The sequence below is a fragment of the Callithrix jacchus genome, chromosome 15 (genome assembly GCF_049354715.1).
Source record: "Callithrix jacchus isolate 240 chromosome 15, calJac240_pri, whole genome shotgun sequence".
NCBI classification, from domain to species: Eukaryota; Metazoa; Chordata; class Mammalia; order Primates; family Cebidae; genus Callithrix; species Callithrix jacchus.
In genome coordinates this window covers 23,678,305-23,750,393 of record NC_133516.1, presented here as the reverse complement: position 1 = coordinate 23,750,393, position 72,089 = coordinate 23,678,305, and the positions used below count along the sequence as shown (strand labels likewise).

The 72,089-nt window shown below is 45.4% G+C and overlaps 2 pseudogenes; one reads left to right on the top strand and one right to left on the bottom strand.

Annotated features, from left to right (window-relative positions):
- Positions 1–27,617: 27,617 nt before the first annotated feature.
- On the bottom strand, positions 27,618–31,037 carry LOC100388627 (protein FAM151A pseudogene; annotated as a pseudogene).
- An 18,116-nt stretch (positions 31,038–49,153) lies between these two features.
- LOC100399502 (homeobox protein OTX2 pseudogene) lies at positions 49,154–50,029 on the top strand (annotated as a pseudogene).
- Positions 50,030–72,089: the final 22,060 nt, after the last annotated feature.

Below are 72,089 nucleotides of genomic sequence, written 5' to 3'. Positions count from 1 at the left end.
ACTAGAGACTTCAATACTTAATTCTCGGTGTTAGATTATCTAGACAGAAAATTTTTTTAAACAAACATTGAATTTAAACTGTACTTGAAACCAAAGATAATTACAGAATATTTAATAAAGAAGCTACAGAATACACATTCTTCTCATCAGCTCATGGAACATTCTCCAAGATACACCATATGTTAAGCCATAAAACAAGTCTCAAAAAATTTTTAAAAATCAAAATCCTATCAACCATTTTCTCAGACCACAATGAAATAAAACTAGAAATCAATAGTGACAGGAACTTTAGAAACTATACAAACCCATGAATATTAAACAGCATACTCCTGAATGATCATTGGATCAAGGAGAAACTTAAGGAGGAAATTCAAACTTTATTAAAACAAATGGGTATTAAAATACAACCTATGGAAAATAGCAAAAGCAGTGTTAAGAGAGAAATTTGTAGCAAAAAACTCCTACATCAAAAAAGTAGAAAGATTTCAAATAAATAATCTAACAATGTACCTCAAAGAACTAGAAAAGCGAGAACCACCCAAACTCAAAATTAGCAGAAGAAAAAAATAAAGATCAGAGTAAAAACTAAATTAAATAGAGACTAATAAAATAATACACAGGATCAATGAAACAAAAAAATTGCTTTTTAAAAAAGATAAACAAAATTGATAAACTGCTAGCTATATTAACCAAGAAAAAAAGAAAGAAGGCCTAAATAAATAAAATTACAAATGTAAACAGAGCGGTTGCAGCAGACACCGTGAAAATACAAGAGCTCATCAGAAACTATCATGAACAACTATACACTGACAAACTAGAAAACCTAGGGGAAATTTACATCTGGACAATACAACCAAACAAGATTGAATCAGAAAGAAACAGAAAATCTGAACAGACCAATAACAAGGAATAATAGTGAATTAGTAATAAAAAAATGTCTCCAAAAAAAAAAATAGCCCATGACCAGATGGCTTTACTGATGAATTCTACCAAACTTACAAAGAAGAACTAATACCAATTTTTTTCAAATTATTTCCGAAAAAATTGAAGAGGAGAAGTTTCTCTTCAGCTCATTCTACAAGGCCAGCATTAGCCTGATACCAAAACCAGGAAAGGATGCAAGACAAAAAGAAAAGTACAAGCCAACATCCCTAATGAACATAATACAAAAATCCTCAGGAAAATATTAGCAAACAGAATCTAACAGCCCATCAAAAGATAATACACTATGGTCAAGTGGGATTTCTCTCAGGGATGGAAGTATAACTCAACATTTACAAATCAATAAATGTGATACATCATGTGAACAGAATGAGGAACAAAAACCATATGATCATCTCAATAGATGCAGAGAAAACATTTGATAAAATCCAACATCACTTCCTGAGAAAAACTCTTAACAAACTAGGAATAGAAGGAGCATACCTTAACATAGTAAAGGTCATATATGGCCGGGTGCGGTGGCTCAAGCCTGTAATCCCAGCACTTTGGGAGGCTGAGGTGGGTGGATCACGAGGTCAAGAGGTGGAGACCATCCTGGTCAACATGGTGAAACCATGTCTCTACTAAAAATACAAAAAAATTAGCTGGGCATGGTGGTGTGTGCCTGTAATCCCAGCTACTCAGGAGGCTGAGGCAGGAGAATTGCCTGAACCCAGGAGGCAGAGGTTGTGGTGAGCCAAGATCACACCATTGCACTCCAGCCTGGGTAACAAGAGCAAAACTCCGTCTCAAAATAAATGAATAAATAAAAATAAATAAAGGTCATATATGACAAACCCAGAGTCAACATCATGCTGAATGGGGAGAAGGTGAAAGCCTTTCCTCTAAGAACTGGGACAAGATAAGCACGCCCATTTTCATCATGCCTATTCAACATAGTACTGGAAGTCCTACCCGGAGCTAGAGAAATAAATAAAATGCATCTAAACTGAAAATGAGAAAGTCAAATTGTCCCTCTTTGCAGATGTCATTATCTTATATCTAGGAAAACCTAAAAACTCCACCAAAAAACTCTTAGATCTGATGAATAAATTCAGTAAAGTTGCAGGATACAAAATCAACACACAAAAAAATTCAGTAGCATTTCTATATACCAATAATAAACTGCTGACAATAAAATCAAAATGACAACCCCATTTACAATAGTTACCAAAAAAATAGCCACAAAAAAACAGCCCCACATGAGCAGGGCATGGTGGCTTATGCCTGTAATCCTGGCACTTTGGGAGGCAAGGCAGGTGGATCACTTGAGCCTAGGAGCTCAAGACCAGGCTGGGCAACATAACAAGACCCCACCTCTACAAAAATTTAAAATATTAGCTGGATGTGGTGGCAAGTACCTGTAGTCCCACCTACTTGGGAGGCTGAGGTGGGAAGATCCCTTGAGCCCAGGAGGCAGAGGTTGCAGTGAACTCTAGATGGTACTATCTGTGTTGTTCAGATGAGGAAATAAGGCGCAGAGACATCAAGTTGTCTCATAAGGTCACAGAGCTCCTGGTGGCAGAGTCAAAATTTAATTCCAGGTCCTTCTGACCACCTTCCAAGCTCTCTCTAGCCTGTTTGCTGTTTACCACCCATATCTGTTGCATAGGGAAGACAGTTGCTATGGGGATCTCAGCTATCCCTGCTACTTACAAGTCTACTGGCCCCTCGGGTGACATTTCATGAAAATTGTTGTCATTAATCACCATCATCTCAATGATAAGTATACCTGTGTGTGCAGGTTGCCAAGGACTGTCACCTAGTTGTCTCACTTAGTCCCCAAGTTGAGCCAGGGCAATTCATAATCTTCATTCCACAGGGGCTGATGGAAGCCAAGCATGAAGGATGGGCGCTAACATATACTGAGTTCATGCTGTACTTCAAGGGCTTGGGGTTATGATTTAATTCTCTCCACAGTCCTGTGAGATGACATTACTGCCTCCATTTTACAAGTGAGGAAATTCAGCACATAAGAATATCCAGTGCCAAGTGAGATCATAATAAAAATAGATCTTCCTAGAGGGTTGTTCAAATTCCTTGCACTGTCCCACTTCCTGTCACTCCTGGTATCTCCCATCCACTTCACCTTCCCTTCTTTTTAAGGAAGTACCCTGAAGTCTCCCCTTTCAAATTCCAATTTCTAGTTTTGGCTATCTCCATTCATTCTTGAGAAGAAAATGTTCCAAATGATTTAATCCTCAGGAAGAGCAGAGAGACTGCGAGCCCCTCCCTGTGGCTTTGCAGAGAGGAGGAGCTTTCAACCTGAAGAGCCTCCAATTTTGGAATCAGGGGTCATGGGACTGTGCAACCTGTGACTAGGGCAGGATCTCCATGCCACTGCTCCCCACTCTCACCCCGTCTCCACCTCCCATTTCAACATCCTTTGAGACCCCCCAAGCCATAACCCAGAGGTCAATCGTCACCCCTCCCTATCCATTCCCACAGGTCCAATCCAGGACCATTTCTGGCAAGATATACATGTCAGACTCTTCCAGAAGCTGCAGCTCTGCCCTAGATCCACCATCCCTCCCTAGGGTTACCCCACAACCTTCCCCAGACCACCCCACACTGTTCACACCCCACAAGCACCTACTCCCTCTGCCCGCTTGCTTGTAGTGCTGGTCACTCTCTGACCCTTCCCACGCCCCAAACCCCCACCCCCTCTACTGCTACCCCTCTGCCTGACCTTTCACCTTGGAATTAACTCAGCATTAGCTCCTCCATTAGACTGGAGCCTTTATAAGAGCAGGAGCCTCAACTGTTCTGTTTACCATTATATCCCCAGGACCTAGCACAGCGCCTGGCATATAGAAAGGGCTTAAAAAACATTTGTTGAGTAGATTAATGAATGACTGGGTAACTGAATGAGTGAGCTAGCGATATTACAGCACAGTATTTTAATACCTTGTGCTTTTTGCCCCCTGCTCCTTTAACCCCCAATGAGCTTCTCCAGGCCCTTCAAGGATCGAGGCAGGGGCTGGTTATGTGGCTTGGCCTGCTCTCCACCATGGGCCAACTGTCCCTCCACCAGTTTCCCTGTCTAACCCACAGAATGCCCTAGGGCCGGCCTTCTACTGTCTCTCTTCCCTTCTCTGTCTGGTGGGGAGAAACAGTCCAATACATCCCCCTTCCTTGAATATAGCTCTCCCAGCCCAAACCCTTCCTCTGCACTGAGCCTCACCTCACACCCACATCTGCATGGCCCTGCCCAAATTTCCTGGGGCCACAATGGATTCTTTGTTTGTTGTTGTTGGAGTCTTGCTCTGTTGCCAGGCTGTGGCATGATCTTGGCTCACTGCAACCTCCGCCTCCCTGGTTCAAGCAATTCTCCTGCCTCAGTCTCCCGAGCAGAGCTGGTACCAAAAGCATGCACCACCACACCCAGTCAATTGTTTTGTATTTTAGTAGAGAGGGTTTCACCATGTTGGCCAGGATGATCTCAATCTCCTGACCTCGTGATCCGCCTGCCTGGCCTCCCAAAGTGCTGGGATTACAGGTGTGAGCCACCATGCCCGGCCCACACTGGATTCTGTTGACTCCTCCTGCTTTGGGTCTGAGGCAGGTATGCGCTGTAATCTAAGGGATGAAGCATGTGGCTGAGAACTTCGGTGGTCAGTGCCCTTGATCAATGTCTCCCTAACGGGCTGCTTCCCCAGAATGGCAGGTAACAAAAGTGCTTTTCATTGTTGTTCTCCAACATTTTGTATTTTCTCAGTTCTCTGCTACAGAGTCCAACTGCAATTGATTAAAACATCAGACACACATAAGAAGGTAATGTTCATGTTTGTGGGAAGACTAAAGTGCTGAGATCGATATTGCTGTGCTAGGGCCTAATCTCTGGACCTGTATGTCCAGCCCTATGACTCTGTGGGACAGTCAGCACCTTGGTTACACACAGGCTTTCCTATAGATGTGCACCTTGCAAATCTGAGTCTTGGGGTAAGGCCAGGTGTATGTGTCCTATTTTCTGACAAAAACGTAGGGAGGTCACAGGCAGCAGGGCTCTGCAACTCTTAAACAACACAAAAACCTTCTGCAGTTTTCCTCCGGGGAAAGGGAAACCGTAAGAACACCAACAGTTACTTCTCAGAACAGTCCTTGGTTATGTCAGTAAATTGGAAGTCACTCATGTCAACATCATCAAAAATCATGCACTGAGTGCTCTTGGTAAATTCTGCCCCCAAAAGACTCTCTCTAGGGCAATTAATGGAGGAAGGAAGGAACACCAATGTTTTAGGCTTTGTATATGTTTGACTTGTTCTGAATTTTACAATAAGCGTATTTCAGTTGTATAATTAGAAAGAAAAACATTTTCCTCCAAATGCTTTCTCCTTGAGGCATGGAATCAATAAGCTGCTGGGAGATCATCTAGCCCAACTCTCTCCCTGACAGAGGAAGAACCTGGGCTCACCCAAAAAAAGGGACCCAAGATCACATATCTCAAGGTCACACACCAGACAGGGCTTTGGAATCCATTTTCAAGACATATTCATTTATGAAACTAATTGTTCCACAGCTAATCCAATTGGAGCATGAGCTGCTACAGAAAGTGTGGCCTAAAATTTCCCCAAGAAAAAAGGAAGAGGCAATTTGTGGTGTGCCAAAAAAAACTGAGTTTGACTATTCTGAGCATGGGCTTGTTAAAGCTCAAGAACTGAGTGGGAAAATGCTGAGACTCCTGGGTAGAAAAAGCAATGTCTGCCTATGTGTCTTCTGGTATTCCTATATTCTCTATCTGTGTGTTGGGAGACAGAAAGAAAGCATCTGAGTAAAAGTAGTATCACATGATAGCAGGCGGGGAAGTGTGGGAAGGGTGATGGGTGGGCAGGTTACACAATTCTGTGGTTTCTCCTTTCTTCAGCTCCAGGGAGAAAAGTTCAAGTTGCAAGAAGATAAGAGAGCATAATAGGAGATAGGACCCTGGAGGCCCCTTGGAAGCCATGCAAGGAAGATACACGGCAAGTCAAAGGGCTGGAGTGTGATCCCCTACAAGCTAGAGTAAATGAGGGAGTATTTCTTTTCCTATTGTTTGCTGGTGTCTAATGCTGGCTGCCCCAGAATCACCAAGGAAACCAGTTGATAAGAAACAACTGTATTCATTCTTACACCAGCGAGGGAGAGTGCTACTTCAAGTGAGTCTTAGGAGTGTCCAGGAAGGAGTCAGACAAAGCCAAGGTATGCATTTCATTGGGATTTTGCAGTCCGGTTTAAGAGGAGCCTTTACGTTGGGTGAGTTCTGGGTGAGCTTCTCAGGGATTTTCTTGGGTTCCCTTCATGGTCCAGGATGGCAGCCATAGCTGCAAGTAACACTTCCTCGTACAAACGCACTCAGCTGTAGGAAAAGCCAAGTATTTGGTATTATTTTATGAATGAAGAAAATATTCCCAGATGTCCTCTCAGGCTCCCCTTCCCACCTCATCGGCTCGGGTGAAGTCACATTCCCATGCCTCGGCCAATCACTCTGAAAACAAAGGAATTCGCATGATTGGCCTAAACTCCTGAGGTAGATTCCATCTCTGATTCCATTTCTAAATTTCTAAGGTTCTTTCCAGTTTGAGAATCCTAAGTTTTGTAAGCAGCCACTTCTTTTTAAAAAAACTGCTTTTCCAACTTCCTGAAAGCCCCATTTTCCGCTCCCACTCCCTGCCTTTGAGGCTGCAGGTGAACACTGTGAGCACAGTCCCGGTGAGCTGCGGGCAGGCCAGACAATGACAGGCAGCTAATTGCAGTGTTACCCTCTCCCTCAGCTTCTCTACAAAAAGGAAGTAAGAGAAGGCTGGGAGGCAAAGTCTGAGCTGAGGAAATGTTGGCTGCAGAGAGCAGACTTTTTTGGATCCTCTCTGGACCAGATCTTTTGTGGCTCCAAGATCAGCACACACTTGATAAGCTGATCTCTCCAATCTGACCAAGTCCTCTGCAATAACCTGAAATAACCAGAGTTATCCTAAACTAACCCATGCCAGCAGCCTAAAGCCAGAGCTGCCTTAGTGCCCAGGCCCCGGATGCCTGCACTTAGAGAAAGGGCAGGCTGGGCCTTTGGCTTTCACTGTGTAAGACAGAGCCCTGCCTCCCAGTAAGACCCACACAGTGAGGATTCTCATAGCATAGGAGAGCACAGGTCAGATTCTGGGCAAGCAAAGACTCGAAGGCAACTGTCCACCACGTGGTTTTGGAGGCTCTGGCTCTCCCTTCACAGCCACCACCCTTCACCCTCTGCCCATCCACTCCCAACACCACTTCCTGTGTTCTCAGATTGAGAAATGTATCCACTGACATACTAGCAAACCACTTTCATCAAGCAGCAGGCAGGTGGGGAGGAAGGCGGGACTTTTGGTTGGCCATAATTTCTCACCCACAGAATGAAAAGGAAGAATGGGGCATCTGAGCACAATCCATGACAAATGTGGAAGCTAGAAAACCAGCACAGCAAGCTACATGGAGGGGGTGTGAGGACTGGCATCAGGTAGAGTTGCCCCGTTGCCGATGGCATACTGCCAAGGGGTGTCGGGTTGGAGAGCATCCATCCTGCACCCAGTCACTGAAGCCCTGAGTGCTCTAGACCCAAGCTAGGCAGGGAAGGTGACAGAGAAGACAAACACTCGGATCTGCTCTCAGAGAAGTCACAGGAGCCCTGCTGGGGAGGTAAAGCACACATATAATCACTCATGAAAAAGGCTGCATGGGCTCCATGAATGCTGGACAACCTCCCACTGAATCATTCCTGGTTCTCCAGCCCCTAAAATAAAATTTAATCCTCCTCGATTTCTTAGTAGGAGCCAAGCTCCGTGCTGTTTTCTACATGTGTGATTTCATTTAACCTAACTGTATGAGTCCGGGTCTCCAGAAAAACAGAGCCAATAGGGGATATATATAAAGCGATTTATTATAAGGAATTGACTTACACAATTATGGAGACTGGCAAATCCGAAATCTGCAGAGCTGATGTTCTAGTTCAAGTCAGAAGGATGACAGCTGCCATAGAACCAGGAAGTGCCAATGTTTCACTTTGAAGGCCACCAAAGAGGAAGAATTCTCTTACTAGGGGGAGGGCTGGACGTTTGTTCCACACAGGCCTTCAACTTATTGGATGAAGCCTACGCACTTTCTTATTACTTTTGGATGAGATTAACATGAAATGTTACAGAAATACCCACAATAATTTATGACCCCATATGTAGACACCCCATAGCCCAGGAAAGTTCACACATAAAATTAACCTTCACACTTACAAGTCTCATAGTATTATTCAGAGGTTAATTAGTTGAGACCCAGCTTGAAGTGGAGACCCAGGATTTGGAACAAGAGACTCTGATTCCAGAACGTGAAGCCTTAACCGTTATACACACTACCTCTAGCTCCAGGCAGATGCTTAATACGTATTTGTTGAATAGATGAACGAAGTACTAAAGAACAACGTAAGCAAAGCCCTGTGACCGAGGTGACTAAGGGAAGTGCTCATGCATTTTATTTAGGTTGCTGTTTCTAAGTGGATAGGGAGGTTGGCAGGAGATGGGTGGAGACAGAGGCTAAAGTGGCCCTGTGATCCCCAACTCTTGGTGCCCATGCCCTTATGTAATCTCCACCCTTTTATTATCAGTAGGAATTGTGACTTGATGCTAAGCAGTAAAGTTTAACAAGTGACAGGTGTTGCTTCTGTGATGACATAATATAAGCTTGTAAAGTCCATCTTATTAGAAGAGCCTCTCTCTCACCGGCTTTGAAGAAGCAAGCACTCATGCTGAGGAGGCTGATGTGGCAAGGAATGCGGGGCAGCTCTGCTGACAACCAGCTAGGCACTTAGGGCAGCCTCCAGCCAACATTCAACAACAAACTGGGGGCCTCGGTCCGACCACTTGCAAGGGCCTGAATCCCACCAACAGAGGTGAAGCTGGGAAGCAGCTCTTTCCCTAACCGAAGCTTGGATTGAGACCACAGTCCTGCTGACATCTTGATTGCAGCCTTTCAGAGGACCCAGATAAGCCACACCTGAATTCTTGACCCACAGAAATTATGAGATAATAAATGTGTATTGTTTAAAGCTGCTAAGTGTGTGGTAATAGTGTTACTCAGTAATAGACATCATAGCCTCATTGGCAGAGAAAGCGGCAGAAACAAAGACCTGGAGTCAGACAGGTATAGAGAACATCAGTTCACACTTGCTCCATGTGACTGAAGTCACAGGAGGTGGAGGTTGGAAAAGTGGGTTGGTGCCAGACCATGGTGGCTTTCAAAGACTGAATGAGTTGTCTGGGCTCTGTCCTGTGGGAAAGGAGTTTCCAGTGATGGCTGATCCTGAGAGAGCTCCATGTGGGAAGTGAGTAGGTCCCTTTGAACAGCCCTCAAATCACGTGTTGGTGAATGTCTACCTGCAAGTCTGGTCCATGTCCCTGGGGCTTCCAGACGAAGCTCTGGCCAAGATCCTGGGATGGGAAACCCCAAGTCACACGCTGGGGGACTCCAGTCCGCTTGTGACTGAGTGGAGGTCAGAACTAGAGCTCCTGGAGAACAAGGACACCTCTGAGTTGTGTTGATTCCCTCAACCTCCCTCTCCTCTGTGCACTCAGCTTGGGACCGGACCCACAGTTAGTGCCCAAAAGGACTCCTGGCACCATAAGGGCAGCGGTCAAAGTGGCTCAGCCTCAAACTGCAGTAGCATCAGCTCACTCCACAGCCACTGGAGAAACTGCCATGCACTGTAAAAGTCACCGTAGGGGATACAAGTGTATGATAAGTAACTCATGGGGTTTAAAACTCAAGAGTTTGCACATGGATTAGAACAACAAAAAAATTGGTCTTATCAATTGAAAAGGATATTTAGTGAAGCCCTTTAGTGGGGTCTCTTTCCTTTTGTAATACATTAGTTGAATGATTCAAAATCCCTTACCTAGGTGAGGGCCCAGAGAGGCAGAAGGTCAAGTGCATCTGCCTGGCATTGAGACATCATGTGGGAGCTTCAGCTCCTGGGAGAAGGAAGCTGCTCAGAAGTAAAGTGGGGTTCAGAAAAGAAAGAGCTGCCAGGTACCTCATATTTGGCCAAATGACTATTTGGAGAGTGGTCAGGAGTGCGGTTCACTGGTGCCTGACGGTCCTAGTCCATGGATCTAGAGGAAAGTTCTGATGTGGAAGAGAGACCAGGCCAGGATGGAGAGAAAGGTTATGGGAGACAGCGCAGCAGCTCATGAACCACAACCTCAAGGGCATTAAAACAGGAAGTCCTCCGAGACCAGAAATCACCAGAGAGTCCCACCAATGCTCAGAGGAATAAAATGCCCAAAGGCAAACCAACACCACATTCCAACCATTCCAGTCACTGCCCCAGGTTCCAGAAAGAAAACAGCTTTAAAGGGCATTCCAGAGGGAAGAATTTCATTCAGCCTACTGATCCCTCCAGGCCACTTTGGCACCAGGCTTGGCATAGGCCATGTGGTGGGGTAAGATAAAGCTCCTGTCTTCGAGGAGCTCCAAGGCCAGTGGGCAGACAGCAGGAAGACAGTGGCAGCTCTAACAGAATCTGTCCAGTGTGCTCAGAGCATGGAGGAAGAAGGAGAGAAGCTGCCCAGCAGGAGCAATTAGAATAGGGCCAAGTAGCACCAAGCAGACCAGGGTGAGGAGGACAACCCAGACCAGGCAGCTGCATAAGCCAAGTGGACCAAGACAGAACGCCTCAGAAAGCACACAGTGGAGATGAGGCTGGAAGCATGGCTTGGGGCCAGACGGAATCCCAAATGTATTGCTGAACAAATCAACCAAGGACGAAGGCCATCTACTCTGAGAGAAGAGTTTGGAATAGAGACACAAATGTCCAAGAAATAGCTCCTGACTTCCCCAGGCAGGCGTTCCTCCTGGGCTCCCTCCATTAAGTTCTGGCAGCGCTCTTCTTCACTCGGTCTCACTTTGAATGCTGATTTCCTGCTGAAAGAGGAGTATTGTTGGCCTTTGGTGGGGAGTGGACCCTGTTGTCTTACCATTATCACTCAAGGACCTTCCACTTCCTAAAACAAAGTCAAAAACCCTCATTCTGGGGTTCCCTGCCCTCCACATGCTGACCCCAGCTTCCTGTCCAGGGTGGTCTCCGCTCCACCACTTCCCTCCCTACGGGGATCCTCTGCTCCAAAGCTTCCAATGGTCAGAGAGGCAGCTCTGACCATGCCTCTCCAGCCCCTGCTCACAGTTCCTTTCCCTGCCCCAATTCCACACACCTAAATACCTAAATGTCCATCTATGTTAGTCAGGGTTCTCCAGAGCAACAGCACCAGTAGGATGTGTGTATGCATATATATCTATACTCAGAGAGAGAGAGATTTACTTCGAAGAATTGGCTCATGTGATTGTGGGGACTGGCAAGTCCAAAACCTAGAGTTGATGCTGCAGTTTGAGCCCAAAGGCACTCTGAAGGCAAAATTCCTGCTTCATCAGAGAATATCAGACATTTCCCTTAAGGCCCTCAACTGATTGGATGAGGCTCATCCACATTACGGAGGATAATCTTTACTCGAAGTCTACTGATTTAAATATTCATTACATATAAAAATGACCTTCACAGCAAAATCTTCACTGATGTTTGAGCAAATAACTAGACGCCACAAGGTAGTCAAATGACACATAAAATTAGCCATCATACTATCCTTCAGGGCTCAGCCCAAATTTAACCTCCCCCTCTGATTCATTCCCACTTTCAACTGAAAATGCTTGTCCCCTCCTCAATTGCCACAGCCCTTCATCCAGCTCTTCTCTTAGGACATTGAGAATTTGCTTCCCAGTACAATGATTTATATCTTTGTATTCGTTTTCCAACAAGACTGTGGGCGCTTGAGTCAATCAAGTCCTGTCGCACCATATAATAAATAGCTATATGACCTCAGGGAGGTTACTTCTTCCCTACATTTATCTCTTTAGAAAAAAAATCAAGTCTCCGTCTCCTAAGTACCCACGGTGTGTCTTGTAAACTGGACAGCCTCAGATGTGCAACGTCAGTGCCCTTCATCTCAAGTGACTCTAACTGCTCCACCAAGAGAGGAAGAGCAATTGTGACTACCCGAGGCTCCCTCAAAGGGAGGGTTCTGCTCTGAGCCTGTGTCTGCGCCAATAGAGAAAAATGGTGGAAAGGGTTTCCAAGCAGGGCTGTGTGTGGTTGATTCTCCCCTGGAGTAGCTAAAATCAAACACTTCCCGCTGCTGAGGAGATACATGCCCTTCCAAGTGCCATTCTTCTAGATGAAAACATATATTCTCCCTACTAACCCTTCCTCATTCCAGCTCTGACTTCCATTACAAACTTCCCATATGAACTTGACAAAGAGGTCCAAATGTGACTCCATCAAAAGGTAATAGCCCTGGTGGTGGAAGAGGCAGATTCTCCGTTTGCCTTTATCATCATCATCACCACCACCACCACCACCATTAATTATTGTTATTAACCATATGAGGCCTTGCACAGAAGCAGACACTGGTGGGAGTTCTGTCACTGGAGGGTTCTAACTGCATGGGTGATTGTGTGGAAAAGATGGGTCAAGGCTGTGATCCTTTGAACAAATGTCCTGGGGCAAACTGACTTCCTGATTTGCTTAACGCTGCTGAATGCTTGGCTAAAAGTGCTCAAGAAAAATCCTCTCAAGGAGAGAAAGGATGCCAGGGGCACTGGAAGGGCTCATATTTTTATTCTTTAACTTAGGGGAACTGGCAGGAAAGGGGGTGATGACTACTCCCTGTAGAAAGCAAGATCCAGATGGCTCCTGAGAGCCAGCTGGGAAAAGTTGCTCCTTGGCAGCCTCATTCTCCAGAATGACTTTCCAATTGCCCAAGCCAGAGCAGCATTTGTGGGATGCCCAGAGCAGGATCCCTTAGAGCAGGAGTTCTGTTTCACTCTTCCTAAACAGGATGTTTCTATTTACTAAACAGTCTTCAGCTGCTCATTGTGCACAGAACAAAGCAGTCAGTGAGGGTCTTTTCAGGACACGGGTAGCCAAGCAAATGGCATAATGGAGCAGAGACAAAGGTGCAGGAGAGTTAGGAACGTTGAAGAACCCCAGAGCTGACAGCACCAGGGACCTGAATGGGCATGGAAAGGAGTAACTGCTAGCACCCTGAAAGTGAGCTGTGGACAGAGCCATTGACAGAGGCTGTGGCCAAACCATAGTTCAGCAGGATAAGAATCAGGGAAACAAATGCCTCGGTCTCAATGTCCTCTTGCTGGCCAAAGGCAAAGAGCATGGGAACTCACTGATACAGCCCTACAGGGCTGAGTGCCAGATGGGGAGCTTCAGTGCTTCTTCGCCCACATAGCCTCTTAGCCTTCAGCATGCTTATTCATGTGGCAGCCGGATTCCAGAAGCAGCAAGAGAGGACAAACCCCAGCGCGCAATCATTTTTCAGAGACTGTTGCTGACATCCCGTCGACCAAGCCAGTTACATGGCAGTGCTTGGAATCAGAGTGGGAGAGCAGTCAAAGTTATGGCACAGGGGGCATGGATCCAGGAGGGGAGTAATTAAGGACGGGTTTGTAATCGGTCTACCACCATGGAGGGGAGACCAGATCTAGTGAGACAAATGGAGAATAGGCATCTGGTAGATCTGAATTCCATAACATGACATTCAAGTCTGCTCATAACGGAAACCACTTGTCTCCCCAGTGTCAGCTCTCCCTAACCACAACCACACCCAGCGCACTGTGCATCTGCCAAAGTGACCTCTTCACAGTCTCATATATCTGCCCTGCCTTTTTCCTCTTCCTGCTCACTGTTCTCTAGATTATTCCACATCTTTGCCTGACCAAATCCTCTACATCCTACTTGATCCGATTCAAAGCCACCTTCTCCCAGATGCCTTTCCTAACGTCCCATTTCCAACCCCTTCCCTCTCTCCCAACACCACTGAACTGGACGAGACTCTGAATTCCCACCTACAATTTCTAGAGGACCCTCTGTGCCTCTTTTCAGCCACTTAGTGTTGTGCACTTATTTGCTGGTGGATGTTCTCGCATTTCTTGGACTGTGAGCCTTCAGAGGGCGGGGTCCTTGAGTGACTCATCCTTTATCCCCCCTCTGCCCTAGTGCCCAGCACACACTAAATGCCCTATTGACCTGAGGAGGTCAGCACCGGCAAGCCAAAGACTGCAGAGCAGACGATGCAACAGAGCCAAGGAACGCCCTTCAGAGACGACCCAGCCAGGAACTCCACGACTCCAAGAAGTGACTGACAGGAAGTGTCAGAGAAGAGCCCAGAAAAGCCAGAGTTGGGAGCCAAGAAGGTTCGTATTATCTTGTGGGCTTGCCACAAGATAACACGAACCCTGAAGTCAAAGTCACGGGACACGGACCTCCACTCCATCCAAGGAAGGACATCCTTGGAGAAAAGCCCGGGTTTAGAATAGGCTGGCAAGAAAAAGGGTGAGCCATCCTTTAACTGGCAGCGCAAAAGCGTTCCAGTTAACTTCTGAGAGTGTTTTTGTGGGGACCTTATTCCATTTGCATGTAAGGTGTGCACATTAATAATTCTTTCATTAGACTCATGTAGCACCTTGGCGTGCAGGAGTGTGCATTCATGGGCTCACGAATAAAGGGGTTTAATGAGCCGGCAGCTCTCCCCACAAGGCAAGCCTGCATGGAGCCTGGCAGCAGGCCCATTCCCTCAGAGTCAGCTGGGCACAGCACATCATGTACTGTGGGCAAACTGGCTTTGGTTTCATTGGGGGTGGTAGGTGTGGGAGGGGGAAGTAGATGTATGGGGTAAGTGTGGCTCTGACGGGATTCCAAAACATTAGAGAGTGGCATTCCAGTGAATTTCCTACCACACACACCTGAGCACCCTTGGCAGATGGGACATCCCTGCTCCTGGCAGAAACCAGGCTAAGCCCAGCAGTGCCTCTCATAGAGGGTAGGTGGATGATGTAACTGAGACAGCCCTTCCCTCACACAGATACTCTTTGACCAGCTCAAATCCCTTGTGTTCTAAGTGGTGGAACAGTGTCCCAGAGAGGGGATGTGGCCTCCCTAATGCTAGAATGGGCCAGGACTCCTGGTCCTGGACCCGAGTGCCAGGACTAAAAGAATAGAAGGGGAGCTCACAGGCAGAAGATGGCCTTAGGGCAGGCAGAGAGCCAAGGACCCCTCCCCAGGAGCTGGGCCTAGAGTGATCTTCAGTCCCTCCCAATAAAGTCCATGGGAATAAAACTCCCCAACTCCTGACACCCTTCTCAATATGTCCAAACCCTGCACATCCTACAAGGCTCATCTCAGATGCTGGCTCCTCCTTTCATCTTCCCGTCAAACACCCTGACAACTCTCTGGCCTCTTGGGGACTCTGCACCTCTTTGTGGCTCAGGTCAGACTGCATCTGGAATTACAGTTGGATGTGCATACACCTTCTTGATGACCCCTGACCATGAATTCCTTAGGCTCATCTTGCTCCTCCCATCCTCAGCACCCAGCCTAGGACCTGACTCAAATGCACTCAACAAACACAAGCTGGATTATTGACATCCCCCTGCTTTTTGCTCACCAGCATTACAAGACCATGTAGCTTATTGGTAGCCAGCACTAGGGCCTTCCCCACAAAGCAGACTTACCTCCCTGTCTCCTTTCCACTCCTTTTGAATGAACAAGAACAGCCTCTTGGGCCTCCTTATTGGAAACTTCCTGGACACCCACCACTGTCTCAGATAATCACCAGGGCTGAGAGGGATCCTCCAAAGCCCAGGAGGCCCTCAGCAGATAGGGTGGTGTTTGATGGGCAGCTTTGCCTCCTGTAAAGCCTTGGTGCACAACTCTGATGCCACCAGTGACTGCCATCGGACTCCCTAGCACTGGCTGGAAGTCTTTTCCTATTTGCCCCCAGGAATGCCAAACTCAGTGAGCTGGGCTCTTCTTAGAGCTGTCTGACTCCTTTGCATCAAACATTCCTCCTGAAATTATATGAACTAGAATCCTTCTAGTGGCTCCAGCCACTCACCTGCTTCTGCCTATGTCGAAGAATCCACTTAATGCTAAAATAGCCTATACTGTTGCAAAAGTCAGGCCCTTTCCCAAAACTCTCGCTCTTTCCACACAGAAGCTCCAGAAGAAAGTCAATGTTCTCCTCAAAAGCAGACACCAGCATGGTGGACTATCGGTGCATCCTGCAAAACGCTAGCAAGCAGGTGATTCAGAATGGAGGGGTTGAAAGAAAAGCACATAGCCCCAAGACCCTGAGCCAGAGAAGCAGACGCTTGCAGACAGGGGAAGAAAGTTTTCACACCCTCATCAGCCCCATGGTTTCCCATTGTCTACAAAGTTAGACTATTTTGTCCAGGATTCAGGTACTTCACATCATGACTCCTATCATTCTAGTCTCATCTCCTTCTAAACTTCCAAGCCACTATCCTCCTTGGAGCATTCATGCCTTTCAAATACACCCAACCCATCCCATTACATGTTTTGCTCCAGCTCCTGAATCATCGTTTATCTTAGGTTGGACTCTCAGACCCTTAGACAAGGATTCAAGTACAAGTATATTTGGGACAGTGGTGGGTAAGATAATCCAAGAAAAAAACCAGCAGGATGGTGGGGAACAAAAAGAAGTCAATGAGTGTACTTTTTTAGCAGGTTCCCATTGCAGCAACTATCAGCTGATCCTACCTAGGAGACAGTGGAGCACTCACTTCAGAATTGTCTCACCCAAGAGTAGAGAGAGGAAATTGGGGGTATTTGTCCACCAACTCCCATCAGTCACAGGTAGGGGTTTCTGCTGGGGTGGGAGGGACATGGACTCTTCGGTGTGCAAGTTCAGCTTGCACTAGTGAAAAGCGAAGGGGACATGGGCAGTGCACCAAGAGGGTTGCTGCTTCCCCTTTACGTCCCTCCTCCTTTCCCCATCCCCACTTTTTAGTTTACCCAAATGACCCACTCATCAAGGTTCAATGCCATCTCCTCCCAAAAGGTTTTCTAACCTTTCATCAGAACGAGTGACTCTTTCCTTTGGTTTCCACAGATACTCAGAGTATAACCGTGAGAACAATCCTTTAGGTGCTGCCCTTCACTCTGCTTACGAGTGAAAGTCTTAACTGACAACTGAGCAGAATGGTGTTGGCTCTCATTCTCATTTCTCGATTTCTCTCCTTCCTGCTTTACATGAGGTGGCTTCTGTGACCTGTGTACTCATAGCAGGTCTTTGACCCCATCAGCATTAGAAATTAGAAAATACCTCTTAAGGCTGAGCACAGTGGCTCATGCCTGTAATCTCAGCACTTTGGGAGGACAAGGTGGGCAAATCACCTGAGGTCGGGAGTTCGGGACCAGCCTGACCAACATGGAGAAACCCTGTCTCTACTAAAAATTCAAAGTTAGCCAAGCGTAGTGGTGCATGCCTGCAATCTTAGCTACTCAGGAGGCTGAGGCAAGATAGTCACTTGAACTCGGAAGGCGGAGGTTGTGGTGAGCCGAGATTGTGCCATTGCACTTCAGCCTGGGCAACTAGAACAAAACTCCGTCTCAAAAAAAAAAAACAGGAAAAAGAAAAGACAAAACCTCTCAAAAAGTAGCATTGAGCTGTTGCCTAAATATGTTCTTATTGCCAAAATAAAAATGTAAATGATGTTATTTGAAGCAGAGCATGGTTATTGCTCTTATAATACAATAGTAAGTCTTATTTGCATTAAGATTACCTACCTATGGTCATGTAAAAGCAAGAATGAATACCTAAATCCAAATTGCTCTCTTCAAGTTACCTGAAACTGTGATATTTGCATACACTGCACCATCTGTTCTTGTTCTGAAGAGGAGAGAATGAAAATTAAAGAAAGCAAAGAACAAAAGAAACACGGAACCCACCGTGAGTGGAAGATGGCTGCGTGTGAGTAGTGACGCCGTTTCTATGAACCCTGAAGTGACCCAAGGACAGACTGCCACGGGGCAATCTTATTCTGTTCCTTCAAAGCAACTACTGAGTGTTGCAGTGAATCCAGGGAAAGGACTATCCTGCCTGCAGTCCTATGGAGGGAAGAGCTGCGGTTAGTAAGTTAAAAAGCTGGGGCTTCCACCAAACCAGAAACCAGAGACAGTGTGTGCAAATCTGTGAGCAAATAGAGGGGTGTCTAACCCTGGGGCTGCGACGCTTCCCCTGCTTAGAAACCAATGGTCCACAGCGGGTGGGGCCTGAAGAGTGTGGCTCTCGCTTGCTACTGGCTTTTTACCCAGCCGGTGGGAAATCCAGAAGGCTGACTCGGTCTCTAAAATGAAGCAGAACCTGGGACCACCACGACCACCTGACAGCAAGAGGCAGCAGAGGCTGGGTGAGTACAAGACTGAGAATTCATGGAGAAAGTTCTTGAATTTAAGAGAGAGGTTAGATCCTTTAATCAGCCAGAAAGGCCCAACTCTAAGAGCCTACCTGCAAGAAGCCAGCTCGGCAGCTTCTCGCATCGCCACTCCCAGCTGCAGGTGGCTGCCTGCTGTCCTTATCTTCCAGACAAGGCGGGTAATGTCCTCCTTGGGGTCACCGCGGACCAGTGCACACTCCTGTGGCCCGTTTTGCTTGCTGCACTTATCTACTGTGACACCACTATTGCTGACACAGCCACCACGGTGCGGGGGGTCCCTGGGCCAGACACCCTGCTGTCTTCATCTCAGAATATCCAGTTCCCAGCACAGTGCCTGTTGCAAAGCATCAGTAATAGCAATAAGTATTTGTCACGTGATGAGTTATCCTTAAGACTCTCTGCAGTCTCTTTCCTCCCAATGTGCCTTGGCTGCTCCCACCGCCCTGACCCCTGACCTCCCTCCCCTTCTGTCTTCAGGACCATTAGCTCCTTGCTGGTCCCTATCCATGGAGCCCATTGACAGTTGAGTTTTGTTCTGGACCTAAGGAGAACAGTTACAGACACAGATACCTTTTAAGGTGAGGAGTGGGTATTGGACACCTGAAAGAGACAAAGCCTACCAAAACCAACCTTGTCTTCCTACCAATCTACCCACTAGTGGAGAGAAACTAGAATATGTTTGCCTGAGAATTATAATAGAGACTCACATCTGCCCTCCTTCCTTCACTCAAAAGAAGCCCTGCCCATCCCTCAGCACATGTCTCAAAGAGGAACTACCCCGTGAAGCATTCCTGATCCCCATCCAGGTGTGATGCTCTGTCCTGCAAGCCCCCACAAGGTGCCTTTTCTATGGCACTCACAATTTACTGCCTTCTACTGGATTATCAATGACCAGACTACAGGTCTTGGTGGGCAGGGTCTGGGTCTAATTCAATGTGGTTCCACCTCACCCCAGCTCTACTCCCACCAGGGCCCTGACCAAGATGCGAGGTAAGCTGAGTAAAGCGGGTTGCATAGGCTAAAAGGAAGGATAACCAAGAGCATAATATGGCTCAGATGAATTTCAGTTTAACTGTCCCAGAAGTTAAACTTCCCCCTCATCAAGGTTCAATGCCATCTCCTCCCAGAAGCTTTTCTAACCTTTCATCAGTGACTCTTTCCTTTGGTTTCCGCAATCAGAGTACATGCAACTGTTAGAAAAATCCTTTAGGTTTTGCCCTTCACTCTGCTTAAGAGTGGAAGTCTTCATGGACGACTGGACAGAATGGTGTCGGCTCTGAGCCAGCCTCTGAGTTCTGAGGCCCGGGACCTCCCCTTCTGCGCTCCTAGCAAGACCCCAGCTGACTCTCCCTGTCCTCTCCGAGCTCTGCCGTAAAACTCCTGGGCTCATCACCCCACTTGCAAGGAGGATTCTTCTAGTGTGTATGAAGGCAGGGCTGGCAAGACCCGAGAAGGGTGGAGCTACCACATGGCTCTCCCTCGAGCTGCTATCCCCTCTTGCAGCGTGGCTGCCAACTAGCCTTCCAGCCTCTGCTGCAACAACCCCACTAGATGGGAAGCTAACGCCGCTACTCTTAGACAGCCGTGTCTGTGGGACGCTTTCCTTAGGCCTGCATCCTCCCTCCCAGCCCGGCTCCACCGATTTGGGCTGCACAGAACAAATCTGTTTCCTTCCGCAGGCAGCCCCTTCAGCTATCTGTGGACAGCTCTCTTGCCCCGTTGAGTCTTTCTCCAGTGTACACATTCTCGGCTCTTATGCTCGTTTTTCACTGTGTCCCAACAAGGCTATTGTTTTTAAGTGCTCTTGAAAGAACCTTCTCCGCAAGGTGAAATAGAAATGAGCGGTCATGTTGGTACTGACCCGACCCCCTGTTGCATCTCAGCAAGAACAAATACTTTCACGTCTCTCCAGTGGTGCAGAAATAATGGGCAAAGTCGCATTCACATACACACTGGCTCGAATGATGCCAGTCAAAAGAAGCTGTGAGAGTTTGAGGACTGTGTGAGGTTTCTGGCTTCGTAGAAAAGCAGAGGGTTAGCCACCAATTCAAATTTTTTTTTCTTTGAACTATGTTTAAAGAAAGCTCTGAGAGAATGAAGAGTAGTTGATGAATCGGTTCAAATATACAATTAGATCAAAGAAATAAGACCTAGAGTTGGAGAGATTAGCAGGATGGCTATGGTTTACAATAATCCATTCTACATTTCAAAACAGTTAGGCGGGAATCATTTGAGTCATTATAGTACAGAGAAGAGGCACATATTTAAGAAGGTGAGTATCTCAATCAACCTGATTTGATCTTTATACACTCTGTCAATATACTAAATTATCTTTCCCATGTACTCCCAAAATTTGTATACCTATTGTGCATCAGTTTTATTTTATTTTATTATTTTTATTTGTTTTTACTTTTATTTATTTATTTATTTTCGAAGTGAAGTTTTGCTCTTGTTGCCCAGGATGGAGTACAATGGCATGATCTCGGCTCACCACCACCTCTGCCTCCCGATTTTGAGCAATTCTCCTGCCTCAGCCTCCCAAGTAGCTGGGATTATAGGCATGCGCCACCACACCCAGCTAATTTTGTATTTTTAGTAGAGATTGGGTTTCTCCATATTAGTCAGGCTGGTCTCAAACTCCCGACTGCTGGTGGTCCACCTGCCTCGGCCTCCCAAAGTCCTGGGATTACAGGTGTGAGGCACTGCGCCCGGCCTGTTTTTTTATTTTATTTTAATAGCTTTAGGGGTACAAGTGTGTTTTTGGTCACACACGGATGAATTCTATAACGGTGAAGGCTGAGGTTTTGGTGCACCCATCACCTGAGTAGTATACACTGCACCCAGTGTGTAGCTTTTGTATCCCTCACCTCCCTCCCTCCCCACATCTGAATCTCCAAAATCGATTATATCACTCTGTGTGTCTTTGTGTACCCATAGCTTAGCTTAGCTCTCACTTATAAGTGAGAACACATGGTATGTGGTTTTCCGTTCCTGAGTTACTTTATTTAGAATAGTGGCCTCCAGCTCCATCCCGGTCACCGCAAAAGGCATTATTTCATTCTTTTCATGGCTGAGTTGTATTCCATGATGTATATGTGCCATATTATGCATCAATGTTCTAAAAATTTTTTATAAGCAAACCTATGTGTGTAGTGTAAGGACACCAGGAGCGAATAACTCAATTGAAAACTTTTTTTGACACGTTGGAGCACGATTTGCAGGACCAAAGTGTAGGCCAATGAGGTGGCAGACTGTCTCAAGAGAAAGAAGGGGAAATCGATGGTAGGAAAACTCCTGAAGGATTCCTGAAGAGGCTTTGTTTCACTGAAGCATTTCTTGATTTTATTGTGAAGAATCTTCCCTTCACAGAATACTAGAAAGTGTTTAGTATGTCAAGCCCTTAAAAAAATAAATTCTACAGGCCAGGCGAGGGGGCACCCGAGGTCAAGAGATCAAGAACATCCTGGCTAACGTGGTGAAACCTGGTCTCTGCTGAAAATACAAAAATTAGCTGGGTATGGTGACACATGCCAATAGTCTCAGTTGTTCGGGAGGCTGAGGCAGGAGAATTGCTTGAACCCAGGAGGCAGAGTTTGCAGTGAGCCAAGATCAGGCCATTGCACTCCAGCCTGGGTAACAGAGCGAGACTCCGTCTCAAAAAAAATTAAATTTAAATTTAAAATAAATAAATGTCTACAGAAATTCACTAGAATTAGTGGTCTGGCACTTTAATGACACTGAATTGCTCACCGCTTCATGAGTGTGGGCCAGTGTCTGGAGTCCAAAATCTTTTCTTTTATAAGAAATCTCGGCCAAAGCTGAGCCTTCAGTAATGAGATCTAACCTATGATCAAATTAGATAGCACTGCATTAGATTAATTTCAGCTCCACACACCCACTGTTATTGGCTTCTATTAAAATTTTCAAATTGGCATAAAAGCCTTCCTGAAAGTGAATCTTATGTAGGCATATCACATAGAAGATATTTCCTTAATCATCTTTTTAATGAAAAAAGCTAAGCAAGAAAAAAGGTTAAGATCTAAGAGTCTTCATGACATCACCCTAAACCCAGCCAGTCATACTTTTTGAAAGGGAAATAAAGAACTAACGATAACATCTTTATTTTTGTTTGCTTCTAAGCCTAGAGACACGTAGAAGATGAGAACATACACTTAGATCATGCCAACATAGAAGACTTTCTGGTTTTGAAAATCTCTTTCTTCCTCTCCTTCCTACAGAGAACAGCACTGGAACTCTCCCCAGCTTCATCCTATACTCTTTGACATCACCTCAAAGAGGAAGTCAATTTTACTACGTGACTAAGACTCAAGCGAAGCGCAATTCGTTCAAGCAACTCACTACATATGTCAAAAATATAAATCCAGGGCCAGGTGCAGTGGCTCACGCCTGTAATCCCAGCACTTTGGGAGGCTGAGGAGGGAGATCACTTGAGGTCAGAAGTCCAAGACCAGCCTGGCCAACATAATGAAACCCCAACTCTACTAAAAATACAGAAATTAGCTGGGTGTGGTGGCGCATGCCTGTAATCCCAGCTACCCAAGAGGCTGAGGCAGGAGAATAGCTTGAACCCAGGAGATGGAGGTGGCAGTGAGCTGAGATCGCACCATTGCACTCCAGTCTGGGCAACAGGGCAAGACTCCATCTCAAAAAATAAAATAAAATGAAATATAATAAAATAAAATAAATCCAGGCCTCTGAGGAAAAGATGAAAAATCAGAGGGTCAAGGAGGACTACATGAGCAACACATTAACTCTTTCCTGCATTCATTCCTGAGAAGCCAGGATGCTCTGGCCTGTGGTCCAGCCACTACCTCCACAGCCTGGAGGAGTCTCCCCTCCTCTAAGGGGGCGCTTAGAAGAAGGTCCATCCTGCAGGAGGGACCACAGCCCTAATCCTCCACTCGCCCTCCTTTGGTAGGAGTGGCCGGATGTGGGACACTCAATTCCACTCCTCCTTTCTGAACCCTCTCTAGTTCAATTGAAAATATTTAGCAATGAGGCCTGGCGTGGTAGCTCACGCCTGTGCTCCCAGCGCTTTGGGAGGCTGACCACTTTGCCAGGCAGGATAGTGCACAACAGTCTTGCTTGAACAGCAGTCAGAGTGTCACAGCTTAGAGGGGTGCAAAAGCCCAGGGACAAGGAATTGTGGAGCCTTGCACCAAGCCATGCTGAAACATCACACCTGGAGCCGGCCCCATCCCCTCATGGCACCAAGCCACACTGGAAACATCACACCGGGAGCCATACTCATCCTCCCAGATCTCCTGAAAAGTGAGGGGAGCTGGTATAAATAACCGTGTCCATTCCCATCCATTACCAGGCCCTGCTTGCCGCCTCTGGGGTCTCTCGATTCACATTTTCCAAAGGCTGGGATTCTTAGGGCCTTCGTTAAGGAAGGCAATGCCAGTCCAGGGGGTCTATACCATCCTTGTGGGCAAAAGAATGGTCCCACTTGATAAGGCTGGCATGGTTAATTATATGGGCATGTGAGCCCCCTCGAACTTATTAAAGAGATTCACAGTATATAAGGCATATTTATAAAAACCATGTAATTTGATGCTCTAAAACACTTAGGATAGGTGATGTGTATTATGCTTATTTTGTTAATGAGAAAACTGAGATTCAGAGAAATAAAATGGCTTGACCAAAATTCAGCTAGCTATTAAATATTAAAGGAACTAAAAATCCTGCTTTTTTCTGTCTTCAGATTCTGTACTTTCCTCCCTGTATCACAGTATCTCAGTGGAACGATAAGCCTCAAGACCTGAGTTCAAGTTCCTCCTCCTCCACTTACTAATGTGATCTTGCCAAGTGATATATTCTCTTTAGGGCTGATTTCTGCATCTGTAAAATGAGGATTAAAAACTCTGTGTCCCACCTGATTAATTCTCTATGACTTAGGAGTCTTCTGGCCAACCTCACTCTGAAACTGTCACTAGACCAAAGATACACTGAGCAGTTGGCCTCCTTTATAGGAGGCTGCCCCACTGGGAGATGGGGAAAGAGGGATCCAGTGCCACCTTGGTGAGATGGGACAGGGACCAGCTTGGATGTCTGCCTGACTTATGTGCCAAAGCAGCTCTGCTGGAGTCTTGAGCAATCTTCCCACACCTTACAATTCAATTTGTCTGGTTGACACTAAAGGTCTCTTGTAGCCCTAAGAGTCTCTGAATCTATAGATCTTAGAAGCTGGTTCACTCCATGACCGTTGTCAATTCACATTATCTCTGTAAATGCCATCTCCCCTTCCGCAAACGCCAAATCACACCCCCTTCCCACTCGCCGCAGGGTGCTGCTGTGCATTCTCATTGACAGTCACTCTAACCTGATGATCTCCTTGAAAGGTGCCTGCCTTGTTCAATCACTCAGTTGTAATAAGGTCATTGCTGGAACTGGCAAGTCCAACAGCCTCCAGATTCCAGCAAAGCACACCAGACTTTCCACAAAAGCTGCTGAAGCCTTGGGTGCCCCGGAGCTGAGCGCTGCCTGGCTGATGTCAACCCCTGCCCCCCAGCATCCTCCCTGAGATGCTTCAATTACAGCTGGGTTTGTTGGCAACTCTTGACGTTCTCCCCACAGACAGGACTCAGGCTCCCAGCTACTCCTTACAAGTCACATGTTTATGGACAGCGCCTGCAGAAGAAGAGGAAGAAGACTGGAGTTCATGAAATGCTACCATTGGTCCAGCCTTTTTTTTTTAGCATATTGGAAGTGGGGAAACATGGAAAATTCTCAAAATGTACACTCAGGATCCCTGGAATTCCCAAGAGGACCCTGTGATGGGGGTTCCATGAAGTCAAACTTTTCTTTTTCTTTCTTTCTTTTTTTTTTTGAGACAGAATTTTGCTCTTGTTGCCCAGGCTGGAGTGCAATACATGATCTCGGCTCACTGCAACCTCCCGGGTTCAAGCGATTCTCCTGCTTTAGCCTCCGGAGTAGCTGGGATTATAGGCATGTGCCACCACACCTGGCTAATTTTGTATTTTTAGTAGACACAGGGTTTCTCCATGTTGCTCAGGCTGGTTTCGAACTCCCGACCTCAGGCGATACGCTTGCCTCAGCCTCCCAAAGTGCTGGGATTACAAGCCTGAGAAGTCAAACATTTCACAATGGTATGAACGTGCTATTTGCCTTTGCTCCCTATGTTGATATTTGTAATAATGGTGCATAAACAACAGGGAGTAAAACTGCTGTCCCCTCAGCACAGATCATGATAGTGACACTACCTTGTACCGACAGCTGTTGTATTCTCTACGACCACACACTCATGGCAAAAAATAAATTTTTTTCAAAGCCGCCTGTAAGCTTGTCTGATGAAACAGTAAAAGTTATTAATGTTATGAAGTCTCAACCCTTGCATAACACCGTGTTTTAACATTCTGTGCGGACTGCTAAGTAGCACTAGAAGTATCCCTTTTGCCACACACAGATGTACGATGATTGTTTCGAGGAAAAATGACTCTGTGACTGTGTCAGTTAAGTGAACTAAGCACTTTTTTCAGACGATACATTTTTACTTAAGAGAAAACACGGAGAGACAAACTAAGGATATTCAGAATGGGGTTTTGGCAGATGTTTTCTCAAAAATGGATCTCCTGAGACTGTCTCTTCAGGGAAAACAACTGATGGTGTTTGTTGCCAATAATAAAATCCAAGCTTTCCAGTGAGAATCAGAATTCTGGAGGACTTGCGTTTACCACTGTGAGCTTGACAGCTTCCCAATAATACTCCAGGAGTTTTCCAATGATACTCCAATGGTGATACTAATGAATTGTGCTTTCTAAAATGATCAACATTTAGAAACTGTATACAACACAGTGAACCAATATCTTTTAAATAATCGACGTCTGATGTTAGGCAACCATGTGCAAGTAAAAGACACATTCAAAGTACAAGAGAAATGAATGGATTTTAATGTAAGACAGTACGAGAAGTTTATTGATATAGTTTCAGATTCCATATTGTAACAAATCTTTAAGAAACTATCACTTCTTGGCCAGGTGAAGTGGCTCATGCTTGTAATCCCAGCACTTTGGGAGGCTGAGGCAGGCAGATCACGAGGTCAGGAGTTAGACACTAGCCTGACCAACATGGTGAAACCCCATCTCTACTAAAAATCCAAAAATTAGCTGGGCGTGATGGCGTGCACCTGTAATCCCAGCTACTCAGGAGACCGAAGCAGGAGAACCGCTTGAACCTGGGAGGCGGAAGCTGCATTGAGCCAAGATTGCCCACTGCACTCCAACCTGGACAACAGAGTGAGACTCTGTCTTAAAAAAGAAAGAAAGAAAGAAACTATCACTTCTTGAGTTTGGGTGTAGTATAAAAACAAAAACACCTGATGAGGTGGCTCAGTGGCTCACACCTGTAATCCCAGCATTTTGGGAGATTGGGGTGGGTGGATCACCTGAGATCAGGAGTTTGCGACCAGCCTGGCCAATATGGTGAAACCCCATATCTACTGAAAATACAAAAATTAGCTGGAAATTGCTTGACTGGGAGGTGGAGGTTGCAGTGAGCCAAGATCATGCCACTGCATTCCAGCCTGGGCAACACAGCAAGACTCCATTTCAAACACACACACACACACACACACACAAAACATAATTGTCAAGAAGAATATTAAAATACTCCTCTCCTTTTCAACTACATGTCTACGTAAGGCCAGATTTTTTTCTCACACACTTCAGCCAAAACAACATGGCACAACTGATTGCCTGCAGGAACAGCCATGAGTCACTGGCTTAATCTATTGATCCAAGCATTCAAGAGATTTGCAAAGAGATAAAATGATGTCACTCTTGTAAACAATTGTTTCTTGTTTTAGGAAATACAATTACTTCTTAGTTTAAAAATGTTATTTATGGTGACATTGAATTAGTCTATTATTGCTATTTTTAAATGAGTAAGTTAACATTTGTTAAATTTTCTGTATTTTAATTTATATAGTAAATATTGACAGATATAAATCACATAAACAAAATATCTTTGGAGTTTTTAGTAATTTTTAATAGTATAAAAGAATCCTAAAACCAAATCGCTTGAGAACTGCTAAATGGTGATATTCTGCAGTTTTAGGATTGTGGGTCCAACTAGAGTGGGAAGACTGGCTGTGGTCAAAGATGGGAGGGGAGCCTTCTGCTACCGACTGGTAAGAGACACTGAAGCCTGGAACTACGGCAGTGGCAATGGCACGGTCAGGGCTGTGATGTGAGTTCATCACAAAAGTTGGGGTCGCTAAGTCATATTGTGGTTTGGTTGCAATGCTGAACCTTATGAATGCTGCCCCTGAAATTAGACATGGTCTCCTCTGAAGGGAATGCTTAGATCCAACACCAGACGATGCTCTCACAAGAAGCAGACATGAAGTGGGAAGCCAGGAAGAGGATCTTGCCCCAGTTGTTAGGGGTAAAGACCTGTTCTAGGCACATACTCAACTTGGCAAGCGCTAAGATAGTGCCCGCTATAGGGATAGCAGGGGGAGCTCAGGTGAGGCAGGCCCTTCAGGCTTCAAAGAGAAAGGTGCTGGAAACCAGGCATCCTGTGTCAGCAAGCCCTGTGTTCATATCCCTTCTGTTATCACTGAGTCTCCAGTGGAACAAATCCAGTCAGATTTTCCAGCCTCATCTCAGCTGTGCTAGAGAAAACTAAAGGAAGAAGCATACAGGCGTGCAGGGAAAATAACAGGTCCTTACCCGAGTTATGGTAAGTTATTTGTGAGATGGGAGTAATGGTTAGGGAGAAATTCTCAAAAAAAAGGAATTTCACGTGAATCAGAGAAACAACTTCTTTGTCCACTGACAACTAGACCTTGTTTACAAATGGCAGAATTTTCCTTAGGAGGTGACAGAACTGAGAGATATTTTGGAAGAAAGTATAAATAGAATAAATAAATATAGCAGGTGAGGTGACTCCAAAACGTATGGGACATCTACTTGGAGTTTGAGGTGCCTCTTGGACATTCCAGGTGGCGCTGCCTGAAAGACAGAAGGTTGCACATGTCTGCGTCTTGGGAGGTCTGGAGTGGAGGTATTGGCTTGAGGATCATTAACCCACGTAGGTCAGCAGTTCTCAGGCTTCAGAGCAATTCAGAGTTGCCTATGGAGGATTATTAAAAGGAAGATGCCTGTCCTAGGCCAGCTGAATCAGAATCACCAGGAGTGATTCTGAGGCACACTACCACAGTTTCTCTGAAGGCAGAGGAGATGCTGAGATCTTCCAGAAAAAAAGAGAGAGAGAGAGAGAGAGAAAGAATGAGTTCCAAATGCAGCCACAAAACCAAAAAGTGTCTTGCTCCTGAGCACCAGAAGGCTGTCAGTAAAGAATGTGCTTAATTAAATTCTAATGGGCTGGCATACGCCAGCACAAGGCACACATCAATTGCTCATCTTCAGACAGTGCAAGAGTCCTCTGCTAATATTTGAAGCCTTAAATGTAGCCACTTAAGCTCCCCATATATCAGGTATAATTAGGGATCCCAGAAGCTGCACATGGGCCTGACCATAAATCAGTCACAGGGAGCACCCGAGGGCCATGGGGAGCAACCCTCAGCCTTCTCTGGATACAGCTGTGTAAAGCAGGCCCTTTCTTCTAGAAACAATCCTCCTTGCAGCTGGACTGAACAGACTTAACGTTTCTGAAACATAGCCAGGGAACAGACTGTTCTCTTGGAAACTCCGAATTGTCTTTTCTAGTGAAGGAGTGAAAAAGGTGAGCAAAGGATTTTTCATTTATTAACAAGCTGCTATTGACCACACACAATGAGCTAGATATCCAGACCAGCACTTCAGACCTTTTCTGTTTTGTTTGTTTTGTTTTGCCTGGAGAAAGGCAAACATCTTTATTTCTTCCTCCCTCCCCGTGGGAAGCTTCTGCCCTGGGGTCTGCTGGCCACACCCCTGGCTGCACAGTTTCTGCCAGCAATCAGCCAAGACCTTGCAGTACCCCGGGGCAGCCTGTGGTAGACTCAGCTCCTGTCCACAGCCCTGACTGCCAGCAGCACTGTCCTCGCAGAGGCATAGCCTCCCCCAGCTGTGCTGTGCTCCACTGTGACGGTTGCCCAGGGGAAGGAGGCCAGCATCCTGGCTATGGCTCCAGCCGTGCTGTGGCCCAGCAGCATGGCCTGCATCTGGAAGGACGCAGGTTGCCAGAGCCCTGGCACAGCTCAAGCATAGCTGTGAGCAGCTATTCCCTGTAGCCACTGCCCAACACCTCCTCAGGCCAGCCTGCAGCCACAGTCACATGGGGGAAGACCTCAGCCACAACTGTAAGCAGCTCTCTGCCAGCCACATGGCCAGGGACCAAAAAACTCCCGTGGGAGATTTTGACCCACACCCACACAGGCTGATGCAAGAGGCCAAGCCTGGAGAGGCATGCCAGCAAGGCCAGGGATGGCCAGAGGGCTGCGGATTCTGCTCTTTGCAAATGGACGCTCCAGTGTCTGGGATATGTGGGCAGCTGCTGCAGGCAGGACTCCAACAACATGATGCTGCCACTTGGAGCACGAACAGTGGGTACAGGCTTCTCAGCCACAGTTCCCTCGAAGCCAGTTTCAGCAGGATCACGCCTTCTGTGTCTGGGAGGGTCACCATTAGCTGTTTAACTGCTGCCCTGGACATTGGGAACCAGCCACTCCACATTCAGGCCATCACTCCAAGGCAGCTGGAGAAGAGGCATCAGGCTGCCTCCAGTGTAGTACACTCGCTTCTGCATGGCATTCACTGTGGGGCCCCAAACTGCCATCCATGAAACACCTTCTGTAGGCCACAGCTTGGCAGGCATCCCCTCTACACCTCATGGCATCCTCCAAGTCAAGGCCAGCTGCTGGAACTAGGACAGGAAAGGCTCAAAGATGTCATAGAAGACGTGGTGGACAGCAGTGTCGTCCCAGACATAGCAGAACCTCCATCGATATGGGGTCTGAGGCAGCCTGCCACAGCGTCAGGCTGTACCTCTCAGGTTGGCTCAGCAGCCAGCTGAAGTGGGGCTGGGCTGCCTGCACAATGGAACACTGCACAGGGAAGGTGACCCTCTGAAACACCACTCCCACCAGCTCACACATCATCTCCACAGTGGCTCTGGTGTCCGTCCTGTTTGGGAGCATGGGCACGTAGCAGGTGATCCAGCCTGGAGACAAGATGGCCTTGGGATACTTCTCCTGGACCAGGGCCAGGAACTGTGCAGCATTGACCTCAATTGAGATGGGCATGTTGGCGCCCTTTAAGATGTCAGCATTGATCCACGAGGGCCACCGGACTTTGTCTTCCTCTATCAGCCACCGCAGGAGGTCCAGGGAGGGGCCCATGGCCTTGATGTTCTTGAAGTCCAGTTTGAACAGCCCAGCACAGGGTCCGGCCACTGCTCCAGTGTGTTGTTCCTGTAGATGGCCGGGGGCCGTGGCATGATGGGAACTCCTGTCTCGTTGGCTGTGCCGACACTTCTACATTGACATCAGCCTCCAGGACTGTGATGTTGCTGTTCAGGGCAGCTGTCATGGCTTTCTTGCTGTTGGATGCGTGATGCCAGGTGGCCTCCAGGGCATCTTGGCAGCTGATCTCGCCCTGGCTCAGCAGGTAGTCCAGCAGGTTGGCATCGCAAGTGCAGGCCTCCAGCTCATAGCCTGGCCACCGCAGAGTGATGGCAAGGACTATGACTGCATTGACCACCACAGACACACAGGTAATGCCGGCAAACACCCGGCCTTACTTGACCTGATTCTTAGATAACTGCTCCCTGTGGCCCATGACGATGCTGTCTGGGGAATGCCCCCAACTCTGCACGGCCGAGTTCCCAAGGCTCCCTGCAGCTGGGATCCCGTGGGAGGCAGGAGCTCCCAAGCAGCACCTACTTCTTATCCAGTCAAACCTTTTAAGCGTCATTATTTTGTTCCCTTTGTGGAATCTTTCTTTTGGAAAATATTGCCTGCTTGAGTGCATTAATTAATGACTTGTTTACCCATATGCTAATGTATCAGTGACATGAAAACGTGTAAACTTTAGGCCAGCCTTGTCTAACCCACAGTGAGTACTCAATACATGTTTGCTGCAGTGAATTCAGCCCCATGTCACCATACTAAATGGATGTATTTTGCACCAAAAGCAAAGCGAACATTAGCTCTACAGTTTTATTACATTTAAGAGTTTTTGTGGGGCCAAGCGTGGTGGCTCATACCTGTAGTCCCAACACTTTGGGAGGCCAAGGCAGGCGGATCACTTGAGATCAGGATGTCAAGACCAGCCTGGCTAACATGGTGAAACACCATCTCTACTAAAAATTAGCCGGCATGGTGGCACACACCTGTAATCCTAGCTACTCAGGAGGCTGAGGCAGGAGAATTGCTGGAACCTTGGAGGTGGAGGTTGCAGTGAGCCCAGATTGTACCACTACACTCCAGCCTGGGCTATAGAGTAAGACTCCATCTCAAAAAAAAAAAAGCATTTTTTGGAATAGTTCAAGGACTTGCTTCTAGCACCATGGAGCACTAGAGTTCCGGGTAACATATGGTGAGAAGCACTTATGTGTACTTTGTCCCCCGAAACTGAACCCTGAGAATATATAAATGTCTTCTTCCGACGGGGACTTGCAGAGACTCCTGGGAAGACATCTCAGTAGCATCTGGGAGAACGAGGAGATGCCTGTTTGCTGTGGGTTATATGGGCACCTTAACTGGGCTTCTGGACCAGAGATGAGACGGTGTTGAGACAACGACATATTCTGGAGCCTGTGTAGTTCTATCTGGCTGTGAGCAAGTCAGGCTAACCTTTCAACCAAGTGATCCCCTGTGGGTAACACCCCCCATGGGCATCGAGGAAGGAGAACTGTCCAGATCCAAGCACAGGTAGTTCCTGAAGAATATCTTAGTTTATAGTGTTATTGCTCAGCTGTTTCTTTTATATAATCCTTCATATATAATCATATATTAGTTTATAGAATTAGTGCTTGAAGTGTAACTTATTGCTTACATATATCTAGCATACCTAGTTCGATATAATCTTTCTATATAATCATACAGGTATTGTAGTCGGAGCTGTACTGACACATTTAGTGCTGATTTGTATAATCCTTCTATATAACCATATAGTAGTTTGTAGTAGGAGGAATGCCTAGAGCAGTCACAGAACAGAAGCAGTACATGGGAAACAGCCAGACCAGGGCGCGAACCAAAGATCCAGGCGGTGACGTCCCTGCCTGAAAGGGCATATGCTGTATGGCAGGCTTGGAGCAAGTGCCTTACCTCCTGATGAAGGAGTTATAGGACTCTGCATCCAGTTCCTGTGGAAAGTAGGCCTCAGGCCTGAGATCCTGGAAGTAACCGAAGGAGAAGAACCCCTCTGGTGTGACCAGTCGTGGTGGCTGTACACCCTGTCAGTCTTTTCTAGATTTTGTGCTAGCTCAAAGGATCCTCCCATAAATATCTTAAGAGAATAGCACAAGTCTGTCAGCTCCCACTGCATTGGCTTACAGTATCCTTTTATTAGAAATCCTTTGAAGTCTCCAGCCCCCAGATAAGAAGTGTTGCACACGACACCTGTTGCACACAGCCCACCTCCTTGCCTTGGTGATCTAATGGGGGTGGACCCCTTTTCTGTACACGACCCTCGACTACTGCACATGGCACGGCCCCCTACTGCGCATGGCCCACCTCTCTGCCCAGGTGACATAATGGGGTGGTCCTCATTGTAACTCATGTGATTATGTATGCCCTATTACTAAGCCTATAGATGATTATCTCACTCAAAACCCTGCCCCTTGCTTGTACCTAATCAATACAGATGATCTTGGGCATTTGGGGGCCACCGCTCATCTCTGCTCACAGGTGGTGTGGCCCCCAGAGTCCAGATGATCTTCACCAGTTCTTCAGTGTCCTGTCTCTTTACGTCTTGGATCCTGTACCCCAACACAGCATAAGGGACATCCCATGACTCTGTGGGGTCTCCACAGCCCTACAATCCCCAAGTGTGGTCCAGAGACCACATGCATCAGCATCATCAGGAGAACGTTTAAACACTGATGCCTAAGCCCTACCCCAGCCTACTGAACCAGAATCTCAGACAACAGTCTATAATCTGCATTTTTAAATAAGTTCCCCAAGATGCAGGGGGATTCTGGTGCATCTCACTCTCAAGACCACTGTCTGTTACCCTGCACTGCCAGGAATCCAGGGGAGGTTTCATCCAACCACCCACCCTTTCAGGCCTTCTTCCCTGCAACACTCACTCCTCATCCGCACTTCAACTAAATGGACCCTGTGAAACATCCAAAAGTAGGGAAGACCTGTGCCTTCTCCGCCTCTAGCTAGGGCTGTCTTCCCACACTCACCACAGGGTGACATTTTATCCACTGCCCATACATTGGAGGTACTCAGACAAGGGTCTTGGGAGAATGCAAACCTTATCCAGAGATACCGGAGGGATACTGCAAAACGGTGCTACCTGGGTAAGGTGAGATGCTGAGGCACCACTCAAGCATGTGTTCAAAGCCACACGCTCCCTCCCCTTTCCCAGTACCTGGACCCTTAACCCTGCGAGCCCAGGTGGCCTGTCTTTTCTCTCCTGCCAGCCTCTGTGTGAGTTCCTGAGACAGTTTGGGCCTTCTGTCCAAACTTTCCAACCCAGAGCCAACAGGCCTGCATTCTTCTCTTGGGAAGCCCTGAGCTTCCAAGAAGGGGTAGAATGAGTGAGAAGGGGAAGTGAAGGCAGCCTAAAATACCAAAGACCTTTGGTTGGCTCTCTGACCCCTGGAGCACCACAACCCCAGACCAAGAGGCAGCCAGACAAGGGCCGGCTGCTATTATTTTCTACACCGGAAAATGGTTGTTTGGTGGTGCGTGATTTGGAAAGTGGTACCCTGCCTGCCCCTGGCACTCCTGTCCCTCCTCCCCACCATACCCTTCCCCCCCACAGATAATGCAACTCAGTGCCCACTTTATGAACTCAAGGACCAAGTCCTGCTTTAAAAGCCACAGGCCAGCTGGGCATGGTGGCTCATGACTCTCAGCCCTTTGGGAGGCCAAGGCAGGTGGATCACCTGAGGTCGGGAGTTTGAAACTAGCCTGGCCAACACGGTGAAACCCCTGTCTCTACTAAAAATACAAAAATTGCTTGGCATGGTGGCAGGTGCCTGTAATCCCAGCTACTCAGGAAGCTGAGGAAGGAGAATCGCTTGAACCCAGGAGGCAGAGGTTGCAGTGAGCTGAGATCATGCCATTGCACTCCAGCCTGGGCGACAGAGCAAAACTCCATCTCAAAAAAAAAAAAAAAAAAAAAAAAGCCACAGGTCAAGTCCAGGCACCAGGCAGCCTCTCTGTGGATACTGCCTGTGTCTACCCCTTTCTCTGCTTTAGCCAGAGGAAGGGTGTCAGGAACCCCCGGCACCCCCTCTGCTGTCTGTCCCACTAACATACAGGTCTCATACTGCCTAGCATTTGTCCTGCCCCATCCTTGGTTAGTCTTGACATTGTTGCTTTAAGGAGCAGGCATGTTGGTGGCAGGAACCCTGTCACTACAGCCTGAAGTCTGGTCCCTTGCTGACCCCTCCACTCCCAGGTAGAAACAGTCTCTTCCCTTCTCTCACCTCAGCCTCCTCATTTGTAAATGAGGTATGGAGTCCAAGTTCATACCTTACTCCGGGGGCTGTTGTGAGAATTAACCTGAAAATCGATGTTGAAAAAACTAGCTGAGAACATTGTTAAACAGGCTAGAATTTTAAATGTTTCCTTCTTTCATTTTTGATGCTTAAAATTTTTTTAAAGCTTTGCTTTGCTGCTTTTAAAAGTCATATACAGTCATGTGCCACATAGTAACATTTTGGTCATTTTTGGTCATTGACTGTATACACAACACTGGTCCCGCAAAATTATAACAGAGTCAAAAAATTCCTATCATCTAATTTTTTTTTAGATAAAGTTTCACTCTTGTTGCCCAGGTTTACCACAACCTCCACCTCCCGGGTTCAAGTGATTCTCCTGCCTCAGCCTCCCAAGTAGCTGGGATCACAGGCGTCCACCACCATGCCCACCTAAGTTTTGTATTTTTAGTAGAGATGGGGTTTCACCATGTTGGCCAGGCTGGTCTCGAACTCCTTACCTCAGATGATGATTCGCCTGCCTCGGCTTCCCAAAGTGCTGGGATTATAGGTGTGAGCCACTGTGCCTGGCTTCCTTTTTTTTTCTTAACCCACTTGGAATCATACTCTATTTGTGAGTTTTAATACTGTTTTGGAGATTTCTTATGTGCACAATGAATATTATGAGCATCAAACTTTGTGAATCACTTTTACAGGATAATTTCCCAGAAATCAAATCACTGGGTTAAAGGCTATGACTGTTTTAAAGCTCCTGATGCATATATCATAACTATCGCTAGTCCTTCTTCGCAGAGTTGGAAACTGAAGCTCAAAGATTGAAATACACAGCAAAGCTGGACAAAAACCCAGGGCAAGGTATTCCACATTCTGTGGTCTACACTCAACAGCACAGCACAAGAGAGAAGGCGGCCCCCTCCTGCAGAGTCTCAGCTTCTTGTGCACTGATGAGGACAAGCAGCCCTGTGGGAGATAAAACCTGGAACAAAGGCTGGGGCATTGAAAGGGCAGCCTGGGGTTCAGGTCAGCTGAGTTCAACTGGGGACTCTTCTGCTAACTCTGCGACCCTGAGCAAGTGAGTGCCTTGGGCCTCAGTTTCAGTCCCGCAAGATGAGGGGCATGGATTGAGTCTAACACACCAGCCCTCTGTCCAGATGCATCATTTTCATACCAAAAACGGAGACGTTTCGGTTTTAGTTTTGCATCAAAGAACTGAAGATAATGCATTTGCTCCAGCTCAAGATAGCAACTGGTTGCTCTCTTGGCCATAAAACTGGCCTGGCTGGATCTCACAGCCGGCAGGCTGGAGTTCATGAGACAACTAGCTCCAGAAAACAGTCTCCAAGCTGGAATCTGCCAGAGAGTGGCAAGAGAATGCGGTCCTTTCAAGATCGGGTCAGATGGTCTCAGCACCAGGCTCCACTGTCCACTGTCAGCACTGTAAAGAGATTTGCCTGTTCACCCAGCCCTGGGGACACATGGACAGATGGAGCTCCTCGGTACCAGCCGTCCAGGGTGCTGGCCTACTGCCTGCTCTCTGGGTGCATGGGGTGCTGATGGACAGCTGCCCAGAGCTGGCTGAGCAGGGTCCTGCGGGCCTCGAGACTGCTGCTCTTGGTTGTTTTTTCAAGTGGCCAAGAACTCAGGAAGCCACATCAGTTATTGTGAAAATGAGACCAACAAGACAAGGTGGGTGGGGACAGATGTTTATCCGACGCCCCGGAACTTACGTGTTTATCTGGCTGACACACAGACTGCCATTTCCCAGAACACAGAGATGAGTGCCCCTCTTTGGGGTGGAGGGTCAAGGTCCTAGAATTCTACACTTGTGCATCTTCCTGACTTGCTACAGTATTTTTGAGCCTGGAACAATGTTTGCTCCCCTGGTGGAGGAACTGCTTCAGCTCTCCCAGGAAGAGGAATGGTGAGTTCAGGGCACCGTCTTTATGGAAAATGTGCCTCTGGAGCATCAGGAAGCCAAGTCACTGACAGACAGAGAACACATCATTTCCATACGTAAAAAGTACATATAAGTAAAAGAACACATTTTGCAGAACATGTTCAAACAAAAAGATAAACATATAAAAATGATGGTCTATGGGTTAAAAAAAATCAGATTAGATCCTGGGGATAATCACCTCTGGTACAAGAAAAGAGGGGACCTGCAGGGACCAATTGTGAAAATGCGCTGTGAACTGACTGAGGAATGTCACTAACTCCCAGGGCTTGACGGCCAAAAGTTTTTTGGAAAGAAAAAAAGACAAAAGGCAACCAAACCCAGGAGATGTCATTAAGAATGGCTTTTGGCCTGGGTGTCACGGCTCACGCCTGTAATCCCAGAACTTTGGGAGGCCGAGGCAGGTGGATCACTTGAGATTAGGAGTTCAAGACTAGCATGGCCAGCATGGTGAAATCATACCTGTACTAAAAATACTTAAATTAGCAGGGCATGATGGTGCATGCCTATAGTCCCAGCTACTTGGGAGGCTGAGGCAGAAGGATCGCTTGAACCCAGGAAGCGGAGATTTCAGTGCCAAGATCAAGCCACTGCACTCCAGCCTGGCAATAGGCAGAGACTCGTCTCAAAAAAAAAAAAATGGCTTTTGAAGGGCCTTGACTTTGTTTTTATAAAGGGAGGAGGTTAGTCCACATGGGACAGAGAGGTGTGGGCCACCTTAGTTCTCAGCCCTAAGAGAGCATTCGAATCCCTAGCAGAGCCTTGAAAAGACACTGGATTCCATTGGCTTGGGGTGAATAGGGCTTTCAGGTTTAAACAGAGCCCAGGTGTCTTATGAGCAGCCAGAGCTGGGACAGCTGCACTGAAGTACCCTGTGTGGCTTCGGATTGCTCAGGAGAATGGAGGGAGGGCTTGCTGAGAACTGGAGAAAGAGGGCTTTGAAGAGGAAGGGTCAGTTGCAGTCAGAGATGGAGAAGGAGTGACCAGCAGTGGGCAATGTTTCGAATGAGGGAGGAGAGGAGAAACCAGAAAAGAAGCAGGGGTGAGGGGGTGCAGTAAGAACTGGGGGGTAGAGAGAGGGGAGCTGTAGATGCAAGGGACAGTGAGGCAGGAAGGGAGCAGGGTCCAAGCGACTGCAGGCCGACCTCTCACATTACAGACACAATGAGAAAGCTGAGCCTCAGAGAAAGCGACTTATCCAGAAATGGGCCTGCGACTTATCCAGAAATGGGCCTTGAACACAGCCACCTGACTGCACTGGCCTGTCCAGGGCTCTCCCCACCATCCCACAAAGCCTCTCTGCTTTGCCTGAGTGGCACATCCCCATCATCTGACCAATGCCCATCACAGAGGCAGGGGAGAAGCCACCTCAGAGGGAGCTGGCAAGTGCTTTGAACCTCCTGAGAAAAAAATCAGTGGACTTTAGGAAGGCAACTGACTAGTTATGATTGCTTATTCCCTCCCCTTTCTCAGGCCAGTGCTCTCATCTTTTGCTAACTTTCCATCACCCTCTGAAGTCAGGGTTCTTTTCTTCCTAATTCCTTACTCTTGGAGGCTCACTTTTAGTTCTTTCAATGCTGCCAGCCAGGCTGGGTGATTGTCTTAGCAATTCTCTAATTTCCTGCTGCTCGGACGGTCTGTTTGTCATCCTGCTGAGAAATGGAGGTCTGTGGAGTTAGGGTCTGAGGGGTTGGCTGAGAACACTTGCTCTCAGCCAGAATGCATGGCATGCCCATGTGTCCACCACGCTCAATGTCTCACAGGTACCCATTTTTTTTTTTTTTTGAGACAGAGTCACACTCTGTGGCAAGGCTGGAGTGCAGTGGCACTATCTCAGCTCAATGCAACCTCCACTCCCTGAGTTCAAGCGATTCTCCTGCCTCAGCCTCCTGAGTAGCTGGGACTATAGGCATGTACCACCACACCAAGCTAATTTTTGACAACAAAAGTGTAAATATGGCTATAGTTAATGGGTTTTTTTTGCCCTTGATTCATTTCAGCTTGTTAGACCCATGACTAATAAAGTGTGGGCTGGCATTACTCACTAATTACTCCCAATTAAATCAAGGGCCAGGACCCTGCCTCTTAGGCAGACCCCAGTCCCTAGGAGCTCTGGGCATCTAATAGTGCTCAGGAAACACTCAATTTTTGCTTGATTAAAACAAAAACAAAACAAACAAACAAACAAACAAAAAACAGAAATGCACAAGGCAGCCAAATTGGGCTGTTCCTGCACATTTTGCCTGGAGATGTGTGTTCCCACTGAGCACAATGGAAGCCACTAACAGTGGTATCCACTCCTCTCTCACAACCTGGGGAGGCACAAAGGGAAGGTGTTGTTATCCCCATTTTCCTGATGGGGAAATTGAGGCTTAAAGAGGTCAAGGGGTGTTTGCAAAATCAGTGGCCTGTGTTGATGGAGTGAGGGGGGTGAGAACTTTTGTGCCGTGTCTTCATTCCTCAGTCCCGACTCCTTTTTAATGTACTGCCTCCAGTTTCAATGGCTCATTTGCTCAGCCAAGTATTCAGTCATTGACGTATTTGACAAATGCTTGTTAAGCACATCCTTTGTACACAGTGCAGCACAGACGCTGGGGAAACAATGGAGAACAAGAAAAAGTGCCTGCTTTCATTGAGTGGTCCAAAGGGAAAGGTGGCAAGGAACACCGAAGCAGTTATATATATAAGATCATTTGATTCAAGACAAATGTTATAAAGAGATAGAATAGAGTCATACTCTGTTGTGGGATACAAAGTGGCCAGGGTAACCAGAGCAGGGAGACAGAAAGGTACCTCTGTTCAGCGAGGATTGTCAGGCAAGGCTTCCTGAGAATGTGATGCCAGAGCTGGGACCTTAATAAAGACAGGGAGCCAGCCATGTAAAGATCTGGGAAGAGGAGTCCTGAAAAGAGGTGACAGCAAGTGCCAAGACTCTGAGGCAGAAATAGGAATAGCCTGCTCATGTCAGAGGGACAAAAAGACTACTTAGGTGAGAAATCTTGAGCAATGGCGAGAACAGAGGGAAGAGGAAGGTAGAGGGCCTCAGAGGCCATCCTGGGGAAGGCAAAGGAAAGCCTGGACCAGCCAAGAAGAATCCGCAAGTGTACCACCCTTCCCATCACCTGAAGATGCCTGCATGAATACGGTGGGCCTGGCTTGTCTTTTTCTGAGTTTGATTTATTTCCAAGGCAAAAGCATGCCCTTGAGCCCTTAATAGCTTAAATACAGCAACTATATGCATCGTTTCACAGTCTTTCACTTGCACCATCTGTCAACGGATTTAATTTACTTTAAGGTACTGCTATTTGTTTATGTGAACATGAATTCTGTGTCAGTATTCAACTAGTCCGCTTATTACAAAATCTTCAAGCTGGCCAGGTACAGTGGCTCAGGCCTGTAATCCCAGCACTTTAAGAGGCCAAGGCGGGGGGAATCACCTGAATTCAGGAGTTCAGGACCAGCCTGGCCAACATAATGAAACCTCATCTCGACTCAAAATACAAAAATTAGCTGGGCATGGTGGCGGGTGCCTGTAATCCCAGCTACTTCGGAGACTGAGGAAGAGGAATTGCTTGAACCCAGTAGGGGGAGGATGCAGTGAGCCAAGATCTTGCCATTGCACTCCATCCTGGGCAAAAAGAGCGAAACTCCATCTCCAAAAAAGAAAATAATAGTCTCGAGCCAGCTTTCTGTATAAAATTCCATCTTATTTTTATGATACATTAATTCATATTCTAACTATAAAAAAATTTAAAAATTACTGAAATTTTCAGAAAAGCACTAAGAATAAAATGTAAATGTCCTCTAAAGAGTAGACTTGATCTAAGAGTGAAGGGCTGAAAGTTTGAAGGGCTTCTCCCATTCTCCTCTAAATGAAGGGTGTCTGCTCAGCAGCTTCCCCAGCTGAGGGAGGACCATTTACTTTGGTTAAAGCATTTGCCCTTCTAAACTTTAGATTCCTTTTCTGCTTACTGGGGCTTTATTTCCAAGGTCTACAATGAGAATTAAGGAAGATAATGCAAGGAGAGCAGCTAAAACAACACCAAGCTCAGAGAAGATGCTCCAAAATATTAGCTTTGGGTCAGGGACGGTGGCTCAGGTGGGAGACTGAGGTGGGAGCATCGCTTGAGCTCAGGAGTTCAAAACCACCTTGGGCAACATAGCAAGACTCCATCTCTTAAAAAAAAAAAAAAAAAAGTTGTTATGCAAAGTGGTGTGCACCTATAGTCCCAGCTGCTCGGGAGGCTAAGGTGGGAGGATTACTTGAGCCCAGGAGTTTGAGGCTGCAGTAAACTAGGATCATGCCACTGCACTTCAGCCTGAATTACAGAGCAAATATATATATATACACACACACATCTATATAGATAGATAGATATTTCTGTTATACTATATTTATATTATACTCAGTGTATATTATAGCACTGAGGCTACATCTAGAGCAGAACATCCAGACGGTATTCCATCAAGGAGTGTTTGCTTGCTTCTAAAGAACATTCTAGCAATCAAAGCTGCCCATAACTTAAGGGTGTCCTGTCAAAGTGTCATATCAAGTAATTTACCAGGAACTTTCAACAATAAAATTGAGAAACTCCTTCAACTCTCTGAATCTCCTTTTCCCTGTAAAGTCAGATTCCTTCTCTAGTCCCTGCCACATAATTTCAGATATTCCTCAAATTCATATTGAATGTCTATTCTATACTGTATGCCAGGCATTGTACTAGATGCTGTGGTCCAGCAGTGAACAGGATGGGCATGGGCCGCACCCTCCAGGAACTGCCAGCCCCAGAGCTGCAGGCATCTGCAGCTACTTCCACAGTGACATCAGCCATTATGGAAGTAACTGCACTCCAAATTGAGGAAACTGAAGAACCACGCTCATTCTTTTACTGATAGGGTTTTCCCAGGGACATGACAATGCATGGAAATCATTAATAGAGGTGACGTTCAGATTCCCAGGACCTTGGTTGGATCTAATCTGCAACCTGCCTTGGAGACGGCATCTGTGGGTCTTGGAGCTGGAAAGGAAATGCCTGGAATTCTAGGACTGCTTCACATCGGTGCCCTTCCCCCTGCCAGTGCCCTTCCCCCTGCCTGTACCCTCCAAGCTTTGGCCAGCCTGAAAGGAATGCATCGAGAAGTAAAATAGTGTCCATGGCTGATTGAGCATCTTTATAGGACCCTCTTTACAGGCTCAGATGCACAGACACGCTGTGCCAGGAGTGGAGCTGCTGGCCTCTTTGAGAGTGACTGTCTCCCTAAATTGAAAACAAATTCTCCAGACATACAGGAAGCACACACAGGAGCCAACCTGGGTAAATGAAGAATAACAGCTTACTCTGTGGCTCTTCCGTTAGAAGCTTCAGTGGGGATCCAGCAGCAGGCTCTCTCTGAGTTGTGGCAAGGTTGGATGGGTAAAAGAGAGAAAGAAGACGGCCAGGCACGGTGGCTCATGCCTGTAATCCCAGCACTTTCCCCCGAGGCAGTTGGATCACCTGAGGTCAGGAGTTTGAGACCAACCTGGCCAATTTGGTGAAACCCCATCTCTACTAAAACTACAAGACAATTAGCTGGGCGTGGGGGCACGTACCTGTAATCCCAGCTACTTGGAAGGATGAGGCAGGAGAATTGAACCAGGGAGTGGGAGGTTGCAATGAGCCAAGATCGTACCACTGCACTCCAGCCTGAGCAACAGAGCCAGACTCCATCTCAAAAAATAAAACATAATAAATATAAAAAAAAAAGAGAGCCTCATAGCCACGCCCTGTCCCTATGCCACTTTCACGTCCTACCCTTCTGAACTAGTCACACTCTTGCACACTCTGGCACGTACTCACACTCATACTCATGCACACACACGCTCTTCTCCATTTAATGCCATTCCCCTGATTGCTGTGGGTATGTGCTGCCCCATCCCACCCTGTCCTGGCATCAAATCAAAGACCACATTTCCTCACAGCCCAACCTTCAGGAAAACACATCTCCTAGGTTTGCTTCCTAAACTCCTCATCACACATAAAGAACACATTATCCTTCCAAAGCTAGCACCGAGACCTAACATTTGTCCCATGAGTTGCCACATTACGCATTACTAAGAATGCAGACAGCCTGTAAGAAGCCTCACATGTCCCTTAAGTATCTGAAGTCACAGCCACTCAGGTCCAGCTGGACATATCCAAGCTGGACTCACCAGTGTCTCATTGACTGGTGAACACGGGTCAGCCCTGCCAGGCCACCAGCCTGCCTGAAAGTCAGCTCTCAACATGGCACTCCTGTGCTAAGGAACCACTTGTGGGTGACATGGATGTCCATCCCTGGGCGCAGACAGGCAGAATGTAGTGGGTGTACTTCAGTGTTACTATGCAGCACTTAGAAGTCATTGCCTGTATGCACACTTGGTAGTATGAATGAATCTTAAAATCCTAGTGCCAAACAAAAAAAGCCAGCAGCAGAGTAAGATATACAAAATCCCAAATCCTTTACATACATTGAAACAACATATATCCTAAGAACTAAGCACCAATATCATTCATAAAAGAACATGCACAGCCAGGCGCAGGGGCTCACATCTGTAATCCCAGTGGTTTGGGAGGCTGAGGCAGGCAGATCATGAGGTCAAGAGATCAAGACCATCCTGGCCAACATGGTTAAACTCTGTCTCTACTATAAATACAAAAATTAGCTGGACGTAATTGCATGGGCCTGTAGTCCCAGCTACTCGGAGGAGGCTGAGGCAAGAGAATCACTAGAACCCAGGAGGCAGAGGCTGCAGTGAGCCAAGATCATGTCATTACACTCCAGCCTGGTGACAGAGTGAGACTCCATCTCAAAAAAAACAAAAAACAAAAAACAGCTGGCTGTGGTGGCTCATGCCTGTAATTTCAGCATTTTGGGGAACCAAGGCGGGCGGATCATGAGGTCAGGAGTTCAAGACCAGCCTGGCCAACATGGTGAATCCCTGTCTACTAAAAATACAAAAATTAGCTGGGCATGGTGATGTGCACCTGTAATCCCAGCTACTCAGGAGGCTGAGGTAGGAGAATCTCTTAAATGTGGGAGGCAGAGGTTGCAGTGAGCCAAGACCTCACCATTGCACTCCAGCTTAGGCAACCAAGTGAGATTCTGTCTCAAAACAAACAAAAAAAGAACATGCATGGACAAAAAGAGAGCTGACAACTGTATTAGAAGCCATCCCCCTATAGATGGGGAAATGAGAATACATAAGCAAATCAAGAGAGGGACTCTGTAGGGACCAGTGATGAGAGTATGTCATGAACTACAGAATATGATGAACTTATCCTCTAATTCTCTTCACCAGAAGTCAGCAAAGGGGGAGTGGGGTGAGGAGGACACATACATCTCTGACCTGGTTTGTTGGCTTGTTTATAGAGACAGGTCTTGTCCTGTCATTGAGGATGGAGTGCCATGGCATCATCATAGTTCACTGTAACCTTGAATGCCTAGGCTCATGGGCTCAAGCCAGCCTCCTGCCTCAGCCTTCTGAGTGGCTGAGACTATAGGCGCATACCACTGCACCAGGCTAATTTACAAAAGTTTCTTTAGAGATGGGGTCTTGCTTTGTTGCCCAGGCTGGTCTCAAACTCCATTTCTAAGTAAGTTTCCTGCCTCGGCTTCCCAAATTGCTGGGATTACAGGTGTGAGCCATGGTGCTCTGCCTGGCCCAAGTTTAGATTCCCAACCTCTGCTCCCACTTCCTTGAGCCTCAAGCCAAACGCGGTGGCCTGTGACTCACACAACAGCCCTGATTCTTCGCCTTTGATTATGCTGCCCTTCTATGCCCCACACTTCAAGGACCAGCTCTGGTGTCACCCCCTCCAGAGGCTTCCACCTGTCTTCCTGAACCATCATGGTACTTTCTCTGCCCCACACTGCAGGCACCGATCAACATGTTTGGCAGTATTTCCTTATTCGTAGGCAGAAGTAACCCCAGTGGAGCCTCTAGGGTGGGGTTACTCTGTTCAGGGAGCCTGTGCAGCAGTGGCACTTTGTGTCTTTAGCCATCTGCACTCTGAGATTGCAAGGCATGTCTTTTTTTTTTTCTTTCTTTCTTTCTTTTTTTTATGGAGTCCCACTCTGGCACCCAGGCTGGAGTGCAGTGGCACGATCTCAGCTCGCTGCAACCTCTGCCTCCTGGGTTGAAGCGATTCTCCTGCCTCAGCCTCCCGAGTAGCTGGGATGACAGGTACACGGCAAGGCATGTCTTCTAAGAGCACTCTTCAAAGGGCTTACTCTAAAAGGAGCAAGGGAAAAGGGGCTCTACACAGAGATGCAGTACTTTCCCAGGAGAACCCATCACAAAGAAGAGGCCCATAGACGGATGCTTGGCAAATGGCCAAATAACAAGAGTTCTTCCACAAGCCCTTCTATAGTTCAACCCTGGGCTCTCTTCCCATGCCCAAGACACCTCTGTGGCATCCCCTTTCCTCCCTTCCTGCAAGCCCCAAGACTCAGCCGGGCTGCCTCTTCCCTTTCAAAGTACTTCCACCCTGAGCCTCCTCTAAAAGTGAATCTGACTGTGGAAGCCATTATCTCGTTATTTGGACAACCACTCCCACCATCCCCCACAACAGCAGGTTTTTAATCAGAACCCATCTAGAGTCCTACAGACAGAAACATCTGGGAATTGGAAGTCTTAGAAAGTGGTGAAAGCTCCCTTCCCTGTCTTCAGCTTGTAAAGAGTCAGTAACAAACATTTCCGAGCACCTCTGGTATGCTAGGCACTGATTTCGACGCCGGAGATATGATGGTGAGTAAAGGAAGGCGAGCCCTCCCCTCATGGGGCTGGCTGATAACCTACTACTTCCCAGGATGAGACTCTCACCCACTCTCCAAAGACATGAATGTGAATTTTGCCAAATTCAATTTTCATTCTCCTGGGGCCTGTGCAGTGTTGGCAACAGAGGGGAGAAACTGGCTGGAGACCAGCTGCTTTGCAGGGCCTTGCCAGGGCTGGCACAGAGGGCTGGTGTTTCTATTCCCAGGGCCTGGCTCCCAACCAGGATGGCATCTGCTCAGCATTTGGAGCCCAGCATACTCTAATTGTCCTGTGGCCTCGTGGCACTTTCAGCCTATCAACTGAGTTTTTCTTAAAAAGCAACTCCTGTGTTTATTGGTTTTCTGCCCAAGATTTAGGTCACTAGAATTTTCCTGAAGGATGGAAAAACTCAGAGAACTAGATCTGGATGACTATCTCATGCGGGGATGTGAGTGGGAGGAACTGGTGACATACTGAGGAGAAGCTGGCCCAATGCCCACACCTACCACTCACTGCCTCACTACTTCTCTGAATACCACTGAGTAGCACCTCACTACCTTCCTGAGCCCTTGGACAGCGAGCTGGGGCCCTCAAGCTGGTGGCATTACCTTGCTGGGTGTGCATAACTGAATCCCTTCCCTCTCTGGACTGCTATCCTCTCAAGTGATCCTTAAACCGGTGAAATCGTGGCTTCAAAGGGACTTTTCAAGCTCTGTAAAAACATAAGGTCCTGTGGGGATTCTGTGTACTTTCCTCTCAATTTTGCTGTCAACCTATAGCAGCTTCTAAAAAACAAAGTGCATTAAAATAATAATTTTTTTTAAAAAAGTAAGGCCCTATGGCAAACCCTGGGAAAGGGAGCTCTAGGTTATTCTAAAAGCTCCACTTATTTCTATGCAGGCTTGCAAAGTAGAAAATTTTTGTGAGCCTCAGTTTCCCCATTCTACAAATAAAATAATGGTTTGTAAATACTGGGTTTATTGTAGAGTACTGCTCCTTTGTGAGGTCTTATTATTATCTGCCACCTACTAAAAGAGACTGGCCAACCAGCAAGTCCCACGTTGGTAGAAACTTTGAAGCTCTTAAAGAACCCTGGAAAGCCCTAGAGAAAGTGTAAGTAACTGTTTCACAGGCACCTTAAACTTAGCATGTTCAGGCCAGGTGAGGTGGCTCACACCTGTAATCCCAGCATTTTGGGAAGCCAAGGCGGGTGGATCACGAGGTCAAGAGATCGAGACAATCCTGGTCAACAAGGTGAAACCCTGTCTCTACTAAATATACAAAAATTAGCTGGGCAGGGTGGTGCGTGCCTGGAATCCCAGCTACTCGGGAGGCTGAGGCTGGAGAATTGCTTGAAGCCAGGAGGTGGAGGTTGCGGTGAGCCGAGATCATGCCATTGCACGTCAGCCTGAGTAACAACAGCAAAACTCCGTCTCAAAAAAAAAAGAAAACTTAGCATGTTCAATAATGAGCAGGAGGAGGAGGAAGATGAGAAGGAGAAGACAGAGGAGGAGGAAGATGAGTAGAAGACAAGAAGTAGGAGAAGATAGAGGAGGGACGGAAGAAGAAGACAGGAGGAGGAGAAGGCAGAGTGGGAGGAGAAGGAAAAGGAGCAGCAAACGCTGAACCAGAAGCAAAGGCCCAAGAAGCAGAGGAAGATAAAGAAAGAGGAGAAAGGAAAAGAAAAAAGAAGGAAGGAGTCGCAACAGCAGCAGCTGCCAAAGCAGAGGCAGAAAAGAAGTGGGCATGGAAGCAGCAGAAAAGGCAGAAAAGGCAGAAGTAGAAGCAGCAGAAACATACAAAGCAGTAGATGCTTAGAAAGCAGAAGCTGCACCCACAGATGCAGAGGAAGAGAGAGAGAAACTGAGAAAGGAAGAGGATGTAGTAGCCATGGAAGGAGAAACAAAAGCAGCAAGAGAAGAAGCAGAAGGAGCAAACAGAAGAAGCAGGAGCAGAAAAAGCAGAGCAGGAGGGAGAAGAGGAAGGGGAGAAAGAAGAGGAGGGGAGAGCAAAACAGGATGTGGAGAGAAGAGGGAGATGTAGTCATAGTGGAAGAAGGAGAAGCTGCAGCAGACAGAGAAGCAGCAAAAGCAGAGAAAGTGGAAAGTGAAGCCTAAGTAGAAGCAGCAGGAGAGGCAGGAGGAGGAAGAGGAAAAGGGCAGGAGGAGGAGGAAAAGGATGAAAAAGCAAAAACAGAAGTAGATGAAAGGAAAAGCAGAGGCCGAAGAAGCAAGCACAGGAGGAAAAAAGGAGCAGAAGTAGAAGGAATAGCTAAGGAGAAGCACAGGCAGAGACTGCAGTAGAAGCAGTGTGGGAAGCAGAAGAGAGGGTAGAAGAGCAGGACAGGGTGCGGGGAGTAGCAGAGCGAGGATGAGAAGCAGAAACAGAAAAAGTAGCTGGGGAAAAAAAGCAGAAGCAGAAAAGGGAGAAGCCAAAGCACGGAAAGCAGAAGCTGAAGCCAACACAGAGCAGCAGACAGGAGGAGAGAAGACAGGACAACAGACACAGCCACTGAAGCAGAAGCTGGAGGAAAAGGACAGAATCAGCAGAAGCCCAAGCAGAAGGAGCCTCCCAAGGCAGAGGCTGTGTGCCCACTGAGGGGTAAGGAAGAAAGCACGCAGGCCTGGCCACCTTATTGGACCATTGCTTTCCTCCAGGAGACAAAGAGGCAGGTGAACCAGTGAGACGTTCTTGCAATTCTAATCATTTGTGCCAAAAATGAGGCTAGGCCAAAGCAGAAAAGGTTCCCAAGACAAAAACAAGGATAAAGGAATAAACTCTGATCAAACACGTTCCATGGGACAAGCTCAGCCCCTGCTTTCCATCAGCTCATAATCTAGACAGGGTGATGCCAACGGTCAGAAGAGGAGTAAGAATTCTAAAAGCCCAGAATTTGGGAAATAAGGAAACATTAGAGGGGCCTTAGAAAGAGGTAGGATTGTTAAAAAGCAAAACCACTGAAAATAACTATAGCTGTAATAATTTGTTAATGGATACACAATATGAAAATATGTAAATTGTGACATCAAAAACATAAGGTGAGAGGAGGATTAAAAGTAGTGTTTTGTACATCATAAAAGTTAAGTTGTTACCAGCTTAAAATAGACTGTTATAAACATAATATGTTTCAGGTAAGCCTCATGATAACCACAAAATAAAAACCCACACTAAATACACAAAACAGAAAGAGAAAGAAATCAGTGCCGCTATAGAAATCATCAAATTCCAAAGGAAGACAGGAATAGAAGAAGAAAGGAACAAAGGATCTACAATTAGAAAACAATTAACAAAATAGCAATAGTAATTTTTACCTATCAATAATTACTTTAAATGTAAATGGATTAAATTTTCCATCAAAAGACAGAATGGCTGATTGGATTAAAAACAAGGCTCGGCCGCCTCGGAAGCAGTAAACCAGCACCTCTGTTTGTTTGCTTTGCCCTTAGTTCCGCTGCTCCATTCCCACCCACCAAGGACTCTGAACCTGTCCACCCCCGGCGCATCAAGATCTTCCAGCTGGGTACCCCCGATTAGGGCCAAACAACCTTAGCATGATGTCTTATCTTAAGCAACCGCCTTACGCAGTCAATGGGCTGAGTCTGACCACTTCGGGTATGGGCTTGATGCATCCCTCTGTGGGCTACCCGGCCACCCCCTGGAAACAGCGCTGGGAGAGGATGATGTTCACTCGGGCGCATCTAGATGTGCTGGAAGCACTGTTTGCCAAGACCCAGTACCCAGACATCTTCATGCGAGGGGAGGTGGCACTGAAAATCAACTTGCCCGAGTCCAGGGTGCAGGTATGGTTTAAGAATTGAAGAGCTAAGTGCCGCCAGCAACAACAACAACAGCAGAATGGAGGTCAAAACAAAGTGAGACCTGCCAAAAAGAAGACCTCTCCAGCTTGGTCAGTGAGTTCCGAGAGTGGAGCAAGTGGCCAATTCACTCCCCGCTCTAGCACCTCAGTCCCAACCATTGCCAGCAACAGTGCTCCTGTGTCTATCTGGAGCCCAGCTTCCATCTCCCCACTGTCAGATCCCTTGTCCACCTCCTCTTCCTGCATACAGAGGTCCTATCCCATGACCTATACTCAGGCTTCAGGTTATAGTCAAGGATATGCTGGCTCAACTTCCTACTTTGGGGGCATGGACTGTGGATCTTATTTGACTCCTATGCATCACCAGCTTCCCAGACCAGGGGCCACACTCAGTCCCATGGGTACCAATGCAGTCACCAGCCATCTCAATCAGTCCCCAGCTTCTATTTCCACCCAGGGATATGGAGCTTCAAGCTTGGGCTTTAACTCAACCACCGATTGCTTGGATTATAAGGACCGAACTGCCTCCTGGAAGCTTACCTTCAATGCTGACTGCTTGGATTATAAAGATCAGGCATCCTCGTGGAAATTCCAGGTTTTGTGAAGACCTGTAGAACCTCTTTTTGTGGGTGATTTTTAAATATACTGAGCTGGACATTCCAGTTTTAGCCAGTTATTGGTTAAAAGAGTTAGATGGGATGATGCTCAGACTCATCTGATCAAAGTTCCAAGAGGCATAGAAGGAAAAAATGAAGGGCCTTAGAGGGGCCTACCAACCAGCAACCTGAAATGGACAAACCAATCTACTTAAGATCCTGTCATAGTTTTAGATAATTGGTTTTCCTGATTTGCAAAGTAATCAAAAGCATTCTAGCCATGTGCAACCAAACACCACCAAAAATAAAATCAAACAAAACTAAGTTGTGAAGGAAGGGAGGGAAGAGCATAGCCTTCTTAAGAGAGGTGTCTAGGGTTTTAGCCAATCCTTGGTTGAATCTTAGGAATGAACAGTGTCTCCAGCTCATTCACATTTCATGACCAACTGGTAGTTGGCACTGAAAAAACTTTTCAGGGCTGTGTGAATTGTGTGACTGATTGTCCTAGATGCACTACTTTATTTAAAAATAATGTTCATAAGGAGTCAATATGCAGTTTAAGAGACAATCAGTGTGTGTCTTATAAATGGTACATCTGTGGTTTTTAATCTGTGCTAGATGTCAAAACTGTGATCTCCTGTTATTGTATGCAACCTTGAACTCCACCTCTGCAGGGGTTCTTCTGTGATTAAATAGGTTATAATTATAAGCAAAATTCAGAGCAACTGAGTACTGATCTAAAAAGATTACCTTTGGCTGGAGGTGAGCTGCACTGAAACTTTATGACAAAATGTCTCTGGACAAGGAGAGTGAAAGAAGAGAAGCAAAAGGACACTAATTCATCTGTAATTTACTGTTGGTAAGCCTAGCAGTAAAGAGACATTGGTCAATTGCCCCGACCCTGATGGATTACTAAACTGTGATCATTGTTGTTTATGCTTGCACATGTTAACTGGAAAAGTTATATATGCATAAACCTTTTCTTCCTGGATTTGGCAGATATGTATAATTATATTAAAATGGTTCTAGCCCAAAAAAAGAAAAAACAAGGCTCAGCTATATGCTACCTACAAGAGACTCACTTCAACTTTAGAGACATACATAGGCTGAAAGAGAGAGAAGGGATAGAAAAGATATTCCCTGCAAATGGAAACTAAAACAGAGTAGCAGTGGCTGTACTACTATCAGATAAAATAGACTTTATGCCAAAAACTGTCACAAGAAACAAAGGTTATTATATAATGATAAAGGCTTCAATTCATCAAGAAACTATAACAATTGCAAATTATATATGCCCAACATCAGGGCACTCAAATATAAAAAGTAGATAGTAACAGATCTGAAGGGAGAAACAGACGGCAATACAATAATTGTAGGGTACTTCAATATCACACTTTCAACAATGGATAGATCATCCAGACATAGAATCAATAAGGAGACACTGGACTTGAACAGCACTATAACCCAGACGGAACTACCAGACATCCTGGCATACCATGCACATATGTGGGTTCAGTGCTCACCACTGTAATAAAACAAATATCACAATAAAGCAAGTCAGGAATATTCTGGTTTTCCAGGGCATATAAAAAGTTATGTTTACACTATCCTGTAGTTTATTATCTGTGCAATAGCAATACATCTTTTAAAATGTACATTATTGATTTTAAAATCCTTTATTGCTAAAACAAATGATACTGATCATCTGAGCCTTTAGCAGGTTATAATCTTTTCGCTGGTGGGGGTTCTTGCCTTCATGTTGATGGCTGCTGACTGATCGGGGGATGGTTGCTAAAGCTGGGATGGCTGTGACAATTTCTTAAAATAAGATAACATTAAAGTTTGCAACATTGCTATTGATTCTTTCTTTTGTGAAAGATTTCTCTATAGCATATGATGCTATTGGTAGCATTTTACCCACATTAGAACTTCTTTCAAATTGGAATCAATCCTCTCAAACACTATCACTGCTTTATCAGCTACGTTTATGTAATATTCTAAATTATCTGTTGTCATTTCAACAATGCTCATAGCATCTTTACCAGGAATAGGTTGTACCTCAAAAAAACCATTTCTTTGCTGATCCATAAGAAGCAACTCCTCATGCATTCAAGTTTGGTCATGAGATTACAGCAATTTAGTTACATCTTCAAGCTTTGCTTCTCCAATAATCCTAGTTATCTTCCTATTTGTACCTCATCTGCAGGACTTCCTCCACCCAAGTCTTGAAGCTCTCAAAGTCATCCATGAAGGTTGGAATCAACTTCATCAAAGCTCCTGTTAATATTAGTATTTCAGCCTCCTCCCATGAATCACTAATCTTCTTAAAGGCATCTAGAATAGTGAACCCTTTCCAGAAGGTTTCCAATTTACTTCGCCCAGATCCACCAGAGGTGTCATTGTCTGTGAGAGATATGGCCTTACAGTAAAAGCTGCTCCTTAAATAACAAAACTTGAAAGTTAAAAACACTCCTTGATCCATGGGCTGCAGAATAGATATTGTGTTAGCAGACATAAAAACAACATTATCCTTTTTTATGACTGCATAATATTCCATGGTGTATATGTGCCACATTTTCTTTATCCAGTCTATCATTGATGGACATTTGGGTTGGTTCCAAGTCTTTGCTATTGTGAACAGTGCCAGAATAAACATAGGTGGGCATGTGTCTTTATAACAGAATGATTTATAATCCTTTGAGTATATACCCAGTAATGGGATTGCTGGGTCAAATGGTATTACTAGTTCTAGATCCTTGAGGAATTGCCACACTGTCTTCCACAATGGTTGAACTAATTTATACTCCCACTAACTGTGTAAAAGCATTCCTATTTCTCCATATCCTCTCCAGCATCTGTTGTCTTCTGATTTTTTACTGGTCACCATTCTAACTGGCATGAGATGGTATGTCAATGTGGGTTTGATTTGCATTTCTCTAACAACCAGTGATGATGAGCTTTCTTTCGTATGTTTGTTGGCTGCATAAATGTCTTCCTTTGAAAGTGTCTGTTCATATCTTTTGCCCACTTTTTAATAGGGTTGTTTGTTTTTTTTGTAAATTTTTTTAAGTTCTTTGTAGATTCTCAATATTAGCCCTTTGTCAGATGGGCAGATTGCAAAAATTTTTTCCCACTCTGTTGGTTGCTGGTTCACTCTAATGACAATTTTTGTTTTTGTTTTTTTTGTTTGTTTGTTTGTTTGTTTGTTTTTTGCTGTACAGAAGCTCTTTAGCTTAATTAGATCCCATTTGCCTATTTTGGTTTTTGTTACCATTGCTTTTGGTACTTTAATCATGAAGTCCTTGCCCATGCCTTTGCTCTGAATGGTATTGTGTAGGTTTTCTTCTAGGGTTTTTATGGTTTTAGGTCTTATGTTTAAGTCTTTTTTAATTCATCTGGAGTTAATTTTTGTATAGGGTGTAAGGAAGGAATCCAGTTTCAGCTTTCTGCAGGTGGCTAGCCAGTTTTCCCAACACCATTTATTAAACAGGGAATCCTTTTCCCGTTGCTTGTTTTTGTCAGGCTTGTCAAAGATTAGATGGTTGTAGATGTGTGCATTATTTCCGAGGCTTCTGTTCTGTTTCATTGGTCTATATCTCCGTTTTGGTACCAGTATCATGCTGTTTTGATTACTGTAGCCTTGCAGCGTAGTCTGAAGTCAGGTAGCATGAGTCCTTTGCAGGAACATGGATAAAGCTGGAAACCATCGTTCTCAAGCAAACTGACACAAGAACAGAAAACCAAACACCACATGTTCTCACTCATAAGTGGGTGTTGAACAATGAGAACACATGGACACAAGAGGGAAATATCACACACTGGAGCCTGTTGGGTTAGGGGAGGGATAGCAGAGGGTGGGAGTTAGGAGAGGGATAGCATTAGGAGAAATAGCTAATGTAGATTATGGGGTGATGGATGCAGCAAACCACCATGGCACGTGTATAATTATGTAACAAACCTGCACATTCTGCACATGTACTCCAGAACTTAAAGTATAATAAATAAAATTTTTTAAAAACATTCATCTTCTTGTACATTTCTACCAGAGCTCCTGAGTGATCAGATGTATTGTCAGTGATCAGTTATATTTTGAAAGGAATCTCTTTTTTTCTGAGCAGTGGGTCTCAGCATTGGCTTAAAGTATTCAGTAAATCATGCTGTAAATAGATGTGCTGATTCAGCCATGCCTTGTCTCATTTCTAGAGCACAGACAGAGTAGATTTAGCATAACTGTTAAGGGTCCTAGTATTTTTCAAATGGTAAATGAGCACTGGCTTCAACTTAAAGTCACTAGCGGCATTAGCCCTTATCAAGAAAGCCAGCCTGTTCTTGAAAACTTTGAAAGTAGGCATTGACTTCTCCTCTCTAGCTATTGAAGGCTAGATGGCATCTTCTTCCAGTGCAAGGCTGCTTCAGCTATACTGAAGATCTGTTGTTTGGTGTGGCCCACCTTCATCAGTGATCTTAGCTGGATCTTCTGGGTAACTTGCAGCAGCTTCCACATCAGCACTTGCTGCTTCATCATGCACTCTTATGTTATGAAAATGTCGTCTTTCCTTAAACCTCATGAACCAACCTCTGGTAGCTTCCAACTTTTCTTTTGCAGCTTCCTCATCTCTCTCAGCCTTCACAGAATTGAAGAGATTAAGAGCCTTGCTCTAGATTAGGCTTTGGCTTAAAGGTGTGCCAATGCTATGGTGAATCGCCTATCCAGACCACTAAAGCGTTCTCCATATCGGCAATAAGGCTGTTCCACTTTTTAAAATGATTGTGTGTTCACTAAATTCGCACTTTTAATTTCCTTCAAGAAGTTTTCCTTTGCATTCACAGCGTGGCTGTTTGGTGCAAGAGATCTAGCTTTTCGCCTGTCTCTGCTTCCCACGTGCCTTCCCTCACTAAGCGTGATTATTTCTAGCTTTTGAATTAAATTGAGGGACGCTCAACTCTTCCATTAGAGCCCACTGTAAGGTTATTAACTGGCTTAATTTTAATATTATCGTGTCTAAGAAAATAGGGAAGCCTGAGGACAGAGAGAAAGACAGGAACGGGCTAGTCAGTGTAGGAGTCAGAACACATATTTATTAACACTGTCTTATAGGCTTGCAGTTTGTGGTGCCCCAAAACAACTGCAGAGTAGCATCAAATATACTTGATTTCAGATCACCATAATAAATATAATAATTATGAAAATTTTTGAAATATTATAAGAATTATCAATCAAAACGTAACATAGAGGCATGAAGTGAGCATATACTGTCAGAAAAACGGCACCAAGAGAGTTATTCTAGTCAGGGTCGACACAGACTTTCAGTTTGTAGCAAATGCAATATCTGCAAAACACAATAACGTGAAGCACAGCAAAATGAGGTATGCCGACATACAAAACAGTCTGTCCAGCAGCAACAGAATATGTACTTTTCTCCACCACACAAAGAACATTCTCCACAATAGATCGTATGTTAGGTCACAGAACAACTCTTAACAAATTGAAGAAGACTGCAATCCTATCAATTATCTTTTCTATGAGAACCAAAGTCACTAACAGGAGGAAAACTGAAAAATTCACAAATATTAGAAATTAAACAGCATACTCCAGAACAAGCAATGGATCAAAGAAGAAATCAAAAGGGAAATCTTAAAAATATTAAGACAAATTAAAACGGAAGCGTAACACATCAAAACTTACAAGATGCAAAAAAAAAAGCAGTTTTTAGAGGGAAGTTTATAGCAATAAATGACTACACCAATTTTCAAAAAGTTCTCAGATAAACAAGCTACGTGGCCAGACATCCAATCCAACATTCTCTTCATATGTTGAAACATGAGTTAGCCCCGATGGTTGGGGAAGAGGTTACCTTCTCTTCTATCCCTCATCATCTCCGCCTCCTCCACTCTGGTCCAAGCTACTGTGGTTGCTCTCTCAGAGTCCAAGAACCTTGAAAGTGTTCCAGAGCAGCCAGACAGATGTTTTTCAAACGCAAATCTAGTTGTGGCAGATCCCTGCCTAAGATTTCCATTGCTCTTAAAATACAGCTGGGGGATTCCTCTCCAGCTTCCTCCTCTGCCCAGCCCTTGTAGTCCAGCCACATGTGGCTTTCTTTTGGATTTTTGTTTTGTTTTGTTTTGAGACAGAGTTTTGCTCTTGTTGCCCAGGCTGGAGTGCAATGGCATGATCTCAGTTCAGTGCAGCCTTCGCCTCCTGGGCTCAAGTGATTCCCCTGCCTCAGCTTCCTGAGTAGCTGGGATTACAGGCATGCACCACCACATCGGGATAATTTTGTATTTTTAGTAGAGATGGGGTTTCTCCATGTTGGTCAGGCTGGTCTCTAACTCCCACCCTCAGGTGATCCACCCGCCTCAGCCTCCCAAAGTGCTAGGATTAAAGGTATGAGCCACCGCGTCTGTCCTCTTTTGGGTTCTTAAATATACCAAAACTCCTACCAGCTTCGGAGACTTTGCACAAGTATTCCCTCTGTCTTGAACATTCTCCCTGAGTCTTTCCCCATTCTCCATTCCCCATTCATACCAGTTCTACAACTTTAAGTATGTCCCTTTTCCTCTGGGGACTTGGAATCCTTAGCTAGACACAGAGGAGGCCGGGCTCTTTGGTCTCCCAGTTCCAACAGTCTATGGTTTTTCTGTTGTTGCGTATGTTCATTACAGGCTCCTCCTCTCCCAGGCAGACATCAGAACTAGCAGCAAAACGGCAGAACTAGAGGTGAGAATAAATAGCCGTGAAGAAACAAATTCTCCTGCTCCCTTTGTTGTTGGAATATTTGTACTGGAAAGTGACTTTCAAAACTACAGGCCAAGGGAATACTTTGTCATCTGCAATTTAATTCTTGGTTCTATTACTTAAACCAGTGACTGAAATTGTCCATTCCCTCTCGAAATCGCCAGAAAGTGAGCATAACCCACCTCAGGTGTTCCAAGGCATGATGTATAGTTTACAGGTGAGCAAGTTACTAACGGCAGTCTCCTAAAATAAATCATTTGCAATTGTCAATTGTGTTAAAAAATAAACAAGGACATCTTGGACACATTAGCTTTGGGGATCTTTTTATCCTAGGATGTATTCTTCCCCATTTAACTTTCATTCCTTCTAATTTCCATACTTAGATCTCTAGAATTAAAATGTCTAGCCTTCTTTTGCTCGGAATACAAAGTAATAATTATCCCACTTTGTTTCTACAGCAGCAGCCCATGTCTCATATTTGCATACTTTTATTTCTAAACACTTAAATGCAAAAGAGAGAAAATAGAGTAATGCAAGAGAATAAAATAGGAATCTGATTCCAGTCACACGCTGAACAGACACTTTCTCTCAACAATTCAGAGGCTCTTGAAATCTGCACTTTCCCATACGACATATTCTATATGCCAGAGGAACAGTCTCCTTATTGGGAATTGATTGTATGTATGTTCACTTTTGCAGAAATTAACCTCCAAGAAGCCTGGCAGACTGCCAGGGACCCCAGGCTCTGGGGATGAGAGTCAGGGTCATCCAAGAGTTTGACATTCACAGCAGTTTTCCTGCTTGAAAGATCTTTCTGCTGTGAGCACTATATGAGAGGTCACAGGAGTTCAGAGCAAGGTGCAGAGATGACAAACTCTTCTAATGAAGTCGCCCAGCCAGCACTTCAAGGGCATCTTCTTTGTATTCATGCACATCAAATAAGCTTGAGAATAAAAGCATAGCTCTCCTGGAGCTATAGATTGGGAGTCCTTTGGGGGCAAAACATAAACCTAGCAACTGCCGTGTAATCTGCGATTCAGAGGATCAGCCCCCAAGCTAGATGATCCTCAGGCATTTTGAGACAAGTTCCATCTAACTGAGCTCACAAAAACTCTTTTAGCTTAATTAATTTGATCCAGGTAACTTGTACATAAAGCCTGAACACACACACAAAATTAAAATATGCCTAAAGCGGTATTGTCTTTAATCCCTGTTGGGCAGGTTAAAGAAATCTGGACTTTGGGTCTTTTCCTCTCAGAAGTCCCCTCTCTCTCACTAGAAAAAGAGCTGTTTTTCTTTCCCTTTATTTCTCTCTCTCTCTCTTTTTTTTTTTGTATTAAACCTCAGCTCCTAAACTCATGTGTGTCTGTGTCCTAAGTTTTCCTGGTGCAAGACAACGAACTCCAGATGTTTACCCCAGACAACATACCTGCTTCATATTGGGGACACCGTCTGGCCCGAGTACAACATTCATCAAAAGGCAACATCTGGTGGAGTGTTGCAACTTATCGGAATGGCCGACAGCAATCAAACTCCAAACGGTGCTGCAGACAGAACCACGCATGGACACGTCATTCTTCCGAGGACCCTTAGATGAACCCCAGGAGGAGCCCTGGCTGCTATTCCCCACACAATGCCCCTTTTCAGCAAGCAGAAGCCAGAAAGAGTCATCATCCAACACCCCCTAATGCCGTTAGGTTACCACTCCAGAGGGGGGATGATACAGGAGTTAAGAAGAAAGTACTTAAGCAGATAGTGAGAGTATGGAAGTCTTCGTAAAATTTTTCCTTTTAATGAAAAGCGGCCTCAAATTATTTTTCCTTCTAACGAAGAGCAGCCTACAAAAAAATCGAGCTGCAGACACAGATGATGGCAATTATGCCAATCATGTTCAAGATGGCGGCTCCATCTTCCCTTCTCTGCCAGCCATGTGCACAGTAAGGACCAGACAAGATGGCAACCATCAAGGGGAAAGTTCATTATTAGGGTGGGGTGGCCAGCTTTTCCCCAGCACTATGTAAACATCACACCTGATTGAACCAATCTGTGGGCCCTGTGTAAATCTGACTCCACCTCCTCAAGCTAGACTATAAAGTCCAGCGCTTCTGCCCTCAACTGGCCTTTCCTCTTGTAAGTCCCCTCTCACTCACTAGAGAAAAAGCTATTTTCCTTTCTCTTTTTTTTTGCCCCCTCCCCGCCCTTTTTTTTTGAGATGGAGTTTCGCTCTGTCGCCCAGGCTAGAGTGCAATGGCACAATCTCGGCTCACTACAACCTCTGCCTCCTGGGTTCAAGTGATTCTCCTGCCTCAGCCTCTCAAGTAGCTGGGATTACAGGCACCACCAATAGTGGGGTTTCTCCATGTTGGTCAGGCTGGTCTCAAACTCCCAATCTCAGGTGATCTGCCCACTTCCGCCTCCCAAAGTGCTGGGATTACAGGCAGGAGCCACTGAGCCCCAGCTTCTTTTGCCTATTAAACCTCTACCAAAAAAAAAAAAGGACAGAAATTTAGACTTTATCATAAAAGTGGTAGCCATTTAGACTTTAATTAGAGGAGTGACTGAATTCCTACCACACACTACGGGAAACTGAAAATAGTTTCTCCTCCAAAAAGGTTGCAAATCTCTGTTGTAAAATTTCTATAGGTAGGGGCTGACAATAAATCTACAACATCGCAACAGCTTCTCCTACTCTCCTCTCTACACACACCAAACACTCACCCATCTTCATCCCTCATGTCTGATGGTATCCAAATAGCTTTTACATGGATGGGCGCTAAGATGCAGATAAGTTAAGTCACTACCCCAAGTCCTGTAGTTAATTACTGCCTAAGCCAGGGCTGTCATTCTGGTTGCATTAGCAGGTGACTCAGTGGGCCTTTATCTGGGGGGTAACATCATTACCAAGCTGATTGATATGTATGTCCCTTGTGATAAAGTGATATGTTCCAAGTGAAAAGAAGCACAAAACTATTTTAAAAAACAAAAACACCAAACCTTCAAGTGTTTGTTCCCAGGCTTATTCTCTTTAAACATGACTTTGGAAATTTTTTAAAATTTATTTTCATACCTCTACCATTCCATTTCAGATGTTGGCAAGAATCAGAGGGCATTTTGAAAGCCAGGAAGTTCTTGACTACCAAAAAAGAAGATGGCACGGTAGGAGCAACTCAGGATTGCAGCTCTCAGTGAAGATGCAGAGGGTGAGTGCAAGCTGCATTTCCAGATGGATCTTTGTTGCCCACAGAATGGGGAAATTCCCCGGTGTAGGAGAGACACGGGATGCCAGTGCAGCTGTTTCGGCTGGTGTGGCCGTTTTGGCTGGTGCTGCAGTGCAGTGGCACTCTGCATGAAACGCACTGGTCAGGGTGCCCTGTTAAACTGGCAATCTGAGATTTTGGGAGGGCAGATTAGCATATCCATCTGATTAAACCGGACTTGGACAGTGAGCCAGATGAGGAGATTCCCAGGAAGCGATGTTTGAGCTGGCGCAGTGGGTCACTGCACGGGAAATCACACAGATCCCAGTGCCCTATCAGCAGGTGACTGAAACACCTGGGAGAGAGTCAATGGTTCAACTTAAAAAAAAAAAAAAAGGGCTTTGAGGCAGGGAGCCAGGTGATCAGGCTCGGCAGGTCCCACCCTCACAGGGACAAACAAAACAGCGATTTGAAACGCTCGGGGTTGAGAGTTTCACTGCAGGCACAGCTGAACTCAGGATGGTGCAGCTCAGTGGGGGAGGGGCGTCCACCATTACCGAGGTATTCCGCCCCTACTGAGGTACACTCCCATTGCTGACACAGCCTGCCGTTGCCTAGGCAACCCGCCATAACAGAGACTCTGCCAATACAGAGGCGGGCCACAATCACCACAGCAGTTCTAACCACACCCATATAATCAGGACTGCAGGGAATTACACTCGGCAGCAGGACGGAGCCCACGACAGCAGGGCGGAGCCCACGGCAGCAGGGCGGAGCCTTGGCAGGCAAATAGTGACTAGACTGCCTCCTAGCTGGGCAGGACAGTGCAACCGATACTCATAAAGAAAGCCCTAACTCCCCGAGACAGAGCATCTGAGGAAAAAAAAGGGGTTTTGTAAGTTCTGCTGCAGCAGACTTAAATGTACCTGCATAACAGCCCTGAATGAACAACAGAGCTCACGGCTCAGCACTTGAGCTCCTATAAAGTACAGACCAACTCCTCAAGCAGCTCCCTGACCCCTGTATATCCAAAGAGTCACCTCAAAAAGGACTGATCAGACTGACATTTGGCAGGCATCATTCTGGGACAAAGATAGCAGAAGAAGAAACTGGTAGTATCCCTCACTGTTCCGCAGCTGCTACAGGTGTAACCCAGACAAGCAGGGCCTGGAGTGGACCTCAGCAGTCATACAGCAGAGGGGCTAGACTGTTAGAAGGAAAACTAAGAAACAGAAATACTTCATCATCAACAATCTGGGCATCCACTCAGAGACCCAATTGAAAAGTCAGCAACTACTCAGACAACAGGTGGATAAATCCACAAAGATGGGAAGAAACCTTTCCAAAAAGGAGGAAAACACCTGAAACCAAAACACCTCACCTCCTACAAAGGACCAAAACTCCTCACCAGCAAGGGAACAAAGCTGGACGGAGAATGAATGTGACGAAATGACGGAATCAGACTTCAGAAGTTGGGTAATGAGAAACTTCCGTGAGCTAAAAGAACATTTTCTAAATCAATGCAAAGAAACTAAGAACCTTGAAAAAAGATTCAAGGAAATGATAACAAGAATGGACAACTTAGAGAGGAATATGAATGAATTGAAGGGGCTGAAAAACACAACACGAGAACTTCACGAAGCATGCACAAGTTTCAACAGCTGAATTGACCAAGCAGAAGAAAGAATATCAGAAGTCGAAGATCAACTCAATGAAATAAAATGAAACACCAAGATTAGAGAAAAAAGCGCAAAAAGGAATGAACAAAGTCTCCAAGAAATGTGGGACTATGTGAAGAGACCTAACCTACATTTGATAGGTGTACCAGAATGTGATGAAGAGAATGAATCCAAGCTCGAAAATACTCTTCAGGATATTATCCAGGAAAATTTCCCCAACCTAGCAAGGCAGGCCAATATTCAAGTCCAGGAAATACAAAGAACACCACAAAGATATTCCACAAGAAGAGGAACCCCAAGGCACATAATCGTCAGATTCACCAGGGTTGAAATGAAGGAGAAAATACTAAGGGCAGCCGGAGAGAAAGGTTGGGTCACAAAGAGAAGCCCATCAGACTCACAGCAGATCTCTCGGCAGAAACTCTACAAGCCAAAATAGAGTGGGGGCAAATATTCAACATCCTTAAAGAAAAGAACTTTCAACCCAGAATTTCATCTCCAGCCAAACTGAGCTTCATAAGTGAAGGAAAAATAAAATCCTTTGTGAACAAGCAAGTACTCAGAGATTTTGTCACCACCAGGCCTGCTTTACATGAGCTCCTAAAAGAGGGACTACACATAGAAAGGAACAACCAGTACCAGCCATTCCAAATGCTAAAAACATACCAAATGCTAAAGAGCATCCACAATATGAAGAATCTGCATCAACTAACGGGCAAAACAGCCAGCTAGCATCAAAATGGCAGTATCAAATTCACTCATAACAATATTAAACCTAAATGTAAATGGGCTGAATGCACCAATCCAAAGACACAGACTGGCAAATTGGATAAAAAGCCAAAACCCATTGGTGTGCTGTTTCCAGGAAACCCATCTCACATGCAAGGATACACAAAGGCTCAAAATAAAGGGATGGAGGAAGATTTACCAAGCAAATGGAGAGCAAAAAAAAGCAGGAGTTCCAATCCTTGTCTCTGATAAAATAGACTTTAAAGCAACAAAGATCAAAAGAGACAAAGAAGGTCATTACATAATGGTAAAAGGATCAATACAACAAGAAGAGCTAACAATCCTAAATATATATGGACCCAATACAGGAGCACCCAGATATATAAGGCAAGTTCTTAATGACTTATAAAGAGACTTAGACTCCCACACAATAATAGTGGGAGACTTTAACACTCCACTGTCAATATTAGACAGATCAACCAGACAGAAAATTAACAAGGATATCCAGGACTTGAACTCAGACCTGGAACAAGCAAACCTGATAGACATATACAGAACTTTCCACCCCACATCCACAAAATATACATTCTTCTCAGTTCCACATCAAACCTACTCTAAAATTGACCACATAATTGGAAGTAAAGCACTCCTCAGCAAATGCAAAACAACCGAAATTATAACAAACAGTCTCTCAGACCATTGTGCAATCAAGTTAGAACTCAGAATTCAGAAACGAACTCAGAACTGCACAGCTTCATGGAAACTGAACAACTGGCTCTTGAATGATGACTGGATAAACAATGAAATGAAGGCAGAAATAAAGAAGTTCTTCAAAACCAACGAGAATGAAGACACAACATACCAGAATCTCTGGGACACATTTAAAGCAGTCTCCAGAGGAAAATATATAGCAATAAGTGCCCATATGAGAAGAGTGGAGAGATCCAAAATTGACACCCTATTGTCAAAATTGAAAGAGCTAGAGGAGCAAGATCAAAAAAACTCAAAACCTAGCAGAAGACAAGAAATAAGTAAGATCAGAGCAGAACTGAAGGAGATAGAGACACGAAAAACCCTTCAAAAAATCAACAAATCCAAGAGTTGGTTTTTTGAAAAGATCAACAAAATAGACAGACCACTAGCCAGATTGATTAAAAATAAAAAAGAGAACAACCAAATAGATGCAATAAAAAACGATAAAGGGGAAATCACCACAGATTCCACAGAAATTCAAACCATCATCAGAGAATATTACAAACAACTCTATGCACATAAACTAGTAAACCTGGAAGAAATGGATAAATTCCTGGACACTTGTGTCCTCCCAAGCCTAAACCAGGAGGAAGCCGAAACTATGAATAGACCAATAACAAGGTCTGAAGTCAAGGCAGCAATTAAGAGCCTACCACACAAAAAAAGCCCCCGTCCAGATGGGTTCACAGCCAAATTCTACCAGACACACAAAGAGGAGCTAGTACTATTCCTTCTGAAACTATTCCAAATAGTCCAAAAAGAGGGAATCCTTCCCAAATCATTTTATGAGACCAACATCATCTCATACCAAAACCCGGCAGAGACTCAACAAGAAAAGAAAACTTCAGGCCAATATCCATGATGAACATAGATGCAAAAATCTTCAATAAAATACTGGCAAGCCGATTGCAACAGCACATCAAAAAACTTATCCATCATGATCAAGTAGGCTTCATCCCAGGGATGCAAGGCTGGTTCAACATACGCAAGTCTATAAATGTAATTCACCACATAAACAGAACCAAAAACAAAAACCACATGATTATCTCAATTGATGCAGAGAAGGCATTTGACAAATCAACAGCCCTTTATGCTAAAAACCCTCAATAAACTCGGTATTGATGGAACTTATCTCAAAGTAATAAAAGCTATTTATGACAAACCAACAGCCAATATCATACTGAATGGGCAAAAACTGGAAGCATTCCCTTTGAAATCCGGCACTAGACAAGGATGCCCTCTTTCACCACTCCTATTCAATATTGTACTGGAAGTTCTAGCCAGAGCAATCAGGCAAGAAAAAGAAATAAAGGGTATTCAAATAGGAAAGGTGGAAGCCAAATTGTCTCTATTTGCAGACGACATGATAGTATACCTAGAAGACCCCATCACCTCAGCCCAAAAACTCCTGAAACTGATAAGCAACTTCAGCAAAGTCTCAGGATATAAAATCAATGTGCAAAAATCACAAGCATTTCTATACACCAATAACAGACTTAAAGAGAGCCAAATCAAGAATGAACTGCCATTCACAATTGCTACAAAAAGAATAAAATACCTAGGAATACAACTTACAAGGAACGTAAGGGACCTCTTCGAGGAAAACTACAAACCACTGCTCAATAAAATAAGAGAGGACACAAACAGATGGAGAAACATTCCATGTTCATGGTTAGGAAGAATCAATATTGTGAAAATGGCCATACTGCCCAAAGTAATTTACAGAATTAATGCTATCCCCATCAAGCTACCATTGACTTTCTTCACAGAACTGGAAAAAACCACCATGAACTTCATATGGAACCAAAAGAGAGCCCACATAGCCAAGTCAATTCTAAGTAAAAAGAACACAGTGGGGGGCATCACACTACTGACTTCAAACTATACTACAAGGCTACAGTAATCAAAACAGCATGGTACTGGTACCAAAACAGAGATATAAACCAATGGAACAGAACAGAGGCATCGGAGGCAACATAACATATCTACAACCATACAATCTTGGATAAACCTGACAAAAACAAGCCATGGGGAAAGGATTCCCTGTTTAATAAATGGGGTTGGGAAAACTGGCTAGCCATGTGCAGAAAACAGAAACTGGACCCCTTCCTGACACCTTACACTAAAATTAACTCCAGATGGATTAAAGACTTAAACATAAGACCTGGCACCATAAAAACCCTAGAAGAAAATCTAGGTAAAACCATTCAGGACGTAGGAGTAGGCAAGGACTTCATGAACAAAACACCAAAAGCATTGGCAACAAAAGCCAAAATAGACCAATGGGACCTAATCAAACTCCACAGCTTCTGCACGGCAAAAAAAACAGTCACTAGAGTGAATCGGCAACCAACAGAATGGGAAAAAATTTTTGCAGTTTACCCATTTGACAAAGGGCTGATATCCAGAATTTACAAAGAAATCAAACAGATTTACAGGAAAAAAACAAACAAGCCCATTCAAAAATGGGCAAAGGATATGAACAGACACTTTACCAAAGAAGACATACATGAGGCCAACAAACATATGAAAAAATGCTCATCATCACTGGTCATCAGAGAGATGCAAATCAAAACCACTTTGAGATACCATCTCACGCCAGTTAGAATGGTGATCATTAAAAAATCTGGAGACAACAGATGCTGGAGAGGATGTGGAGAAATAGGAACACTTTTACACTGTTGGTGGGAGTGTAAAGTAGTTCAACCATTGTGGAAGACAGTGTGGCGATTCCTCAAGGCCTTAGAAATAGAAATTCCATTTGACCTAGCAATCCCATTACTGGGTATATATCCAAAGGACAATAAATCGTTCTACTATAAGGACACATGCACACGAATGTTCACTGCAGCACTGTTTACAATAGCAAAGACCTGGAACCAACCCAAATGCCCATCGATGATAGACTGGACTGGGAAAATGTGGCACATATACACCATGGAATATTATGCAGCAACCAAAAATGATGAGATCGTGTCGTTTGTAGGGACATGGATGAATCTGGAGAACATCACTCTCAGCAAACTGACACAAGAACAGAAAATGAAATACCGCATATTCTCACTCATAGGTGGGTGATGAACAATGAGATCACATGGACACAGGGAAGGGAGTACTACACACTGGGGTCTATTGGGGGGAATTGGGGAGGGACAGTGGGCAGGGGGAGCTGGGGAGGAATAGCCTGGGGAGAAATGCCAAATGTGGGTGAAGGGGAGGAAGGCAGCAAAACACACTGCCATGTGTGTACCTATGCAACTATCTTGCATGTTCTGCACATGTACCCCAAAACCTAAAACAAAATAAAAAAAAAAAAAACAAAGGCCGGGCACAACAACTGCAGTGAACAAGTTACATGATTCTGTATTCATGAAGCTTACAGAAGCATGGAAAGACAGATGTTAAATGAAGCAATCAAAGTGTTATAATGATATGATAAGGGTATAAAGGCTGCTAGGAGAGCGTTATTGTGGGATCTCATTCTAGTCTATAAGTCATAGCTAGCATGATCATATAATTTATCATCCAAACTGGAATACATTTCAGAGTGAAATGATGTGTCAATATTAAATATGCTGTGTAATCCAGACAGTCTCCGTAAATCCAAGATGTAAGTAAACCTAGTCATATCTGATAATCAGCTTGTTTCACCTACAGAAAAAATTCACGTAATTTTTGTCTCATTGTGTCTGATGCAATACTTTCTACATTGCAGACTCTATACACATGTAAACAAAACATTTTAAAACTATAAACTGGCAAGTAACTCGAAAGCTATATAAAAGTACTCCATCCTCTTTATGAATTATGAATACATGAGATATTGTATAAATATATGATATATGTGATTACAATGGACAAAAAGGAAATGAGTTCTTAAAAAAAAAAAAAAAAGAAAGAGAGAAAGCCAGGAAGTTCTTGGCTGTGCGTAATAACCACCTTGAAACAAAAAACCCCACTACAGTCTCAATCCTGTCCCTCTACTTCCCACTACTCCTCTCCCCTCTTCCCTCACCCCAACCCTACTCCATACAGGAGACCAGAGACCATTCACATAGCCGAGGGAGTTTGGAAGGGAGAGGAGATAAGCCAGCTGACTCAGGTGCCTTTCATATTTTCCTCTCAATCAAAGTAAAACAGCTGTCCTTGTAGGCTCATGGCTCACAGTCACCTGCTAATGTGCCAATCTCTCAGAGGCTCTTTAGTTAATGCAAAGTACAGAGGCTAGAATTAACAGATACTTTGTATTCCCAAAGAGATGGATCACTTGGTGATATACTGACTTTCCATCTGTAAAGTAGAGGAGAACACCACCTAACACTTTAGTGAAAGAAAGGTATCAATTAGTAAACAAGCATTTTTTGTGCATCTACCAAGAACTTCGCCCTGTGCATGAGGACAACCAGTGAGAATAAAGAGAGCAGGGCTTCTGTACAGCCGTTGGCCAAGCCACGGCCCATTCACTTACTGTGTACCCTTGTAGGTATTGTTTTCTCATCTGTAAAAGCAGGACAATACTACTACCTATCTTAAAGCGCTGTTGGGGGAACCAACTGAGATCATTCATTTAAGAGTGACTTGGGGCCAGGTGCGGTTGTTCACACCTGTAATCCCAGCACTTAGGGAGGGTGAGGCAGGTGGATCACCTGAGTTCAGGACCAGCTCGGCAAACATGGCGAAGCCCTGTCTCTACTAAAAATACAAAAAATAGCTGGGCATGATGATGGCATACGCCTATAATCCCAGCTACTTGGCAGGCTGAGCAGGAAGAGCAGGAGAATCACTTGAACTCAGGAGGTGGAGGTTGCACCGAGCTGGGATTGCAGCCACTGTTGGGAAGCCAAGGTAGGCAGATCGCTTGAGACCAGGAGTTCAAGACCAGCCTGGGCAACATGGTGAAACCCCATCTCTGCGCGTGCACACACACACACACACACATTATTCAGGCATGGTAATACATGCCTGTAGTCCCAATTTGGGAGGCTAAGGTGGGAGGATCACTTGAGCCTGGGAGGTTGAGCTCACAGTAAGCTGAGATTGCAAGATGCTGCCACTGCACTTCAACCTGGGTGACAGAGCAAGACCCTGTCTCACAAAAAGAAAAAAAAAGAGTAATTCATCACTACATGACACAACGTAAGTATTACATAATTAAGGATATAATATATAATTAGGTACATATTATCAGGAATTATAAGTAATACCTGACACATGTCAAGGGTTGTCATTAATCTTTTGCTCAGTTTTTTAACTCTCATCAAGGATATGGGACGAGGACAGGGAGGTAAGGCATCTATCTACCAAGATTCTCTGAATAATGAAGTTCATGTTGTAGCTCCTCAGATATGGGTGCAATTAGTTTCTGAGCATGAGCCTCGCTGTCCTCAAGGCTTCTGGGGAGAGTTTTGAGGGTAAGTGTTCACAATTTCTGTAACTAGAATAGAAATTGCTATCAATGCAGAGGCTGTAAGCTGTCGCTTTCTAAATCAGTCCTTACAGAGAAACCTGCGGGTATATTAAGAGCTGGCCATGTTGAATTACCTGCCTTTTGTCACATGGAAAGCTGGAGTCTCTATTCTGTGGAGGAACTCCAGGGCCTGAGGGGGAAAAAAGCGTTCTCCTGGTGCTGAAGCTGCCAGGGTCTGATCAAAAGGAATTCATTCCTTCATCCCCCAAGTAGTCACAAGCAGAGTTCACATCCAGCTCTGCCACTTCCTATGAAAACTGGAAAATCTGCACAAGCTGATCATCCCCTCTGAGCTCATTTTCCCATCTTAGAAACGGGCTTGATATCACCTGTCTTGAAGTGTTGTTGTAAGAACCAGAGATCAATGTAAATATATGACACATGTAAACATATGACACAATATGCCTGCCACACTGCACATACTTAATCAACAATGACATTTGGTGTCTAGATTGGAATGGTGTGTGATCATTCCTCCAGCAGAAAAGAGAGTTTCTTCATGTGAGTACTAGGAGCTGTTTGACCAATGTCAGTCTTGATCTATACTGGCCAGGAAATGGGGAAACCTGGAGGAAACCCCAGCTCAGCCTCTGACTTGGGTGACTTTTCCCAGGTCACTTTTCCAGCCTGAGTCTCAGAATCTCATCTGCAAATGAAGTGGCTGGACAAATGGCCATAAAGCTCAGAGGCTGTCACGTGTATGGTTCTAGGGCCTAGAATTATGTTCCTGGGCTTCTTGAGTCACAGTAACAGGGTCAAAAATATGTACAGCACTTGAATAGATGACCCAGCAATTTCACACTCAGATCTATATCCAGCAGAACAGTGTACAGAGCTCAACAGCCTGTGCAGCTGCATTCATTGCAGTGCTATTTATAAAAAACGGAAACCAGAAGCCACCGAAATGTGCAGCAATGGGAGAGTGCCTAGATTGTGCTGTATTTGCACAATAGAATACCCCACAACCCGTCCCTCTAGCCATGCTTCCCCTCTCTCCTACATCAACTTTTTCTCTCTCCTGGACCTCTCCACTAGCATATAAACAAATGCAATTATTTCTCCTGGCCCCTACTCCTCCAAAAAAGCTTTCAACCTCATGTCCCCCTCCAGCTATCACTTCACTTCTCTCTCTTTATGGCAAAACTCCTAGAAACGTTATGAATTGTTGCGCCTTCCAAGAGAATGAACAAACGACGCTGTACACTACCAACTAGATGAATCACAGAAACGTGATTTTGAGTGAAAGAGGTTAGATCTAAAAGAGTACAGCCTGTTTGCTTCCATTTATGTAAAGTTCAAAATCAGACAAAACTGCTCCATGAGGTTAGAAGCCAAGACAGGAGTCATCGTCGGGGAAATTTCTGAAGGAGAGATGAGGGTGCCGGTAAGGTGCTGTTTATTGATGTGGGAATAGGACACACACTTGTTCTCTTTGAAAACACAGAGTTATACACTTTATACATGCATACGTATGTTAGAGTTTGATTAAGAAGTTTCCATAAAAATTATACCTAGACCCACTTGTGGTTTCCTGGGTACCCAATTTTTATTTCTTTCTATGTGCCAGACACTGTCCTGGGGAGGGGTTGGCCGTGAACACCAAGACAAATAAGAAGGCAAAACAGCTGCCCTCAAGGAGATTGCAGCCTGGAGGAAAGACTAATGAGCAAATTAAAATGACAAGTGATAAAGCGCGATGCAGATCTGAGCAGATTATGGTGGGAACTCAGAGGAACGGAGCAGGCAACATTAGGTCTTAAAGAATGAGCAGGACAAAGAAAGCAAGAGTGCGCCAGACAACCACGTGTGTAAATGCAGACTTGGGAGGGGCCAGCAGGGGTTAAGGAAGGGCAAGAGTTGAGGGCAGGGAGTAGAATCTGGAGCTGAGGTCAGTAAACTCTGCAATGCAGGCCACCATGGGGAGCTGCTGAGGGGTCCTAAGGCAGCTGTGACCTGCCAAAAGAACCTCCACCACATCAGCCTACTTACTTTTATCTCCCAGTTTTTCTTTGTTGTTTTTAGATTTTTTTTTTTTTTTGAGACGGAGTTTCGCTCTTGTTACCCAGGCTGGAGTGCAATGGCACCATCTCGGCTCACTGCAACCTCCGCCTCCTGGGTTCAGGCGATTCTCCTGCCTCAGCCTCCTGAGTAGCTGGGATTACAGGCACCCGCCACCATGCCCAGCTAATTTTTGTATTTTTAATAGAGACGGGGTTTCACCATGTTGACCAGGATGGTCTCGATCTCTTGACCTCGTGATCTACCTGCCTCGGCCTCCCAAAGTGCTGGGATTACAGGCATAAACCACCTCACCCAGCCTTATCTCCCAGTCTTATAGAGAATCTGCCCTCTCCCAGCAAAGGCCAGCTCTTCCACTCCTCTGCTAAATTCCATCCCTCTAGCCATGCTCTCCCTCTCTCCTGTGTCAAATTTTTGTCTCTTCTGGACCTCTCCAGTAGCACATAAACTTACGCAATTATTTCTCCTGTCTCCCACTCCCCCCACAAAAAAGCTTTCAACCTCATTTCCCCATCCAGCTACCATTTCACTTCTCTCTCTTTAGGGCAAAACTCCTAAAAACGTTATGAATTCTTGCGCCTTCCAATTCCTGTTCTCCCATTCTCTTACACTCATTTCAACTGCGTTTTCACCCCTGGAACACCATCAAAACAATGACCTCTGCTTTGCGAAGGTCCTTCATTGGAACTGGCTGTTTGTCAATTCTCCATGTCCACCTTACTTGACCTATCAGGAGCACTTGACCTGGTTAATGACTTCTCCACAAAGCACTTCCTTTTTGGCTTTAAGTTGCCAGGGCTCGCTGCTAGCCTTCCTCCCACCTTTCCTCCTGCTCTTTCCCAGTCTTTGCTGGTCCTTTCTCCTCTCTGCATTTCTTTATCTTGAAGTTACCCCAAAGCTCAGTCTTCAGACACCTTCTCTATCTATCCCTGTTATCTCAGGGATCTCATTCAGTTTCATGCTTTTAAATCCATCCATAAGCTGTTGACTCCCAAATGTAAATATCTGACACATATACCCCCCTGATTTTCAGATACACACATCCAACTGCTCACCTGACATTTCCACTTGGATCTCTAAAGGCATATCAGACTTCATGTGTTTAAAACTGAACTCATCGGCCGGGCGCAGTGGCTCACACCTATAATCCCAGCACTTTGGTTGGTCCAGGCAGGCAGATCACCTGAAGTCAGGAGTTCAAGACCAGCCTGCCCAACATGGTGAAACCCCATCCCTACTAAAAATACAAAAAATCAACCAGGTGTGATGGCACATGCCTGTAATCCCAGCTACTTGGGAGGCTGAGGCAGGAGAATCATTTGAACCTGGAAGGCAGAGGTCACAGTGAGCTGAGATCATGCCCCTGAACTCCAGCCTGGGTGACAGAGCACCAAGACTCTATCTCAAAAAAAAAAAAACGGAACTCATGAGCTGTCCCTGAAACTCACTCCTCCCAGTCTTTGTCATCTCAGGACTTATAACTTCATC